Source organism: Sparus aurata, chromosome 14 (genome assembly GCF_900880675.1).
Source record: "Sparus aurata chromosome 14, fSpaAur1.1, whole genome shotgun sequence".
Taxonomy (NCBI): domain Eukaryota; kingdom Metazoa; phylum Chordata; class Actinopteri; order Spariformes; family Sparidae; genus Sparus; species Sparus aurata.
In genome coordinates, this window is record NC_044200.1 from 12,127,570 (window position 1) to 12,198,447 (window position 70,878).

Below are 70,878 nucleotides of genomic sequence, written 5' to 3' on the forward strand. Positions count from 1 at the left end.
CCACACACACGCTATACTGTATACACTCACACACCCTCACACACACACACACACAAGCACACTCATCACATTATACGGCATCGGCGCGGGCTCAAAGTGGATCATTATTTACTAAACAGGTTGCCTAACAAGAAAAGACTGATTCCCCTGCAGGCTTGTATAAAAACCCTGGAAGCATGGCGGCGGAGCAATATCCATCATAATTGATGTGTTGCAAAGCAGATTACACACATTAGCGCACACTGTTCTAGCTATGACAGCTCCAACTGAACATGACAAATTCCATAATGTGGAAGAAAAAAAAAAAAAAGGTATTTTGCTCTCTGTGGGTATTAAAAAAAAAGCACGACAACTAACAAAGAGGCATTTGCATTTGCAGGGGGTAAATGTAAGAGGATGTGTTTGTGTCACTGTGTGTGTGTGTGTGTGTGTGTGTGGAACTACGCCTCCTCCACGCTCTCATCTCTCCTTAATTACATTCTATTTGTTCCACTTGGGGGCAGAGGGGTCCTGTAAACTGTTTGGGAGCTCTGCACAGCTTCCGCCCCCGTTCGGGCGACAAGGCTCCATTCAACGCGGCTAATCCCAACGTGGATGATGCGTTCGAAGGCCGCATTATTTACCGAACACGGCACAACAGATAAGCCCATTGAAAACGGCAGCGGCCTCGCTCATTGTGGGGGTGGGGGGGTGGGGGTGTCTGTTGCTGCCTAATCAGTGGGCTGGATGCTGGAGGAATAAATAAGCTTTGGGAAAGAGGGGCGGCTTGACTCGCTCGCTCGCTCACTCCCTCCTCTCCTCTTACTCACTCGCTCGCTCACTCACTCACTCTCTCAGTCACTCCGCTCTCACTCTTCTAATCAACTCAGCAGCATTACGGCAAATCTGCCACTGGAATTCCTGCTGGCTGCCCCTTTATTCCTGCACGAGGGCTATTGAATTAGGAGAGGTTGTAAATAATGTGGCATTGATTTGCACTTGATTGTGTCTTATTTTCTTTATATTATTATTATCATTATTATTATTATTATTATTATTATTATTATTATTATTATTATTATTAACAAAGAAGTTGAAGTTCTGTTTTTTGTTTTGCTCTCGTTGCAAAATTACATTAACATTTCTTATCATTTTAGTCGGTAGATTTTAATGTGAGCGCTCTTGTTTGCTGATCATTTAATCTGTGAAAAAAGAATAAACAAACAAACACGAAAAAAAAAACACTTAATGGGAGCCACAAACATAGCGTGCGCCTTTCTCTTATTTCACTTCCCCGCATCCATAGCTCCATCCTTACCGAACTGAGCCCGCTCTATGTTAAGACGTTTTTTCTAAATGGAGTCTGGAATGTTTTGTTTTTAAATCTGCGGCTCTCTCGTGTGTTAATAAAAGCAATAATTTAGATTTTTGTGCCTGTGACGCTCGGAAACATATCTGTAGGAATTATTAAATTTTCAGGATCTTCCCCTCTTTGCCTTTGATTAAACTCAACATATTAAGAGATGTAATTTAAATGATTTCCCTCAGCACTAATTGTAAAAATTCATGTTAATTGTAAAAGAGGGGCCTGTGTGTTTATGTGTGACCGAGCTGTTCGGAGCCATGTCGTTAGCCGCACACCCACTCCTGACGACCCACTAATTAACACCCCATGTTAATCACTCGCAGCCCAGCCAATAACCAGTGACATGCCATCTTGCAGATCACTACATCATACCACAGCACAGCGGCACACCCGAGCCAAGCGATATTTTCCCCCTTTCCCTCGCTGTTGTGTTGTAGAGACATCTCAGTGTGTATTTTGACTCATTTGACAGAATGAGAGAGAACAGTTTGAACTGTTTTCCCGAACAGGAAGTTGGTATTTAGCGAGACGTGTCATTCACAGAGGTGGTATTAATACTTGAACGGTGACAAAGAAACATATCGGCGCCGCTCTCTCCTCCTCCGAACCATCTGTGGCATCGTATTGACCCTGTGCGTTTCCCCCTTAGCACGATCGTTTCTAATAGTGCGTTTATTTTCGTCACCATACCCGTGTGAGTGCCACACGTATTAGATCTAATCCATTCGCCTGATCCTGCTTTACATACACTGGTTTAGGTACATGTTGGCGAAGTATCTTCCTAGTGAATCTGCCGTTCTGGCTGAAATAATGATTTTGATATAAGTTAAGCTGATTTGCCTAAGCTACCGAGTAATTAACTGAACTTAATCATTTCATTTCAATTCATTTCCATTACCTGTATTATTTTTTGCCAGTCTCTCCTATCTCCTGTAATGTCTGCTGCTCTGAGCTCTCTCGCTGTCGTCTGGTGGGGAAAAGAGATCTGAACTCTGTTACAACACTGACCTCTAGTGTCGGTTTGGCCCGGCTCCGGCTCGCCGTGTGAGTTTTTAAATGTGACATTTTAGCAGGCTCATTGGTAGTCCTATCTAAGGTAATGAATCCGCTTTGGACAAACTGCCTGGTTTGAAGCTTTAGCCTCCAAACGCCTGGAGCGGGGATTGCCCAGGATAGGGCAGAGGTAGATTAGGAGTCAGTGTAATGAGAGGCAAAGCATCTCTTTAGCTCACCCTTTGTCTTTGCCTCCATCCACCAAAGCCTTGGAGGAGAAGGGGAAGATACTTCTCTGGCCAGTGGCAGCCACACGGGCATTGGCTTTATTTTTCATCATCCTCCTCTCCTCTCCTCTCCTCCTCCCTGCTGGCTTCCTCCTCTTTTCCTGTCCGAGACTATTTCTCCCCTTCCCTTTTCTCCGGATGCTGACACTTGCTCACGCCAAATCGGCCTCACGTCCTCGACGGGGGATTGTCAGATCTTCTTGAATATGGAAAAACACAGGCGGTCACAACGGTGTGTGGCACACGGGTAATAGGCATAATAGGGTCAGGCCTGCATTTAATAAACAATTACCCATCTATAATTGATGAGTCCGGCTCCTAGGGCCCAGCGCCCGGCCTGGGTCGAGAGAGGGAACAGGATGGAGAGAATGACGGAGAGAAAGAGGGTGAATGAATAATGCAGACAAGATGCCCATCAGAGCGCCCAAACGCAGAGGCCCATGCAGCGCCAATTATCTTCCCCTGCTAATGATGATCGTCTTGATGCAGTCCCCCAACACCCTGCCGCCACCCTGCAACCCCTCCCCATGCCTAAATCTGACATTTACCCAGCTGCCCTTGCTCCTCCCTGACTCGCCACAACAGAGGGAAAGGCTCAACTGCTTTTACAGGTGCACCATGGAGGACTTTAGATCTGCTTCTAAACGACTCATAAAGGACAACACAATTGCATTCATTTACTTTGTCTATAGTTGCAGGACCCTTCGACGTTGCCACCTTTTTTTCACGTCACGCAGCGCTCTGGGGACCGCATTACACTCCGAGGACCGTCTGTTTATTCAGTTATGGAAATGCATCATATGATTATTTCTCTTAAATATATTTCTGATTTTGTATTATTACCTTATCAGTCATGTAAAAGTTACCTTTTCTGAGTTTGAATTTCTTTTCCAGTATCTACGTCGTGCTCTCTTAAGCCCTGCCCCTCATTTTGTTTCTTTCATTTGATTTTGCAGGGGTCGCGCTGGCCGTCGCTCTCCTTCTGAAATCCAAATCAATCAGGGACCTCTCCTCAGCCGCTTCCATTCACTCCAAGGTCACCCCGATTACACAAGGTTAAGGTGTGTGTTCGAGTGTGTGCCGTCTCCGCTCCGGATTAGCATACAACTCTGACGGAGCGGTGGGGAATTAAAGGCGGCGCGGAGGTACGATGGCCAGGCAAAACGGTCCCCCGCTCTCCGCTGTATTTGAATAGGCAGCCTAAGATACGTGAAAACAGAGAGGCGGCGAGGAGAAGCTCTTTGGCCCCAAGGATCAGAGGGGCGGGGGACCTGTGGTGCTCGGGCAGACTGCTAGTTAACTAGATAGGGCCTCAGTAGACCACTTCAGTATGGGCTCTGGGAGAAACACACAGCCATTTTGGCTCCCTCAGGGCCCAAGTCTGTGGTAATAATGGGATCAGAGCCATGACCCTCCCAGGACACCGTACCACTATTGGATATTCTATTAGTTTCCTCTGCAGTGAAAAGAAGTCCGTGCTCAGCTACTTTTCTCACTCCGATTCACATTTGTTTTACTTTTATGAAGCTTTAACAGCGACTAATCAAATTATTTAAAGTTTCTAGGAGGAGACTTCATTAAGAATTGAACAGAGTGCACCGCTGCTTATGACTTCTGTAAAACCTTCCAGTATCTAAAGCTATGTATTGTGGATATCTTCTAATCATATCTAATGTACTTTATGCATGCAAGGATATTGTAAGCTATTAACATATGCACCAAAAAAAAAAGCGAGCCCCGTAATTGTTCCTTTTTACCATTTAATCCCGGCACTGGAAGATACAGCAGAGATCACATTAACATTTACATTTCTGAATCCCCCCACACTCCTTGATACAGCTCCAGCTTTCAGCCCCGGCATCTCATCTGCCTTTACATAATATCAGGCTGTATTAATGCTACATATGGAGCTCCACTGTCTGCTGCTGTGTAGATTTACATTTTCCTAATGATGTGCTTTCATTTCTCCTCTGCTATCCCCCTCCTGTCCTTCCCTTCACCTCCAGCCCACAGAACCACGGTGATTTAAAACACACACAACCGACTGTACTGACGTTTTTTTTTTCTTTTTACTGCGGAATAACACAAAGCGAGGGTTGGGACACCTTTGGTCGCCCCGGCCCCATCTGTTGCACATCTGGAAGTGGTGCGCCGCACCAATAATTGGAAGTCAATTTGTTTGAAGTTATGTATTTGGCATCTGGCTCGATTCATAAAAACTCTGGAAATCGCATTAATTTTATAGCATCTCTAGAAGGGCCCGGCCACTCTTTCTTTTTTTTCTTTTTTTTTTTTTCATCTCTCTTGTGTTCCATCGTTAATGCACGTGGGGCCTTTGCCGGCGTAGTGACGTGGGAGTTTGTCGAGCACCAGTTCAGGGTGTGGTCCTTAATAAAAGCAGCATGGAGGCTGAAAAATCACCGGAGAGATGACATTGATTGCTTGAGTTAAATCTAATGCTCCGAAAGTTTTATAATTTCACCTTTAACTTTGACCTGCACCTCAGATCATTTCTTATTTTTCCTGAAAGGGGGGAAAAACTCATCCAGGGGCCTAGTTTGCCACATTTCCAGGAGACGGGCTGACTGATTGAGAAGCAGCATGGTATTGTTTGTCACACGGCTCTGAGTCATGGCTGAAAATAGATATGACACTTGATGTTTGGTGCCTCACTGCCGGCTGTCATATTGTTATTCCCACTCAAATTTCACCTAATTTGTGCACAAGTCTTGTCACAGTCCAGATCCTGATGAGGGCTTTTAGGCGGTTGTTTTTTTTTTTTTTCCTCCCCCCTTAGCTTCCTCGCACGTGTGGCAACGAGGTGCAACGAGATACACACCTGTGCGCGCGGCTTGTGTGTGTTTGTGCTTGCGTGTGCACTTTTGATTAGGCTTGTTTGTGCGTGCGGCCTCTGTGTGTGTGTGTGTGTGTGTGTGTGTGTTTTTCCCAAAGTGAGTCACCTCGGCGGGAGGTGATTAAGAGTTGCCAATGGCAGGCTCGACAGGTGAGTGCATTGTAGCACGCTGGCAGCTGTGGCATCTGCACAGGTGACAGCTTCTCCTGCTCAGTGCCGGTGTCGAGTGTCGGTGGGTGGCAGGAGGTCTGACAACGTTGTTTTGGTGACAGAACGACTCGGCTGTGAGGTTCACGACATCACTTGCCTTCTTTAGATTTGTCAGTTTTTACTGGGAAGTATAGGTAGTGCCATGGACTTAAGCATATACTGCTATGGCACTATTCCATATTAGGGCTGTTTACCAACTTTGTTATACGCTAAAAAGAGTATTTTACTTTATTGGCTTTCTTAAATAATTCACCACAAACGTGCTCTGCATGCTGTGCCACACTCCTGCCTTCTTTTTATTAAGAGCGCGGGGACAAAACACAGCCCACTGCTGCCACCTGCTGTCGGAAACGCGACGCAGCAGCAGGCCTTTTCATCCTGAGGGTGAGGTTATTGTTCAAGGGGAGACCATTTTGCTGTTCATGCACATACACACACACACACACACACACACACACACACACACAGAAAGAAAAGGAATGGAAAAATCATTTTACAAGGTGTACAGGTTCTTGGCAGACATGAGCTAGAAACCAATGTGTTCCTTATGAGGGAGATTAGGTAAGGAGCGGAGGAAGTGAGACTACAAACTTTTCTCAAATTAGTTTGACATGTTCGGATGCACGCGCTGCTAATGTCTCTAACATGACGCTGTTATCGGCGTTTTTTCTCACTGCACCGTGGACACTTTCTGAGTTTCCTGTGAGCCGGGGCTGATGAACTGCGATCTCCCAAATAAAAAGTCGCTTGCTCTTATGTCACAGTTGCCTCATCCGACCACATTTTCCTTTTGAAGCCTGCGCATAACTGGCCTTGAACTTTGTCCATGATCGCCTTTGATATGCAAGAGAAATGAATTGAATTAGGAAGTTTAATCTGACTTTATTTTTTACAGCTGGGATGCTTTGCCTCTTGAGGCGTTATTTTTTTTCCGTCAATACTTTCATTAAGGTAAAAAAAAAGTAGTCATTTGTATTATCCTACCCCTGACTTTGACTTTTATCAATTCCTGCACTGCACTAATTGGATTTGTGTGTTTCTCCACAAGTTTAGAAAGGCGAGAAAGGAGGAGAAAAAAAAAATCATTCAAAATCAAAATGTAAATTGAGCCTTTTGAAATTTTACTCATCTTGACTTTTTTTTTTTTTTAGAAACTCTTCATGTTTTTTTAGCATAGCGAAAATCTATATTTACCTTCCATAACTGCTTTGGCCAATTACCCGTAAACATCACTCACCACTTTGTAGTTGGAGTGACTGGACTCGGCGGTGATTGATTGGCCCAGTCTTGTTTTGCAGCGTAAGAGGGACGTTTCGATTTCATTACAGAGGACCGCGTGCTAATAACACTCTAAAACATTAATACAGGGAGGCTTTGATGAGAAATCCATTCGGGAAGTATTGGCGTATGTGTGTTTTTTTTTCTGTTTGTTGTATTATTAATGCATGACTTTGAGATTATAAAACTACATGTAAATGATTTTTAGATGATACCCAAAACAGTAACTTTTTCAAGATTTGTGCTCAACTTTCCCCAGCAAACTTCACAGTTTACGATGGTGTTCCTACAGCATGAGAGGACGCATCTCTTCCTCCTGCCTACCTCAAAGGGAACTTTCTTGGCTCCCGGCTAAAAAGCTCTCATACCAAACTCTTAATCCCTCGTCATTATTCATCCTCAAGGGCTCATCAGCTCACAGTAGGCTCATCAGAATTATTACTCCTCCTCCACTTGTCTTTATTATCCAATTTCCCTCCTCTCTCCTCCTTTCTGCCACTCATTGCCAATCAGCCACCTTGTAAGCCGGCCCTTCACCTTCCACCACGAAACTTTTCAGGCTCTGTTCCCACTTCCTGCAAGAGCATTTTGCACTCGGTCTGGTCGCGTTGCATCATGTTTCGACCACCACGCCCTTAAAAGTCAGTAATACAGAGCTTGTAGTAAAGTATGTTTATTCCTTAAAACGTGTATTATGATTGGGAATTCGTAATTCTTAAAATGTTGTCGGGTCCAAAATGATTCTTTTGTTTTTTCTCTGTGTGAGAATTATGACGTCTGGTTCCAGCTTCTAATGAGGTTTGTGAGCCAATAGTATAAAACCTTTGGTGTCACTGCCAGTTGCCAGTTTGTGGAAAAACATCAAAAAAATGGCGTGCTCCAAAAACACGCCATTGAGCCTGATCTGATTATTATTATTTTCTTATTTTTAAGGGAGTTTATTTAGGATTTCAGAATAGAACTTTAGTTGAAGCAACATTATGTAGAAATGTTGTGCGATCTGGCGCCCCCCACGGTTTCTGAGTGCAACACCACTGTCATTAATACAACTCCCAGGTCTGTAACAATTCATCGGATGTAATGTAGCCGCTAACTAAAACCCAGAGTCATTAGGTCATACCAATGTGTTGACAACTTGTATCTTGAAGTAAACATGTATGAAACACATCCTACCCTCTCACTGAAGTTACATAATGGAGAAACAATAATAGGGTTTATTTTAAGGTAAAAATAATAATAATAATGTTTTCCTTTTTGTAGTGTTTGAGGGTATATGAACCTGGAGTAAATTACATCTTCTGTGAGACGACAACAAGAAGCCAAAATCAGGTATATGAAAAAAAAGGGGTTTATTATATTTTTCCCACCCCTTCTATAAGAATAAAAAAGGTAACATGTTAGGTAATAATATATAACTTTTTTTATGAATACATGGATTAAAACATATATAAATACACAAACACTTATGTCACAAAAAACACTTAAAAAGACAGACAAGCACCAAAGACATGTTAGGCATTGCGGTGAGTACATAAGTTACATGCTCATATCTTCTTTTTAAGACGAAACTGGGAGATTGAGTAAGGCACATCACACAATCACAATCCTGACTAAAAAAAATCCTTTTGTGAAGCAGTAGTATTTTCATTTTCTTTTAAAAAAAATTAAAAACAAGGACAGCTTTGGTAAGTTTTCAGTGATTATTCTGTATAATGTTACAGTGTACAGCTACCACAGTGTTCACCAAAAAAATAAAAAATAACAGTAGACATGCTCATTTACATTATTTACTTGAAGGCTGATAAATGTCTCCCTTTTTTCTTGTGAGTCGGTTTCTGCGTCTGTCCGGGAGGCAGAGGAACATATCGACTGTCTATAGTGACGGAGGTGGGGGAGCAGGAGGTCCAAGATCTGGTCCTGGTCGAGCTCTAACATCCACCTGTTCAACAAGAACTACACAATTTATATACAAGTGGCACTTCGAGGGGCACTGTCAGGTGTGTTAGCTGTCACTTAAATTATTGCAACCCTGTGTGTGATCATGATTGTATGCCCGGAGCCATCAGTCAGTCTGATAAAGGCTCTGTGTATGCCCTTTACCACTGGGGATTACAACCAAGCGATAACAAGAGTTTGTGTGTGACCCTTATAGGTCGTCACCCTCGGCAGAGCTGAAGCTGCTCCGGCGGCTGCTGTCTTTGGACGCGGCTCCGGGCGAGCCTGCCGAGAGGAGAGGGTCGGTGCCGAAGGGCGAGAGCGGGTCATCCATCAGGATCTCGTCCAGCCGGTGCTCCTCCTTGAGCGTTGCGCTGAAGAAGTCTGTGAAGTGGGACAGCGGGTCGGAGAACGTGGTGCAGCCATCGGCGACGGTGATGTGATCCTGCGGCCCGCTGGCGGAGGGGAGGGACGGCACGCCGGACACCACTATCCTCTGGAGGTAGTCGCTGTTGGGGTCCTCCTGGTAGAGAGGTGGCTGCTGGGGTTGCTGAGCCTGGGGTGACGACTGTTGCTGTTGCTGCTGTTGCTGCTGTTGCTGCTGCTGTTGTTGTTGCTGTTGTTGTTGTTTGAGGAGATGGGAGGATAGTTCAACTGTCCCCAAGGCCGTCGCCATGTTGGGGAGGCCGTGTGCTCGTGCCTGGATCTCAAGCTCCTGAAAAACAAAGGAAAAGAAACCATTAAAGTTCTATTTCTGAAGCATTTCAAGGAAAATTACCTCCACACCCAATTACGTCTTAATCTCGAGAGGATCTGAATAACTCTTTCAAAATGTGTAAATGCAGAAACACAGTTATTTCCTAAAACATGAGCAGAGGTGCCATGACATCACAGGGACAATCACCGCCACACCTCCACCACATCCTGAGGTGAGGTAAGGAGTGAGCCACACTCCCACTCTTATCCCAGTGTGCATGATGAGCGTGTCATGACAAAGCAATGTTTGACCTTTCTCCAATTGTCCCTTTATCATCAGCGGTGGTCAGAGTTTCCTGGATAGTTTTGTCATCTTTGATTACAGATTCTTCCCGTCATCGGAGCAAACTCAGATAAACCACAAAACTGCGTGTGTGTAAAGTTTGCAGGTGTGTACATGCGGCCTCCTGCGGTTGGGTGTGCCGCCTAGTATATCATCTACTACTGAAGAGCTGCGATCATTGTCTTCATTCATCAGGTAATTAGCAGTGAGCTGTGAGATAAGAGGAATAATGGGGAGGGGGGGGGGGTGAAAGGAACTCCAAGGAACTGTTGTGTAAACAACAGTGGGGGGGCGGGGGGGCGGCGGGGAGGAGGTGGTCGTGGGGGGGGGGGGGGGGGGGTAGTTTAGGTTTTGGGGTCGTAAAGCTTTAGTGGTGGTAATGTGCTCACCCTGGAGGTGGAATTTAAGCAGAGGTGTGAAGTGTCTCCAGAGTGAGCCCTCCGTGTTTACCAAACTGATCTTTGGCATAAGGAAACAGGAGTGTTAGATGCCTGGAGGAGGCTGTTTTCTAATAAATCAGTGATGTGAAAATGGAGTTTAAGTGGAAAGACATTAGTGGGACATTAGTGAGCTGATTGGCCGACCATTTGTGTCAGGGAGTAAACTAAAATGTGTTAGGAGGAACACTGGTTTGTGTTAGAGGAACGTGAGAAGCTCTACACTAAAAACTGAATTTTTAAGCATCTCGCACTCAAGTCTTACAGTCAATATAGTTTATTCCCAAAATCATAGACACCCATTCCTTGTGATAGTGATCCTATCTATTATCGATCTGTTAAGGTGCACTGTGTTCTCATGTCCTCATCAGAAAAACAAATATATACTGTAGCTCTACTGTGAATGCAGCTTATTATGACCCATATTGATGTGTATGTTGAATTTTTTTGTAGTGTTGGCATATAGTGCCATATTCATATCTGGTTATACATAAACAAACCAAATAAACAAACTCTCTTCGCTTTCATGATTAAATACACTGAATACATTTTTTTTTTACTTTGTTTGCATTTGGTGGACCCTGCCACCATTATAACTTCATACAGTGTTTTGGGGACCTTAATTTCTTGTGAGAAGATGGAAAAAGTTTATATTTTTTCCTCATTAATGTTAATGTTAATGTAAGTATTGAAATTCTGAGTTTTAATCTCTTCTCCAAAACTACATAGTGCCCCTTTAAAGTAGGCCTACATCTATATATGTTTGTACAGGCCCGTAAAAAGTTCCATATTGCACCTTTAAATTGGGAAGATATCTCGATTTTTAGGCCTTAATCTGCCTTGTTGCCAAGAGTTCCACTTGTCACAACTTATATTGTGAATATACCTTTAGATTTTAAGAATAAGTTATATTATGACAATACTATTTTACCGGTATTATAGTAAGAGGTGATCCCTTAGTATTATTGTAATGTAATGCGATGTCATAATTTATAACAAAACACACTAAGCACATTTACACAGTTGTGCTTTATTACCTGGATCCTCAGCAGCAGCCTCCTGTTCGCCTGCTCCAGCTTCTTCTGACGGCTCTCCAGCTCCCGAGCGTGCTGCTGCTCCTTCTGCAGCCACCTTATGTACTCCACCGAGGCCTTCAGGATGGTGCCTTTGTTCCAGCGCATGTCGCTGCAGGAAGAAGAAAATGTTAGAGATAACCTTTTACACAGAACCCCCTGATGTCGGCAGAATATCCTCCGCAATAAAAAAAAGAGAGAAAGAAACGAGGGGGGAAAAGTTTTAACACAGAGGTTTTTTTCTTTCCTCTCCTTTTATGATATGAATAAGAAATGGTGATTTACATGGGGCAATTATTCATCCTTGGACATTACATGAGGACACTGAATGGGAATTTTAATAGAATAGTTAAGTAGCTATGTGGAAAGTCCATTCTCGTACCTCCTTGTTCGGTAAAATTAATCCTCGAGTAAAAATAGGTGAGGGAAAATGAGCTAAGTAGGAGGAAAGGGGGGGAAAATGGAGCATTGGACTCGAGGAGCTAGAGTGCAAGTCATTCTTTTGCAGATATTATTGCTTTTTTTAAGAAGGGAGAAGGGGGAGCCGCAGTAAAATTGTCCTTTTCCACGCGAGTGAGACGTTGGTCTGATCAGCGCTAATAATCTCTTTTATCCCGCGTTAATGGCGCGGCGACAACGCTAACCCCTCCATTTAAATTTCGAGGCAAAGTTCAATTGCGAAAGATGGCCGCTGGATTTCAATTCAGCGCCACGCTCCATCTCGATGTTCCAATTGTGCTTCAAACTTTGATTCAAATGGTGTGGCCTGCTTCTTTGCATTTGACCCCTCTCCTCATCATTCATGCTTTGAGCTGAACTGCCGGGGACCCAGCGAGAGGATGTACAGCTCTTGGAGCGTAGACTACAATGAAGGTTCAAGTGCACCCTTGAAATATGACTGAAATGTGCTCGAGTGCTCATTTGAATTCAATGAACGACGTTTAGAGTGTCTTTGTGCCTCGAATTTAATATGCTTCAGAGCCAGACAAGGTCTCGGAGTTGTTTCAGTGACATGACGTGACGAGAAGCGGGGCCATTGTTTCAATAAATACATTTGGATTTCTTGTTTTACTTACGGATCATTCGACTTTGGTATGAGCGTCCCCAGCTCTTTAATCCTGTAGTTGATGTTGTATCTTCTTCTCCGTTCGACTTAAAAAAGAAAGAGCACGAGATGATTAGGGGCATTGTCAGCCGCAGCGCTAAAGGCTAAAGCCATAACTCACTTTTTCAGATGATAAACTGTGAGGGAGTTGAAAACGCAGCGGGAGACACTTACTCAAATTATGGTTGTCTTTTTTCTGCCTCTCTTTGGCGATCACTCTCGTGTCGTGTTCTGCAGAGAAAAAAAAAGAGGCACAGCGGGGCGGGGGGGATCGATTAGCAACGCACATTTAATTCGGGAACGCCAAACACCACAAAAGGTCCAGTGAGGAGACACACAGTCACAGTTGTTGTTTTGGAAGGGAGATTGGCGTCGGGGTCAGCCAGACTGTGGCCTGCCCAGACAACAGACACAAGCTTGACCTCCTTAGACACACAGTGAAAGAGCCTGATTTATCCCCCTCGAGCACGCACAAAAAAAAAAAATCACTTTTAAAACTACTCACTACACAATCAAGCAAATTTACCAATCTGTGCGCGGGAGAGGCACAAAAATGCCACAGTGTCCATATTTGTATTCGCATTCTTCCAAATTACATAATTTGGGACCTGAGATTGGATTTCCCAATTTGTCTCTGTTGATTCAATCAAGACCATTTAAACTCTGTATAACAGCCCATTGTCCTCCGCGCCCGAGCTCAAATGAAACAGATGGCAATTTACTTATTTGCCCGTTAAGAGTGAAGGGTTCTTCAGGCATACTTTCTATTTCCTAAATCAATTAGTGCTCTTTGCTGTGATGCATGACATTAATCAGAAAAGTCTTAAAGGCCCCTTTGTTATTTCTTTCTTTTTTGGCTCTGTGACGAAAAAAGTCTACACGTTTCTACCGACTATTAACAGAACGGATGACGAGCGGGACTGGAAGCAAATCAGCTTATACATTCCTCTTTTATGTACATGTACAGTGATGGAATGTGACTGAGTACTGCACTTCGAGATACTTGTACGTTACTTGAGTATTTCCATTATCTTCTACTTCATACTTCCACTGATCTACTTTTTGGGGACAAATATTTTACTTTTTACTCCACTACATTTAAGTGATTACTTTAGTGACTAGTTTTGATCTAATTTTAATAATCAGATGACCCATAGTATACAGTGTCTACATACATGTAAATATATGTATAGTTGATTTGTACTTGTACTTTTACTTGGTATGATTTTTGGGTACTTTAAACAATACTGTCAGTTTATCACAAGCGGTCAGCATTAACACATCTGGAAAGGAAGGTAATTTGAAAAGCGACTCGTAACAAAAGCTACTTTAGTTTCTAATTACTTTGTGGATTACAAATAATTCATTTATTTTATCCAAGTCAGATAAAAAGGAAACCCTGGTTCTGATCGTCAAAAAAATGCTGAATATTGGCTCTGATAATCAACTGGGACAATTCTCAGTATTCAAGTACATTTAAAGGGGCATCATGCAGATTACATAGTACATGATATCTTTACTTTTGGTTTAAATTCACTTTAATCCTTTTACCTAATGGTAAGAGTGATTTAACTTATGTGTGTGATTTTAACTGTAACAGCGATGTGAGCATGTATTACTTCATTACTTGGTTAGTTGTTTGATCAGCGCTATGGTATGGGTTCATACCTGTGTATTCCCTTTTTACAGTGAGCTTTGTGGGGTTAGATGTGGGACTCATTCCACCATTAGGGGCGTTCATACCTTGTTCACCCCCATAGACGTCCAGCATGCTGCCACTGAGGGACACCTAGAGAGGAGAGAGAGGGAGACGGAGGGAGAGAAAGGAAGAGGGATGATCAGTCAAGGAGCAAAACATTTGCATTTCACACGTGTTCCACAGTTGAACAAAGGCCACAACACAAATAGTTTGTTTTTAGCTGCTGTGAGGCTTTGTTTAGCATGGTGAGAGGAGCGATTGGAGCCTTGCAGGGAAGGTTGTCAGCCCTCAGGCCTCTGGCTTTTGGCTTCCCAGCAGGGAGTTGTAGCATCCACATGTCGCCCACAGCAAGACAGGGCAGACTTAGCTCGGATTGTCTGCTCATCTTGCATCACAATGAGTAAAAATAACTTAACAAGAACTCAACCTCGCTCAAACCAGGTCAGGAAAACATTGTATCCATCTAACCCTGACATCCAACTGAGGCTTGAAGCCCTCTGAGACTTGGTTTGACTAGACATGCCTTGATCTGCTAATGCCACCATTTTCAAAACCCCTCCCCTTGAAAGCGCTCCCAACACAGAGATGTCCTCTGTGTTGAAAATAGCAGCCCATTAGATGAAAAGGCTAGCTAGGTCAACTGCTTGAACAGAGGCAAAACTGTTTTCCTATGGGCCTCTTCTCGTCTGGGAAAGCATGCATCAGTTCTGCGATAAGACGTCTTTTCACGGACTCGGAGGAGATGTCAAAGATGTGGCGTGCTGACACACATGTGTGTCTAATTCGCATTTGTGCATTTATGGGAAAATGCTACAGAAGCCTGCATGCATTCCAAGATGCGCACAGCCAATTTTGTGCACGACATGTGTGTCAAATCAAACTCCGAGACGGGCGAGTGTGATAAGGCCGCATGTCAAGTCAAGAGACGGGAGGGGATGGAAAGCAAGAGAAGAAACAAAACAGAAGAAAGTGCAGACTTGTCAGATATTTGCATTCGGTTGGGTTCGCATGTGCGTCTTTTTTCTCATTATCTCAACAAGATGGGAGAAGAGGCGGAGGACGAGGAGGAGGAGGGGACAAAAGTGCTTATCAAAATGAAAGATTGCAACAATTCCCCTACTACTCCTATTGTAATCACTTCAATCCCTCTCCCGTCTGTGTTCCTGGATGTGTTGACACGGCGAAACGGCGTGATGCATCGTACTGTATGACTAATTAGGATGAATTGATCCATTTAAGCATGGTATCATTTCTGAACAAGCCCATGGGGACTGTATGCATTAGCCCAATCCAATGGCTCAGTAACTCTCTCTCAACAAAAAAAAAAAAAAGAAAAATCTGCCAATTCCTCGCTCCTCTGTCGCGCTTCTGTCCTCATTTGAAACCTGCTGGCTCTCCTCTCCACCCTGACGCCTTATCTTCCCTCCCCCCCGTCCTCTCATTCCTTCTCTGTCACAGTATCTGTAGTGTTTTGCTCCGTTATCTGTGTGTATGATTCTTTGTCTCTCTGTATTTAGGGGAGTTAGGCCAGATTCCCAGTATTCCCATCCCACAAACTCTCTCTGTATTTGGTTCAGGTGTTGCTATGTGCTGCGGCCAAATGGATCCCTTGTCCCAGATTTTTGCTCAGAGTTTTTTGAATTCCTCCTCGGCTGTGAATCCTACTGACAGGTCTTGTCCGTGGAACCATTTCTAGTTGGTCGTCTTCCCAAGAATTCAGCTTCTCTTATTGTCTTTAAAGGTACAATTTGTAGGAAAAGTTGATTTTTGAATCCCACGCCCAATTCGTCAAATACTGACGCCTTAGGGTTGGCCACCGACCCAACCTACAATCCTGAAGCGTCAGTATTCAGTGAGTTGGAAATGAGACAACTATTCCTACAAATAGGAAAAATGTCCTAAAAACTTCCTCCTTTTTTGGGCTTAATCTGCATTGTTGATCTTTTTGAGCAATGTGAGAAATGCTGCTAAGCCCCACTGAACTTTGACTCATCTCTAGACTTAAGCTGACCTCAAACTAAGACAGGTCCCCCTTTTCCCAAGCTAGTCAAGCCTGTTCCTAAATGTTGGGCGGAGGAACCCCACTTTCAAGTCAAGAGAGCTGATTTTTGAGCCTCATTCCGAAATCCTGAAATACTGATTCTTTGGGTTGGTCGGTCGGGTGAGCCACCGACCCAAAGCGTCAGTATTAGACGAGTTCGGAAAGAGACTTAACAATCAACTGTCTTACAAGTTGGACCTTTAAAGTACTTAACTTTACGTAAACCTCACTGCAATGATGTGAGCAGGTTAACAAACAGGATATGTTGCAGAAATCAATACAAAAGACCTTCAAACTGTTGATGGGTTGGGGTTCAGGTTAGGGTCAGTTGCATTTTTTTTTTAAACAGTGTTATCATGTAACTGTAGTTAATGTGATTCATACTTACATTGTTTTGCATTATGATGTTAGGCTCCATGCAATCCAAGCCTCCATCATTGAAACCGGATTCAAGACTAATTAGGTCATCAATAACTTCATCCATTGGAAACTAAAAGAAAACATGAATTTTCAGTGTACTCATGGACAGACCGACGATGTTTGTACCAGAATCTCAATACTGTCCAAGTTTGATCTTTGGAAATCTCAACATTCAAACCAAAATAGACACGCAAAAAAAGGGGAGGGGTTGTCTGGAGACTAATCCAATAACAGGCGAGTTCTCCACCGCCGTGTCACTCTTAAGTTAGTTAGCGGCGTTGGCAGGAAAAGCACGCATCTGTTATCAAACTAGTTTCCTCTTTTGAAAGGGGTTCTCTCATCAGAGACTGCATGTCTGAAGTTATTGATGAGCACATCAGAAAGAGGGGGAGATCAATAATGGCATCACTTTGTTTAGATGATTAGATGGAAAGAACTCCCTGAGACTCAACCCAATCCATATTTTTTTTTTCTCATACTTGTGAGTTATATTATATGTTGACTGTGTATCCAAACAAACTTCCAGCCATGATTTATCTCATCTGAAGACAGAATGTAAAGGGGCTGAGACACAGTTCTTACATATTGCATTAAAAGAATGAAAACAGAACAAAGCATTTCTTTCTTCTAGGAAGGTAAAGCAGTGACAGGAAAATGTGTTGCGAAATTTGCAAAAATTATGACCCACAGATTGTCCGTTTGTGACCCCGCCTGTGAATGCAATTGCATTCTTTCCCAGTCAGCTCTGGACACATTTTCATTCTCTCAATTTCAGTTCCATATATCCAGAGACTTCAAAAATGCTTTCTTTTTCCACTCACCTCGCTGTCATGGTTGGCCATAGTGAGCAGGGTAACAGGGCTGTTGGGGTTGCTGCTGTCGCTGACCGAGGCCATGTGTCCGTTCCTCATGATCGGCATGGTGGCCAGCGGCTGGCCGGGGGTGTGTGGATGTGGAACGGCGTGGCCCTGCCCGGCCGAGGAGGCCAACTTGGAGCCCAACGTCAGGTACTGCTTGACCTGCTGGTTCTGGGTCTGGTGGAGGTGGAACTTGGAGTTCTCCAGGTGGCTGTGTACCTGCAGCCAAAGCAATCGTGCACATGAAATCAGTTGAGAGGTTGGTGAGTGCAATTTTTTTTCCTCATACCAGTAAATGAGCGCTGACTAACAACCTATGTACAAGAAGTGTCCACAGCAGCTGCCGACGATCTGATTCAACACACAGAAATAGTTGCTAGTCAGAATTTTCCCATCATTAGTCACAGAGCAAACTTACGGATTGTATTTTGTTGACCTTAACACTCATATTAAAGTGAGTCAGGTTTGATACTTGAAACTACACTCTTTATGAGAATTAGGACTCATTCTTGAGGCCCTTTCCTCAACTAAAGGATTTCAATATTTTATCTTTTTCAGAGAGCAAATGCATTGTTTTTGTTTAATTTTCTATTCCAGTTATCTGCAATCGTAAATACATACACATAAAGTCAGCAGTCAAGGTTGTCAATAATCAAACCGCAATGAAAGCACTTCAAATCTGTTACTTTAGAAAACTGTTCGACAAAACATTTAAAGTATATCAAAATGTTTCTAAATTTCAATGTCCTTACATTTGAAGCTCTGGTTGCGTCCCGCATCGTGTAGTAACTGCAGTCAGTTAAGTGTGGCATTCTCAGAAAAACAGATAATCTTCAGATTGGTTTGTTATGGTGTCGCAGCAGGTCAATTTTAGGCTTCCAGGTCTTCTGCTGCTGCTGCTGCTATCCTGTTGATCTGCTGGCTGCTCACTGAGTGTCTATGCCATCCAGTCCCCTACCAGTGTCTTATAAAGGGCCCTAAGTGAGCTAATTAGGCCCAAAGCTGGGAGTAAGCTTTTATGTTGCGTAGCATGATAATCACTTCAAACACTGGAGCGTCAGATCACCCAGGGTTTGATCACTGCAGGATATCTGCCTTTAGCGTCTATCACTAATTCATTCGGACCGCCCTTTTCTGTCCAGCTGACCAATCAGGGGTCAGCTCACAAAGTTCTCCGCAGCCTGCTCCAGGGGTTGCGGCAGCACAATTGACCCTTGTATCGCCAATGGGGGTTTTAAATAACTCCTCTTATGCCATTTTTAACCAAGCCTTTTCATTCATTCACTGGGTTCAATGTAGAGAACAGTTTCATTTTATCAGTTTTCAGAACAATTAACTGTAATAAAGCTATTTTAAGTCCTTATTACTGTAGGTTGAGTTTTTTTTTAGAGGGAATATCTGATCTAAAATCGTCTAGTTAATATGTCTAGTCTGGAGCTCACAAAGAAGCTCACTGTTGTAAACTTGCTTTATTAGTTAATGGCCTGTAAATAAGTTCTGGATAGTAATACATGTATTGTTAGCAAGGGTATTATAATATTAGTCTCGTCACTTGTTGACGGTCATCTTGTCTGTGTCTTTCAAACAGATTCGTTGTAACTTCCTCTTAAGACTGTTCCATTCACTTGTCAAAATAGCGTGCTCGATGGTCTCGCCTGAACTTGTTTTTTGATTTTTGATTTTTTGACTTTTTCACCATGACCTTAACTGGAAATCAATTTGAAGTAAATGACAGCTGGTGTGGTACTACGAACAGATTTACTAGAATATGCAATGTGACCTCACTGATTGGTAAAAGGAAATGTCATATTAAAGAATTACTTTTTCATTTTCCTCACCATCTCTGCCCCCATATCAACATTACTACAGACCAAAACAAATGTAGCATCACAGATAATGGAAATATTGGGATAATGCTAAATGCTAAACAGTAGAATATAGCTACGGGCAGATTAGTTAAGAGGTCAATTAAATCAAATATGCCAGTCAGTCATCAGTTGTAGACGTAAGCCAACACATGCCCAAGTTCCAGGCCCACCAATGTAGCCTAGCACAACAAAGCACCGTTAATAAACACATGTATACGTTTCTCTACTCGGTTCTGTTGTTTGGATATGTGTGATGCTTTTGAAATGACATCAAGGTAATTTAACAAATGCTATAATTAGAGCTAGTCCTAGCTAACATAGCTATTGTTGGCCTAGCTACCATTGCCAGTCTAACTAATCCAGAAATTCAGCATCGATTTAGCGCCAACTAAAAAGATAACACTTATTTTTTGGCATGTTTGATTTATAAGTGAAACACAGTCAGAGATTAAATCAGGTAAAACTCCATGACACAGGACATTAGCATAAACTATTTATTGCTATCATCATAGCACATGCCATTCTCTACTGGCCTCCATATAATTTGGTATGGGCATGTTTAAAACAGCATTTCTAATACTGCATAATGTTTCTTGCTATATAACTCATATTATATAGCCACCGTTAGCTACATCTAAACAGAGCAAATAAAGCCCAAGCAACAAAATTGTGCTGATTGGTTGAGAAACGGGAAGACATTTATTTCATCCCTCAAAAGTTGCATTTTCACACAAAGAATTGCTGGAATTGATTAAATGAGAAACTTACTAGTAAGCAACGCATTACGTTTTCAGACTTCGCCCAACAATTAAAGTTTTTATGGGTTAAATGTCAACCAGCAGAACACTGCTTAACCATATAGGAACTTTTGGCAACATTGGAATAGGACTTACTAAAACTCAGCATTAAATCCTCCTTGTCAGCTAGACTATCTGCCCCCATTCACCTAACTGAAAACAGACTCATCACAATACTCAACTTGTCAGTTGTGACTGAGAGCTCTTATCTGTCTTCTCCAGGCCAAACAACATGCCACTTGTTAGCCAATCAACATTTATTTCCACTACGGAGAGCAGGAGGGATGCCAGAACTGCGACACACCACATCTGCTTTGTGTGACAACAGTTTGTCCTGCTTTCACTTCAGCTTTCTCACTACTGTAAATGCCGGAGACACGCTTGTTATCCACTTAAGGGAATCTGATTAGATTTGAGAGGTAATGGCGCTTCAGTCACCGAGGCCAACCTTGACAATGGCGGGCCTGTGCATGTGTGAAGGGGACGTGCTGGAAATTATCAATGCCCGCCAGAGTACACATGGGACAGGAATGAGATAGGAATCAATCGAGGCTCAAGTTTGGGGCTGTAACTATTCTGATGTGTGAGACACTTCAGTTTTTTCTCAATGTAGCTACTGGCACCTGTTACAACAACTGTGGTAGTGATAGAGAAGAGGTTAAAGGTTCACTTTCCATTCATGGACATTTGCGTAATTACTCCTGACGTGCAAACTGAGAGCAGAAAAGCCAAAATTCCCAATTTACTCAATGCAACCACAACAGTCATAGTGGTAGTTTTGCATATGGGTACTATTTTTTTGATATGTATATACAAAAAATAATAATGCATCCATTTAATTTCCTTCAGCACAGATTGCTTTATGTTTCAGCTGCATCTTCCTAATTTCATTACTTTTATTAGGAGACAGTGACAGCACTAAAATAAAGATGTCAGAACCAGACAAGAAAACTCAGTCCACACACACACGGCCTTTTTTTTACACACATGAATGCAGCAATTTGCTCAAATCTAACAAAATAATACTCTGCTATGCTCTCCTGTGAAGTCACATGTGTTTTTCCAGCAATTACATAGAATATGTGTCTGATTTATGCAGGCAAGTGCACAGAATTGCAACTATAAAGCATGTCACAATGCTCTAATAACAACTAATCTGCCATCAAATACAAAGAATAACATCCACATCCTGCATTATCTGGGCGCTCATATAGGCCACTGGCAGATAAAGAACTTAAGATTACAGACTGACACATAATTCTAAAGTCCAGTTTCTTAAAGTTCATGAGATGCATTTAATATTGGTGCGATTTACCTCAGAGTTAAAAGGTGTATTTCTTTGGTCCCACAGAAATGCAGCACTCACAAAGCCCTTGTAGTAGAGAAACAAACAGGTGTTTCTCCTAAATGAAAAAGCTCTTGCCTAACTCAGTTTCAGTCTTGCCCAAGTTCTCCTTTCACTTCAGAAAAATCCAACAACTTATGAAACACCGGGTGATGGTGACACTGACTTAGCTGTACGAATTATGAACAAAGTCTCGGAGGAGGTTGGGATTTCATTTCTGCAAAAAAAAAGCTGTGTTTTTACAACATATTGACACAGTCAGGGGAACAGCGGAGTAGCAACGCTTAATTATCTAATTCTCCCATCTTGAATCTGGAGAGATAAGATGAAAGTGGAACAAAAAGCCTTCTCAGACATGATTTCTGTAATTTTTTTGCTGAGCCTGCTAACCAGTAAATAGCTGTAACCACACACCCCAGATTGTGAAATGTGAGGGGAGATAAGGCCGGGATAGCAAACTGATCACAAAGTTTGCATTCCGCGGTGGCTATGCAGTTTTTCTGGTCGTAGGTGCACGCCTTTTCATGCAGCACAATCGATTTCTCTTGCATGCAAACACATACAAACATAGTTTCACACATTTCTATATTTGATCTCATTCCCGTTTCCTTAGCCTGTAGTTAAGTCCCCCCCCCCAATACCTGTAGAAGCTGCATCTCTGTCAGGGTGATCACTTTGACCACGCAGCAACGACTCATGGCTCTCAGAGTGGCAGCGTCTCCCGCCACAGGAGCTGCAGATTCTTAGAAGAACAAGAAACTGACAGGGCGACAGCTGTGTGTCACTGAGACAGGAGAAGAAGAGGAAGAAGAAGAGAGGTGCTGCAGACTCCTTCCCCAGCTTTTGCAGAAATATCGGAAAGGAAGGCATGACACATCAGCCTATTTGGGAGCCGCACAGGCTGTTTCCTCTGTGTGTGTTCGACGTGTGTGTGTTTTTTTGGCCAGGGAAAGGCCTGACAGAGGCAGAAATACAGATGGCAGTTAGGGAGTTGCAGTGTGTGTGTGTGTGTGTGTGTGTGTGTGTGTGTGTATGTGTGTGTAGGGGTGTAATAAGTTGACAGAATGTGAGTTCCTGCTTGTGGATCACCACACTTTTCCTTCCTGCAGAACATCCAGCCCAGCTCAGCACATTCTCCCAGGTTATCTTCACGACACCCACTTCCCTTGGAAGGCTTTTCAACCATCAAACTGCACACCAACTTGGGGAAATGGACAGAAATGTAATCTCTGTATGTGTGCAAATGTGCAAAAAACACAAAGATGTGCGTTCACACAGCGTTGTTATCATGTTCCAGTCACTGTCAGGCCACAACAGGCCTTCCCAGAATGTCTATGAGAGAAATCCTAGACACAGCAAAACTGGACGAGGTCAGTGCAAATCCTCCCCGCGGTCCCAACCTTTGGGTATTAAAAAACAATCGGCTAAATCAGAAGCCAAGAAGTTATTGAGCACAGGAAAGCAAATCCTTCGCAGGTTTATGTCTCTGTTAGAGCAAATGTTCGGACAGCTTCTTTTCCTGTTTTGCTTTGCACGGGGGTTGGGCGGTGTTTACCAAATTAACATATACTTCAACATTGTGATGGACAGTACAATGGCATCACTTTTGAGGGGGTGGGGGAATGTGTTGCTCTTTAACACAACACTGTAATGCTGTTTCGCACAGTCACTCTGACAAGCAGAGAAAACTCCCCTCACCAGCCAAGAGAGTCGGATCAACTCTCTCACATCCCATGCTAGTGTTTGTGTCCCCGCCACATACCTTAACTCACTGATGACTTAGCTGTGTTCAGCCAGCTTGAAGCAAAGTTTGTCGGCGAGCTATGCTGAGGAAGGGAAGCCTCTGCCACCAATTTAACCGGGCGTATTGATTTTGCCAAACTGTGTAGGTTTAATAAGAGATTAATAAACGTGACATAGATAGAAAGTTCATAGACAAGCAATACACTTCTTTTTATATTTCTCACACAAATCACAAATGCCACCAATTTAACCGGGCGTATTGATTTTGCCAAACTGTGTAGGTTTAATAAGAGATTAATAAACGTGACATAGATAGAAAGTTCATAGACAAGCAATACACTTCTTTTTATATTTCTCACACAAATCACAAATGTCAACAGCCCCTTACGGCAGTGACGCCCACGGATACAACCACTGGCCATCCCTCTTCAAGTAGGCCCCCTCTCCTAGTGAGTTGCATTTGCATAATATGGTACTATCTGATAATTAACATGAGGTTCTATTTATTTACACTAAATCAACGATCAATATAAGATGAAAATAAGAAATTGATCATCTGATGGCATCGTTCATCTGCCCAACCCTAGATTGTGCCACGTTAACTTGCAAAAATAGCAACATTAGAAGCTAACAGTGCTAACACAGGATGGTGCTTGTTTTTAGCCGTATCCGGGGAGAACTGCAGTTTTACGCTCGCGGCTGAATCGGTGATTACTGTAAATATTAACTGGAGGTTTTGTATGTTTTGACACGTCAGAACTTAAATAGAGGGTCTTAAATGTAATGTAATAAGGCAAATCGAATCACAATAATTTAGTTAGATCAAGCCAGTCCGTGTTGTGTTTTGAAGAATCATTGTAACACTGTAACGCACAATAAGCTAGTGTCTCCGTTGAGCTGTTAAAATGCAATTTGCCCCACACGTGTCCATGCTGGATGTCTTCTTTAAAAGGAGAATGCCGGTCTTGATGCAGCTCTGTGCAAAAACGTGCTCTCATTATAACCAAACAGATTAATAGCCTGCACGTTCTCAGTCAGTTGTACAGACGAGCATTATTTATGCTGCTGTGTCAAAGTCATTTCGCTGCTTTTTGAAGGTCAACAAGACACACACTCTTCATGTCTGCTGAGTGTCTGCGAGCGCCTGTGTCTATGAGTCTATTTGTATTCTTACTTGACCATTGCCCATGTGTATATTTGTCTGCTTCTTGTTTATTTGATGTCTGATGTCTGCGCGCAGTCTTTCAAATCCAGCCAAAATTCCTGGCTGGCCATTTTTGGCTCGTCTTGGGGCAAGCCACTCACCTTTGTTAGTCCCCCTGCATGGCATGTTTAAAACATCAGGGACTTCCTGTAAGAGTTGGCCTGCTTCTGAGACAACACTTCAAAGTGCAGCTCCCACATCTGAGGACTGTTTTATCCTGCTAGAAAAGGAATGCATAATGGACACGGCACCACTGCACTTTTAATGATTCTCATATGAATTAAATATTGCAGCCATTTTAACTGGATTACACGTGAAACTATGTGTGTGAGTGTGCACTTGTTACCTTGATGAAATATTGAATTTATGAAAATGCCCTGCCTCCACAGTGGTGTGTGGAAAAAATAATTAAAGCTCAAATGACTTCAGTGCCCAGTAGAGTTCTGATTGTAAACAAATATGATCTAACATTTCTTACTGAAGAACATTGGGTACATACAACAAATGGCACTGTATAGTTTAAGGGAAGAAATTTTCAGAAGAAGAGTAAGACAATTTTTTTTTTTTTAAATAAACGAACAGTTTCATTCTGTTTTACTTACTTTATATGTGGCGGACCCTGCCTCCTAGATTCAAACAGTTTTCAAACCTTGTTTTCCTCTGAGAAAAGCTTGCTCATTCAGTTATTTGAAAAATAAATATTTCTGAGTTTGTATTATAACCTCATTGATACTGTAAATATTAAAATTCTGCATTTGAAGTTCTTCCCCAAGCCTACACAGTGCCCCTTTAAAGCCTAACAGAAGACTGAAATGTATGTCCAGCATTGCAATAAACATTTCTCTTCCAGTGGTGATATTCATTACTGCTCTCAAGTGACTGTGGCAGGTAAATCTTTAAAGGTAAAGTTCCTCAGTTGCCTGGTACTTACTACTTAGTACAACTTGGTGGGCAAAGTTAAATTCAAAAAGTAGTAATAGTAGTTTGAGAGATTGTATCAATGCTCAAGCTAAAAATGCTAAAAAAAAAAAAAAAAAAAAGTGAGGTACATGAGTACACATTCCTTGAATAACACACCAAAGTATCCTAACAAAGTCTCTCTATCTGGTTACGGACTCATTTACTTAATCGATTTCAGACTCATAACTCATTTATGGGCTAATTTACAAACATTACATTACATTACAGTTTCAGTCAAGTGAAAGGCTTCATAAAGCCGAGTGAGAGGGAGAGAGAGAGGAGGGAGATGAAGAGGAGGATGCAGTGCAGCCTGTCCTCACCACCCGGTACAGAGGAGATGTAATTAGTCGAAATGGAATAATATAATTTTTGCTGCTAAATCGGTTAGAGCGCTCTGTGAGCAGTGAAGAGGGAGCTTGTTCATGGGAACACCTGAGGGACTATAGACCCAATGTGTACTGTTCGGGCACAGAAACTCAAACGCAAACGCTGATAAACGTAAGCTCCTTACATATGTTTTCGATGTCAGATCAGACTATGGACGTGTGTTCACAGTATGACAACTGAACCAGTGAGTATGTTTAGGTGCACTAGCATCCTCACGAATTATTGATACTCTGACGTCTGGCCCGATAATTCACTGGTATGCTTTTCTGTAACACTGATGAAGGCCTCAATGTTTAATCACAGAAAGTAGTACCATTTGGTAGCACTTTTTAGTCGATTACCAAATCTGTAACTCTTTTCGACATGGCTAACCCCCATCTATGCTAAATGCTCATTAGCTGACACCATGCTAAAAAACTTAACATCACACCTAACATTGGACAGGACCATTGAGCTATCGGAAATGAGGGAAACAGGAAGCATTTAAGTAATTTACCCTCGAGTCATTCGACAAGAGTATACTGCTAATTTAAGACAACATTTGTGAGGATATTACAGCGCTAATCTCTTTGAGTTTGCTCAGACAGAACACAAAGCAACATAATTGAATTGACAGTTAAATACCTTAAGGGTCATACCAGTAGTCTAATGACGCACAAGATTCAACAAGGAGGTAATGGACTAAACAAAGGGCAGTCCGGATATGACTGTACATTTGTTTTGATCTGTTAAGAGGCAGAATTGGGTTAAAACATCAGACACATGTTTTGATTTTTGGTTAAGTTTGGCAAATACTTACTAGGGATCAATCAGCCACCACCGACACACTCCCATAGACTGATCCACAAATGTGTACCTGCGCTAATGTGTGGAGATTAGGGTTGGCATAGTCGACCAAACTGCTGTGAGGCAGATGAAGGGATATTAGAACAATTTTAAAAACACATGTTTCTTGTCTAAGGAAGTGTTTTCAATGCATATTATAATATTATTTAAAAAGGACATGTTTACAATGCTATTGAGGGGTCAACCCTGTGTTTTTCTGTCCGCCCATGATTTCTGCTGATTTCTGATTAGTGTCGCTCGTGGTCTTAGTTTAAGGCTTTTAAATTGATGTGCCTAAGAAAGCATTTAACCAAACACAACCAAACAAAATAAGTATATATTGGAATGGAAAGTAACTTGCATTTAATTTATCAACGTTGCACCTCATAACTTTCATTTCATTTTTTATTGGAATGATTTACTTTAGTATTGCTTTCAGTGTTCCACCCACCATTGGCCACTGGTCAAATTTGCATGAGTAAGGCAAAAATTCAATTTGTGTTCTTTAGCCCTGCAGTCAATCTGGCCACCTTCTTAAAGTATACTTAATCACGCACCACTGTCTGGTTTGTGCCAAGAATACTTCTGTTGGGAAGGCTTTAAAGTTTGGATTTACAGTGATAAAAGGATGCATTCAAGTAAATACAGGAACATGGGATCTAATCTTTACAGGCAGATCAAAGCCCCAGCTGCAAAGCTGCTGAGCAAGACAGAGTGAAGGATTGTGGGTAAACTGCTGTGTAGTGGTTGTGGTCCTGAAAGGGGCACCTCATCCTTGACCCTCACTGTCCAGTGAGCTAGAACAGGATAGACCGGTGGTGAGCTTTGCCTCTCTGAATGATGTCAGAAAGCTGTACTGTAGACAACTTTAATCTCTCACTTTGGCAGACAGTGAAAAGAAGCCCCGGTGGGCTCCAACTATAACTACGAAGATGAAGTCTTATTAAAATTATGCACATGATTGATTGTGAGACAATCCCAGCTCACCAAAGTAAAAGCCTTTCAAGCCTGGGCAACAGCCTTAAGACAAAATGCTCAGCGCACAGAGAAAGAGAGACATCCACCTTACACTTGCTAAAGAAAACTCATGAACTTTGACTCAATGCACCTTCGCTCTCATAAGAGAGCACCCATAAAAAGAATGCATGTCAAATGCAGTCTAAATACACTTACTGTGTTACTCCGGCTGAAGGATGTCAAGGTTATACACGCAGAGCTGCTTTACTGCACTAATGCAATTGGTTTTGGAGTTGTACAAGCAGTATATAATATGATATACTATGGACGGACATTAGTATATCATTAGTACATTTTTTTTACATTAGTAAAAAAAGACATGAAATACCACGACAGAGTGATTTAGAAATAGAATAAAAAAAGAGTTGGGAAAAGGTCTTTTACCTTGTAAGTCACCTTTTAAACTCAACTGCAAACAAAACAAATACCACTTTCATGACTGCATCTTGCATGGTTGCAATGCCAAAGTGTTAATACAGTCTGTCCACAGACAGACAGACAGACAGACAGACAGACGAGGCGACAACAAGAACAGCTGCACTAGAATCGATATGATGGGAACCTGGGAACAGTGAACTTAAAACAAATGTGGACCAGGAGTGGAAAGTGGGCAACAATGGCAAAATACTCAGAATTGCCCCTGTGGTAATTCCTGCTACGAAAGGTGTCTCTTGGACTACATTTTGCCATGACAATACTGTCCTTAACATTAAGATCAATCAATGCATTTGGAGTCAAAAACCTCAGGTCGACTGTACCTGTATGGAAATCATCATTAAAGATGGGACGCTTGTATTTGACGCATGGAGTTTAATGAAAATGCAGCAATATTAGTCTAATTCCAGTGGTTAAGTCCATAGTGATGTAAAGTGCCAAGTGTAGTTAAAAGCCATTTGTAGGAAATCATTACAATCCAGACAATGGTTGTATACAAGAGTAAATGTAAAAGTAATTTCCTAACACAGTTTCTGGATAAAGGAACCACTGATTGTAAAGTAAACATGATCTGATGGAATAGTCCGGACTGAAGCTAAGAACTTACTAGCATGAATGGGCGAGACTCAATAAGAGAGATGAATCAGAGATATATTGATCCCCTCCCCCTCCCCTAACTTGATTGTGGGAAATTAAATAATGCAAGAGATGTTTAATGAGATCTAAGCAGAAAATTAAATCAAGCTTTGACCTTATGAGAACCAATAGCTCATTGTTTCCTCTGTTCACTGAGGAGGCTGGAGGACTCAAGCATTAAGGTGAGTTGAACACACTCGACCATGACCGACTGAAAAAGTAATTCTGGTGGCAAAAAATGATCTGTATTTAACACACCTGTTGAACCGAGATGTGTTCAGGTGAGCTCAGAGTAACCTGAACAAAGAACACGGTAAAAATTAACAGTCTGGACGCTCTCGATCAAAGAGATAAAGCGGCTAATAATGTAAGAAGATATCTAATAATGTAACTGTGTTATGTTAAAAAGAGATTGCGAACAAAACCAGAAAAAGCAAAAATAAACATTACTTTAAAACGCGCTGAAGTTTTTCCAAACTTAATTAATTTAGTTCAGAGTAACCTATTAGAGACTGATAAAGTCAGGAAATAGTATTGTAACTCAATCAAAATATTACCCAACATGATGTAACAAGAGAGCGGGTGATTCTGCATTTGTCAATCCTGATGTCTGATACACTGTGTTCATACATAATAGACTGAAGACAGCAGTTACAATGTTACAGGCAGTTACAGGTCCAATTTCTTTAGGCTCAGTTTGTATTGCATGTATAAAGTTTGCCATTCAGCAGTCAGCTCCTGCTGACATTTTATATAGGGTTGCCCCTGTGTGTGCGAAACACTCTTTTGTTGTGTATTACAAAAAATGTATAAGTCCAAATAAGTCACTCTCAACAATACCTGAAGGGTTTTAAGTTATTGTTGTTGAAAATATCTTGAGAATGAATTCAGCTGTATCTGAGTTCAGCCAGTATTTCCACCGTTTCCCACACAACTAGTAGGGAAGTTAATGTGTTATACAATAGAGAATAGTAGTGCATCAGATGGGAATATTAGACAATCCAGTTATTTGTTTTATCCTTTGAAGTTGTTGAAATGGACCTTTCTGTTCTTGCATCAAGGTGGTCAGCTCTGGGTTGGACAAAGCAATTGTTAATTCTGTACTTTTTACAATACGTTGTGGGCTAATTTGTGTCCACATTTCAACGAAACTACAACATGGCCACTATGTTTAGCTACAACCATTTATATACAAGCTATTTATCCAGTTTTTGTTGATTTTTGCTAACTACCAACTTTATTTATTAGCCTCCTTTTAACTACTTCAAATGCATTTCCATTGTGTTTAGGTATTTATTTAAACCGTTTCAATGTTTTGAGCTTAGAAAATGATTATTCACTTGAGCCAACTTTTTTTACTTTTTATCCAATAGGCTACTTAAAGCTAGCTTTTTATTTAAACAGTGTAACTGTTACTTTAATCATTTTAACCTTTTATTATTTCCTTTAGGCTAACTACTTCAACTGTCAAGGCTACTTTTAGCTAGCTAGGACGGCCGTTATTTATTTGAACCATTTACTGTATCATTAACGTTAAGCTTTTTAACCAATTATCACTTAATTTAAGCTAACTACTGTAATTCAACTACTTTCCGCTACAACTGTTCACTAATTGTTCCAACCATTTATCCGTGTGTTCAGGAGTTACATCTGACTCAATACAAGGAAGTATTTTATAATCGAATCATATTTTCAGTTTTTCAAATTAATGAGGCCACTGCACTGCTATTCAGCAAATCACGGGAATCACAGCAGTCAACTTCAGAAACTTTAAGTGGGTTTTTATATTTTCGCCTGAATAAGACAACTAATAAGAAAAATTGTTTTTCGTGAGATTCACTTCTGGAAACTTGAAATGAATACGTTTTAAAATACCTCAACCCAGCTCGCCTGACCTTTCAAGCTTTACATGGGCATCAAAAAGAGGATCTTACTCCTGCATCCATAAAGTGCATTTGTGGGCTAAATTTGCAAGGCACTGTTCAAAAGCTTTTGGTGGAGATATATTGATCTCCCTCCCACCCCTTAACTTGATTTGGGGAAATTAGATAATGCAATAGCTGTTTAATAAGAACTAAGCAGAAAATTAAATCAACTCTGACCCTGCCAGAAATAATAATGTATGGTTTGTGCTTGGGACAAAGAGCTGTTTGTTGTGCATCGTCGTGCCCCTGCCGTTTGAACGAGTGAGCCTCTGAGACAAAGGGAGGCAGTGCTCCTCTTCCTAACTGTGCATGAGAGGAAGACCTTGAAATGAAAGTGAGGGGAGTGAAGGGTCACATGCAGGTCTGTTCAGTTTATATATGGCCTTGCATTCATGTCAACATCCATGTCAATGTCCATTTCAACATCCACGTCAACACAGTTCTTAATTAATAGCTTGAATCTGTCTCTCCCATGACAAATTTTACCTCCAAGTAGATGCAGTTCTCTAAATACAAAGCACTGCTCAGGGTCTTTTAGTAAATACTGACAGATCTCTGCTTAAAATCTTTCCAAATTTGTTTGCTATTGGGGCTAATAAATCTCCCTTTTTTTCCTTTTATGGTAATATAATCAAGATGAATTTTCCCAAAATTTATTTTCCGGTTAGTTTATTGGATCATGCAACTCCGCCAGCCATCCTCTGTCATCACTCCGAATTGCCAGTCTTGGGTAAATTTGGGTAATTAGCTGTGCCTGATTTCAATTTAGGTTCTGGTTCATTTAATCAGCACCAGTTCCAAGTGTGTTACTGAGTTTTCTCTTATCATTTCTAATTCGCTGTTGTAGACTACCATGTGCCCCCTCCAATGCACATGCCAGCCACTTCTTTTTTGCCAAATAAGATTCACCAAAGCTGAGCAGCTGCACCAGTCGAATCATAAACTGGACCTATGTAAGCTTTACACATGAAACTCAAATGATTTGAACCCAGAATTGAATGTGCATGTTTGGTTTGAATGGCTAAACATGATAATGCAACTACACATCACCTACAATGCAAGTGTTTAAATCATGTAAACCTTACAACATGTGGGATGCCTGTCCAAAACACAGAGGAGAAAAGTACCCGTTTGAGTAGAGTCTAACTTTCAGTTAAGTGTTTTAGTTAAGAAAAGATGATTTTTGAGTGTTCTGAAGATTGTATGACAGAGCAGGTGATTTGAGTGGATCCAGCCACTAGGGGCGCTGACGCGCTCAATCAGGCTTAGTGCTGCTGATTGAGAGAGAGAGAGAGAGAGAGAGAGAGAGAGAGAGAGAGAGAGAGAGAGAGAGAGAGAGAGAGAGAGAGAAGACACTGAAGACGACCCACACACATACCACCTTTGCAAGTGTACACTGTCTACACTGGATTAAAGTGCCATAAAAAGGATCGACTGTTTCCTGCTTCATTCTTCATTTAAGTCTTGGGGGAACATTATAGACTGTGTTCTAACCTACACACACTTCGCGATTACAAATCAGAGAAACCAGTCTATAACCTTTAAACCTCCATCACATTGAGCGTCATTTCCAAATCATCAAAGACGCTTTGGGATGGTGACCCAACCTACAATCCCATTAAGTTCTTTAACCATAAGATTTTTGCCATCACCACTACCTAACAACCAACACCTGACCTCACCATTATAGTTGCCAAAGCGGGAATGTTAAAAACATTGGCATTGGGCATGATGAAAAGTTTCCATCAAAGGTAAAACAGGAAGTCAAAGAACCTTTCAACCACGTAACCCCACAAACTTTCCAATGTTACATTAGTCTCTGGTTTAAAAGTCCTGTGTCGCCACTATCTCTTCCGTCAGTGTCATGGAAAATCTACTTAATACTTTTGACATTGAGTGTTTAAGACTATGAGTAAAATATGTGGACAATTATAGTTTAATACAGTTACAGGAACATGACATGCCAATTATGCCTCTCATATAAAGACTTCATTCAGACATGTTTGAAGACACAAAAATATTTCTCTGTTAATACAAAAATGGCGTCTGATTTATTTAATTTGTTCCCCAAAGTAAAGTTCAGTTACCTTGTAGAACATTTCTAAAAATTGCATGTTCTTCCATCCCCCTAATTGAAAGATCCAGAATCTATGAATGTGCAAATATTTTTTTATTAAGTTAAAAGTTTAACTGCTGGTCAGATGAGGTCTCTTACTGAACTGAAAAGTCCAGCTTGTAAGCATAAAATCAAACTTGTGCAAAGTTACAATCCCGGAACACGATTAGTTTCCAAACTGTCGCTGATGTTACAAACTCATCTTGCATGTACTCGTGTTTGAGTTAGATTGAAGGTGAGCACGGAGAACCTTTCCTCCCTCAGCAGATGAATGTGGGAACTAGCTTTCTCATTCTGTACAGTTTAACTATTTTTAACATTTAGGGAGTCCTTTTACTTAAACATGCTCATCTCGGCTCTCACTTCTTCTCTGGCACTGCTCGCTCTCCTCTGCTCCCACCAGTGTCAGTGTTCAAGCATGCGTTGCATTTATTCGACTTATGCGTTGATAATGCATGCAGGAGCTGAAACGAATGTCGCTTTACTGTTTTTTTTTCATCCGGCCGTCTGTGAAGTTTTTTCACAATTACAGATTTCATCAGTATACCAAAAATGACCACGAAACTTTGTTATAATTCTGTTATTAATACTCATATCATATTTTATTTTTATCTTCTCAGTGTGTTCAAGCAATGAAACGTGCACAGAAGTTTGAACAGCTTGCTGCATTGCTTTGAGTATAAAGGATCGCTCATGGTTATGCATGCAAATATCTTGTAGATACTTTACATTGCAGCTTACCATTAGTTTTTAGATTGTTATCTTACCTTCTCAACACCCATTGGTCTCAGTTCAGGTCTTTGTACTTAAAAGTTATTATATCTTTGTGGGGTAATGCAAAAACAAAAATAAAAAAATCAGTTTATCTCAATATTTTGTCTCTAAACACAATGCACCGAAACCTCAGATCTCAGAGCGTCACTGAATGCACCACCACACAGGAATTTTCTGTCTACCATCCTATTACCTGCCATGCAATATTTGGAAAAAATGGTTGTCAGTAAGGGTAAATAGGATTTTTGTACTTCCTTGGCTAAAAAGTGAAAATCCTTTGATCCTTAATGCATTTGGGCCATTGCAAATTGCGAGTAGAGTTAGCAAAGCCTACATTAGCACCCGTCTTCAGTTTTTTGTGCGCGAGCCAGGACTGTCCAGAGGTCATGAGTGTGTTCTGCGCTTTCTGAAAGACTTGAAGCAACTCCCACCAAAGCTAATGCTCCTAATTTTCCACTGCCACTTTTTTTCTCTCTCCCTCTGTCTTCGCCTTATCTCACTCCCTCTGTCTATCTCTTTATCTATATCAGTCTCTCTCTCCATCTCTCGTTATGTTAATGATCTGATGTGCAGGCAGAGGAGGCATCTGTGCGAGGCTAACGTGAGACGACACCAATCGTTTCATCACAATGGGGAGCCCTGAAGACCAAAAGACTCACTTAAAAGGTGAATTTCAGGGTATTAATTGCTTGACATGGCTCACCCAGGTATGGGAAACCTTTCGTACAGCAATTAAAGGACCAGCAGAGAGAGAGAACCGTGTTGTGGTCAGCCAGGGGGGTGGCTGGAATATTTCAGCTTGTGTAACAAGCGCTGAGGTATTTCTCACAAAATCACGTGTTGGGAGTAGACAAAGTTACGGTTATTGAGTTAGCCACCCCTCCAACCCCAACCCTCGCTCTTTCATGCCGTGTCTGGTTCTGTACGTGAGCGGGAGTGATTTCACATGACCTGAGGTTTTTCGCCAGGACCTGCCTTTTTTTAATCCCAATACCTGGTATCATACAAGGTAGTAGGATTTAAAGGGTTAATAGTAAATACATAACAGACCTTGAGTTCATAAATCCTTAAACCCTTCCAGATGCTATCCCAAAGGGCTAATGAGAATGCTGGCAAGAGGTGTGAAAATGTGAAAGGTAAAGACTCAATGACATGTTCAGACTGTAATAGGTGTTATAAGGAACTTCTGTTTAACTATTCGACTTTATTTATTATTCGGGAATGATTATAGGCCAGAACATCAACATCAAGTAAAGTTTGAAATTTTGTTCCTTTTCATTTTTCATAGTTTTACCAAATGTATGATTTAAAAAATTAAGCTTTTTTATCAGTTGTGTTTGTCTACACTTTACATTTTAAATGTTGACTTTACATTAAAATAGAGATTATCAAGGGCAATTGGTTAATTAAATTTAAGTTGGATATAGCATTAAAAACAATTATGAGACACACTTAAAGCTTCCTTTTTCGGTTGTTTTTAACAAGTTTCTAGTAAGTATTTACAAGTGTATTATCAACCAAAAATCAATGCATTAATTATGCTATCATTTACCCTTGTGTAGTAATATTAATGTTGATAAGCATCATATTGAAAATGATAAGCACTCTACTACTTCTAAACCAGTTTCTTGTAAGTGTCTTATAACCAATAATAATGCTTTTATTAACCCTAATATAGCTTTATTAAATGTTATTAACATTGATAAGCACTCTATGAACTGTTAACAAGTTTCTAATAAGTAGTTTTAAGTGTCATATAACAATAATACATTTGTGAATTATTCTATTGTGCTATTAACTCTTATAATGTATTATTAATGGTAGCAAGCCTCTTATAAGGTCAAAGGACTTTAACATAAGTTGTAAGAACTAAACACTTTTAACATTCTAAAATTATTAGTCAACTTTACTTTGAAGTAATCTTGAGGGAGTGTTTCAGATTTTACAGTGTATGATAATGTTTAATGTGTTGCTGTAAATTCCGCAAATCACATCTGTTCAGTAAAACAATGCAATTGGGTTTTGAATAGTGTACACTGTAAAACCTAATAAAGTGATCTTACACTCGAAGAAACAGATTATGTCAAGGTAGAGTAATAATATTAAGCTGTTATAAAGCGCTTAATTTTCCACTTTGCTTTGTAACTTTAGGAATCAGTTGACTGACTTTTTTAAAGTAAAGTCAACTTCAAAATTGACAGTGCAAGTCAAGTCTGCAAGGTGGACGATTTACAGCCCTTAACCAACAAATCTGGAGATGCATGTTTTTTGTAACTGAACAAAAAGATCAAAATTTTATTAGATAGACATAATAAAACTTAATAACCCCCAAAAATAGTTAGCCCCTTACCCCATCCCCTCCCAAAATAAGTTTATATAATTATGTAATATTTTAATTTTAACTGTATTCATTTATTTCCATGTTTAAGATATTATAAAACATATTATATCATTTTCAAGCATTTGTAGTCATAAGAAAGGTTGGCAAGTACTGTAACTACTGCAATAATTCCTTGCTCATTACGTCATCAGTTTTTAAATCAAGTAAGCGCTGTGCTTCAATTCAAATCAAACAGGGATTTCAGGGTAGAACTGTTTTGATACCCTTTTGAATTTGATTGACTCAAATGCCCTTTAAATATACAGTAACTCAGCCCAACATTTGACATGGGTGCCTTCCTCATTTTTGAGTCGTCATAGTCTGTTTTACAGCTATCTGACACAATGGCGCCCTTTATCTAAAGGATGCAAACTCATGACAGGAACCTATTGTTTGGAAATTTGATTTGAAGTCATGGAAATATACTTGGAAGTCTGCAACATTGGATAATGAGTTGATTATTGTATGCCGTGCGTTGTACAACCATCATCTTGTTGTGGAAGCATCATAGCAGGAGTAGGTGTGTCGGTTCCACTTACCTGTCCGTACCAGTTATATTCCAGCATCGTGGCAACACTTGTAGCATTCACAAAAACACCCACGATAAAAATTGTGTTTCTATGCTCTTGCACGATTTAAAAAAAAAATCTGTATGATTGCGGCCTGTTGCTCTCCCCTCAACCCAACTATACAACTCTTAGTTTTCCCTTGTGGAATTGATGTCGTCAGGACTTTGGAGGGCCAGGCGAAAGCTAAGCCATCACACACACACACATTTCAGTACACATGCGCTGGCAAGCCGACACACACTCGCTCACGCATACCCCTGACTCTCCTGTTGAATTTTGGCACTCCCAGGGCTTACGACCTGTTGATAATGAACCTGAACCCATTATTTTGAGTCAATGAATTGAAAGAAATAGGGCAAAGAATGAAAGCCACAGGGCCAATTAACGGCATTCTTTGATGTATTACCCTCGCTCGCCACTCAACCAGACCGCTCTGCGCCTTTTGTCTTTATCCCCTCTGTTATTCATTAATTATTCTGAGCGGGGTCAGAGTTCGTGTGGCTAATTGTGCAGACCGTCTCTCTTTGAGGATGGCAAAAGATTCGCCCAACACTGACACTCCCCCTGACTGTGCCCAGCCACCTTGAATTATGCCAATTATTCCAATTCTTTGATTTTTTTTTTTTTTCGCTAAGCTCTGTCTCTATTTTTTTCTTTCTCTCCTGACTTTTACTTCAGTCTCCATCACTGGAATCCCTCTCCCTCTCTCTCTTCTCTCTCTCTCTCTCTCTCTCTCTCTCTCTCTCTCTCTCTCTCTCTCTCTCTCTCTCTCTCTCACACACACACACACACACACACAAACAAATACGTAGTATTTTGGCGAGGATCTCTCAGGACAGTTAAGGTCTTCTAAGGTTAAGCTCCAGCTCAGATCAGAACTTTGTAGACCTCAAGCCACTTCTTCGCATTATGAATTAGCATTTTCAATCAACAAGTCTGCACTTCGATGTGTTTCTTTGGCCACACGCACATCTATGAGGCTACTAAAAACACTAAAACAGCTTTAACTGGATGTATTTAGAGCAGGGTATTGCCTTTTAAAAGTTTTTTTAAGCATTGGTATATGAACAGTGATTTTCTTCTGTAGTTTTCCAAAAGGAAAATTTGACATTTTGAGATTTGAGATTTATTTGAGATGATTGATACCACTTTTATGTATACTAAATACGCATCTTAACCAGCCCCCGGTTAGCTCAGTGGTGCCACGCTAAACTCCCCAAAACCACAGATGGTTGTTTTTAATGATTTGGTTTTTTTGTACAGTTTAAACAAGCAATATTTAAAAAGTTCATTGGTGACTCTTGGTAAGCATACATTTTTCTTTTTTTTTTTTAAACTTTCGGACAAAGGAAGGCTGGCTGTTTCCCTTGTTTTCTGCCTTTGAGCTGAGCTAAGCTGAGCTAAAGGCAGCTTTCCACAGCTTCATGTTTAGTGTGCAGAGTTGGGAGTGGTATCAGTCGTCTCAGCTAACTCTGGTGAACCCAATAAATAAGAGTCAAGCTATGTCTTTAATAAAAGCAAGCCAGCTGTTTCCACTGTTTTCTGTCTCTTAGCCATACTAAGCTTAACTAAGCTAAGCTAAAGGCTTCCGTCTGTAGCTTCATTAATTGTGTGTAGAGTGATATCTTCTCATCTAACTCTCGTCAGGATAGCACATGAGTGTCAAGTTTTGCCTTGAACAAAAAAAGTTTGATATTTGAAAATCATGATCATGATTACAGTCTCTCCTTTTTGATTATCGAGGCAAAGGTAGTAATAGTTAACATTACTTGTTTGTTGTTGTGTTGTTTTTGTTATTCTTGTCTCCTCTATTTGAAACATTGGTCTTCAAACTGAAAGGAGTCTTGTTTTTCAGAGTTCCCATAACTGCAGAAACGAGTTTGTGCCTCTTGATTTTTCACAGTCTGAGCCAGTTTTAACGGGCCATTGGAAACGCATTACTTAGTTTAGGATGAAGATTGTGAGTTGCTGGCTCTTTGACTTTTTTTTTTTTTTTACTAAATGTCTTGCTCTTATCTTAAGCAAGGAAATAGATGCAGGATAAACAATATACAGCCTTTGTTCTTTAGACATATGATGTGATATGCATATTCATGTTTCAACTTTGCAGTCCACTTTTCTGTAGTTCTGAGAACTGGTTGTGCAGACTGCCTCTGAGGATAAAAAAACAGGCCGACATTTACCCGAGACTCCATGAAAATACAAAAAACAAAGACAGTGCCATTCTCAAAGTGATATCAGAAGAATGGGAGAAATGTAATGAGATTAGGAAACGTCCATGAGGGCAACTCATCTTTAACATGATTAGGAGAATAGACAACATATAATGGTTTAATTAGCTGTCGGGCTGTTTAGAGCTCCCTTCATCTGAGCCATGATTGTGGAAAGTAGGAAAATAAAATCAGGTGCTGAAATTAACAGTGCTGTGATAAATCTGAAGCCTATAATAATAAAACAATCATTAATCTGTTAACTCAGTGTCATTGCTTTAAGAACCTAAATTACATCTGCTTTATCACTTCCAGCTAGATGTCAATTGCCTCTTGAGTCCCTTTGTTGGGTATTTGTCCCTGGAGGCCATTTAAGATCACTGAAAACCTATGCTAACCTTTTGTCTTTAAATCCGTTTGGATGTGTTTTCTTCAAAGGGAGTCCAATGCTGTACCTCTGGTCATTTGCAGCCTTGAAAGGTTAGGTCCCCAGGCCACGTCTGCGTCACTGACGCCACTGGCTAAACACTGTGTCCCGATCTGACCTCCTTAATTTGGTGTGTGTGTGTGTGTGTGTGTGTGTGTGTGTTTGAAGCATTGCCTATCACGACTGCTCATCTTGTCTTTCAGCACGATACAAAGAGGGGAGGGATTTTAACAAAGGACCCTGATAAGATTATGTAGTAGCCACAGGCCAAAAACAGAGGATTCAATGAGGTGACAAACTTTTTGTGAGGCCTAACCTGGTGTTACTTGCCAACTTCTGGCTTGAGGAAGTTGTGCTGCAGATCATTATCCTGATCATATCTGTCTTAACAGGAAGTTTGTTATACATGTGCATATCCTAGTATAAATAACAAGGAAGTGATTTTCGCAGAAAGTGCTAGTTTGGCTCTTTTTTCCCCATAGAAAGCCAAATAAAGTTTGATCTATGTGTGCTTGGCTTCTGCAGAAACATACCAACTCTCTCTCTACCAATTACAACCACTTGCAAACATTGTTAAAGCCTATTCCTAAATCACATTCCTCGTTTGACATATACACATGACCTTGTACTTTGTTTAGTCGGGCGAAATGCAAAATGTCAAAATGTATACACACACACACATACACACACACACATATATGTATATATATATATATATATATATATATATATATATATATATATATATATATACATATATATATATATATATATATATATATATATATATACATACATTTAATGCTCACAGAAACTCATAACCGAAACTTGATGAGGCTGGTTCTGTATATAAGCTGATTTTCAGAACTGACAAAGTCTCCTTTGGCATAACTGCAGCTGTCAATATGACCAGACCTACCTTTATTAATACTTTTCTGTGTTGGGCTGGTTATGTACAGTGTATTGACTGAGGTGGTGTAGTTCGCTGTGTAGTTTTACACAAAACTAATTAATATCATGACAGTCTTTCTTGACTTGCAAAACTATCTTTTAAATTGAAAAACATCAGATTTTTAATTAATGGCAAAATTAAATACTCACTTAACTCTTTGACTGAAATAAGGTCCCATGGGCACACCTGAAGAGCAAAACCTTGCCTTTTAACATGCCGATACATATATGTGAAATAGGTCAATGTTGGTAAACTGATATACCTTTGCATAACATTGCTCTTCTACTGTTTGCTGTGACGTTATAGTGAAGTTACATGACTGTTTTCATGCATACAGCACATGCAACCATGCACATAAATATGATATTATACACTTGCTACTTGTTGCTACAAAATCCTCTCTTTCAGTTAGATACACCAGGACATCACACAGGTTGTTACAATTCATAAATGTATAGACACACACACACACACACACAAACACACTAGGGGTTCCCGAATACCAATTATGTTGTTCTTGTTCCCCCCTCTGAGCTTATCTAGCCTCCGGGGAGACCTCCAGCCTACTACCTCCCTCTTCCCAGCGGGAAGCCTCTGCTGGTCCCAACACACAGTCCCTGCTAACTCGCTGCCTGATGCACGCTGTCCACTTCCCCAGCCACACACTAACTCTACTACTCTCTACACATTGTACCCTTTTTTTTGCCCCCTTTTGAATCCTATTAGTGCGTGAACTTAGTTTAACTGAAAAAGACTGTCGACTTCACTCAATTAGGCCTAATAGGATTAGGTTGCCGGTATGGGCCTGGAGGTTTAAATAGGACTGGAATTTTGGCAGACACCTGCTCCATCTATTGCATTAATCTTATCAAGGCTATGGACTATGCAGGGGCCCCAGTGACGTCCAGGGTTGAATGGTTGGAAGTTGGATGAATGGCTGTATTCGGTGCATGGGTTTAGCCCTGATGGCATCACTACCAGAGGAAGTGGCACCCAGTGGTGAAAGATGGCATCAGTGAATCTAAGGATTGAAAGTACAGTGGGGTTGCTTCAACAGCCACATGTATGTTGTTGACCAAGGCACTACAGTAAACTGACTTTAGTACCAACAGTGATGATGATCTATAACTGCAAATGAATAGATAGATTTAGGATGGTTTAATCTAATTTTATTGTTCTCAGGCCAGAGAGTAACTTGTGGTCATGACGGATTCCAACAGCCAGTTAAGTTTTGAAAACAGTACCTGGGAGGCAAATACCTAGATTCAATAACACTCTGATGTAAACAAGTCTCTTTTCAAACGTTTGATCCCTCCTCTTGTTAATTAGCAAGGAGCAATGGAAAACAAATAGGTAGCTGTTTCTTTGCTTGTAAAAAAAACAAAAATAAAACATTGGGGCATTTTTTTACATTCATCTGACACTCAGTAGTGAAGAGGCATGGCAGAAAACAAGGGAGGAGAGAAGGGTATGACATGCAACAAAGGTCCCAGTGATCAAACCGTGGACTTTGCAGTTATGTGGTATGTGGTGTTACTATCCATCCAGGTTGGACAGTCCATGAGACTTCTAATTTTAGTCCAATGTTGCTGTCAAGTTCATTTATTAGTCTAATAGATAAAATTTATTTAGTCAAGGGGTGTGGTCTAATGTGATTATGTGGCAATCAGTAGTCATGTTGACAATTGTATCTTTCTTTTAGCCATCGTGGCTGCCAAAGGCATTTTCCAACATTATTTGTGGCGTCAAAACCAGCTATTTTTATACGGGAAGTCTTCATATATCTAATATTGGGTATATACTAATCCACACTATCAACCAGAACTTACAGAGGTGATATTAATCCTTAAGTAAGAGGACTTACAGGACAGTATATCTTCAAGGGACAAAAGGAAGCAGACTAGTAGAGACTAGAGCACACACATTGATTTTCAACATTCAATAGTGCGAACAGACCAACGTGTCAACACTACTATGTCTTTATCAGAGTCAAAAAGATTGACATTCAGCTGCTTACTGCAGGAAATTGTGGGGTTTTTTTCAGAAAGTTTACTATTCAACAAGATCGTTGAATAAAAGGTGAAGCCTGGTGTTGTTCATAATGCCAGATTCCCATTGCAACTCTGTTATCTTGTTAGAAAATCATTTGAGGTGTGTAACATGACAAAACATGCAAATTAATCTTGCGTAACCAGCTGGATACAACAATCTTGGAATAATGTGTGAAAGCTCTAAAGTTAGAAAAACTGGCAGCTTCTGTGTTCTTCCTGTTTAGCTGAAATGGTGTGTATGCAACGGATGTTTCCATTTTCTGCCAGTTATAGTTACAGACAGTGTGTGGCATTCAGAATCTTGCCAACCAAGTGCAATAAACCTCCATAAAAACTAATAAATGCCTTCAGGGCCATGGTCACAAACGCTGCCACAGGACTTAAACCCATTCTGGTAGGAAAGGTGTAAATGTAAAGGAGATGGGGACAGATAAGAGTGGCCCACGTTGTAAAGATAATTACTAACAGTCATTGTCTCTTAACACACTGAGACAATGGCCTTTTGCTATGTCACTGATCGCTTTACTGCTTCATCTTATCCACACGAAACCTAATCACTTGAACACTTATTCTACAGAACTAATTCGTAAGATTTCAAGCATCACTATAAGAGCAGTTAATGTTCTATTTTTGTAAAGCACACTTTACAAAAATAGAACATTAACTGTCATAGTTAAACAACACATGCAGAGCAATATAGCTTTAGGAAAAAAAAAAAAAAAAAGCCAAGTAAGAAAAAGCCAAGTAACAAAAAGGCAAGTTATGAACTAAAAAAGAAAAAATCCTCAAACATGTACAAACACTGGATGCACTAATGGCAAAATCAATCAGGGGTTCATTAGTCCTCACTGACTGTATCTATACCAATTGAAAAGGGAAAGATGGAGATAAAGAAGCAGACTTTGGCCATATTTAGACATTTAGACATCAGCAGCCCCCTCATTCATTTTCATGGTTTTGCCAAAGTGGAGGGCTCCAGGAAAACAAAGTCATCTAGTAAAAAACTAAACCTGACACAACTTCTGTGAGCATCACTGTCATGCTCAATTTATCAATAATATATTGACCCTACACACAAACAGCCAGTAGCGGATTGTAATCTGTAGTTTCCCTGGTTAACACACCAACCTCTTCGGCTCAAAGGTACACCGCACCTTTGAGCCGAAGAGTAGGGTAGAAGGGCTGCCGCCTCTCCGTTCTGCCCAGCCCAGAGACATTTGGCCGCGAAGAGCTCCTCCAGAGGAAGAGTGACTCCCAAAGCAGCAGAAAACCAAGCAGCAGACCAAAGAACTGACCCATCGCTCTGAATATGATTAGAGATGTTTATGGCATTCGTGCAAAAGTAGAATTCAAGCAAAAGCAAGAACAAGATTGTTCCTAAATGCAACATCTTTACTTGTTCACCATAGAGATAGCATTAGTCAGTGCCACGAAAATGTTTCTGCGCAAATAACTAGATGGTAACAAAGGCCCTAAAGTGTGGTCGGTCCTCTTCATTCCTAATCACCATTCTTCCCAGGGGTGTCATACCAAGTCTCATACCAACACCTCACAATGTCTTCCCCGGAGGTCTCTCCATTTCTCTGGATGCTGTGAATAGCTATCTTGGTGGCCTTGAACCCCCCCCCCCCTAAACACTACCTAACCTAGAGGGATAATGTTTCATCCAGAAGTGGTCTGTGATTTTGTTCTGTGTGTCAATTATTGAAACAGTCCAGTGGCTTGATCTCTGCTGTTTTAAGAACAATCGGTGTAGGAGGAGGTCAAGGGTGAGCTGGGAGGGTGATGATGTGTGTGTGTGTGTATGTGTGTTGTTGGAATGGAGTTACGTCCAGCTTGAGACACTACAGAATCGAACATTTGGAGGGCATTTCTGACTAATCCTATTAGTGTCTTAGATAACCTTGCCATAACAGAAGAGGACAGGGAAAAGACCTCTGAGAAAATCTCTCCAAATGATGGCAATTTCATCATCTAATCATATAAAAATTGAAATTGAAATTTATGTCATAGGCTACTTGAAAAGCTGGTTGTAATAGTGTCGGAAATTTATTTGTTGTTTGTTGTTCATTTCCACCGATCTAAAATCAGATTTCTAAGTCTGTATCAGGCCAGGCTCCATACTTAAATTTGATAATGACAAAAAACATTTAAGTTAATATAGCCGTGAGAGTGGTGAGCCCATCACTTTTCCACGACGACAACTTTATTTGATTTCCTTTTTGAGGCCACGGAATATATTTCCAGCGAACGTCTCTAATTGCTGATTTTTCTGTTTTCTTGGGAAAAGTGGAGTGCAAGCTTTTTACCCGAGCAACTGCGAGCTAATTCATGCTCACAAAACATGTTGACAGCTCTGTGATAGCTCTGTGCTGCAAGGGATTTGTTAGGGATCAGAGTATTATATGTTATACAAAGACAACAATGTTTCCTTTACACATTAATGACAGTTTAATGCCAATAACTTAAAAAAAGCCTTCTTCATTAGCTTCTTACTGTAGCTACAGAAAATAACCCAAATATAGCTGTGTGTTTATAGGGGTGAACTGAGGAAAAACAGTAAGACTGTTGTCCCCCTGGTCACACAGAAAACACAATTTAAGTCTGAAGCCTCATTTGATTAGCTAATTTCATTTACAGTGTGCTGTGTAAATCTGACTGTGTAGTGTCTGCCTGCACTAAAAAGAAACGCCTCCAAACTGTTAACTGCAATGGAATAAATACCTTTTTTGACAGATCTAATAAGCAAATATACATCAATCTAATTTCTCACTCTCTGCCCACTTCCAGAAAATCTCATGATGGCTAATATATGAATGAGGTGTTAACATTCGCATCATAAGCTGTTAACAGATTGTAACTAAGGATAACTTTTACTTTAGCATCAGTATTGTTCCTTTTTGTGTTGGTTTACTCACTAACATTTAACATACCGGTATGTAAGAGGTCATTTCGGAAGCATCATGTTGGAAGCGATGGAGGAAGAAGTGAGCTGAACAGAGCTGATAACATTGCCAGAGATCCTTAATTGATTTGTTTGGGAAGAGGGTTTACTCTGGACAGATTTGACAAACCGAACTTTGGAACAAACTGAATTTCTCGCTTCTGTTGTTTATTGTTGAGAGCCCTCATTGCTGAATTCTGGATTTGTTGTATGGAGTGTTATTTGAACTTTTCATAACCCAAACCTGCAAAAAGCCACATAGATGAAGTCAATCTGAAAATGTAAATGACAGTTGTCCGGACATAAAACCAATTATCTGTTGATCTTTACAAATCTAGATGCGATAATCTAACAATTGTAGTAAACAAGCAGCAAGTAACAATTGCACAGCTGTCAGTACTGAGAAAAATACAGTCATGACCTTAACACTGAACGTCAAATTGGGAGAACTGTAACACCCCTTGGATGTGAGCAACACATGAAGATCCTCTGTGGACCTTGATTGCATGCAGTTGCTGATGATAGCATGTGTGTTTTCCATTGACATATTTAATGTTTCCAGCACATTGTCCCCTCTGGATCACTACACAGGACTTCAGTCTGTCTCCATCCCTCAGTTCATTCATCCATGCACCCAGTCCAGCGAGCAAACTGCAGTCCAGCCAGCTCAGGCGCTCAGCCAGTCCAGATGGGTGGTCCAGACCAATCACCGCTGCTCTCCCATGCTTTGGCTTGCTAGTGTCCCTGCTGCGTTGACACCCTCCTATTTTTTCTGTTCCCAAACCCCGTCTCACGCATTCCTTTGATAACTTCTCCCCTCTTCCGTTGTACCAATTTTGGCCAAGTCTCGGCTCTCTTTTCCCCTTTCCTTCACCTTCCCACCTAAATGTTTGCAATTTTCCTCATTCTTTCTTCACGACAACCCCAACGTATTTGGTTTCTCTCCTTCTTTTTCCATCTCTGCATTAGCAGCAAGTGTAGCTCCACCTTCTCACGTCTCTCCCTGCATGACATCGGTAAAGCAGGGTGGTATAAACCAAAATATGACCCTCAGGGTTGAGGTCCAAGTCTCTGTTTTCCGCCAACATCTGCTCCACTGAAATGTTTTTTTAAGCAAATCATTGAATATCTGACTGGACTCTGAGGGCCAGGAAAGGGTTTTGCAATGCGGCTCAGTCATTTGCTTTGTTGTAGGGTTGAATTGAGTGTTTTGGACACACAAAATGAGTTGCCACCACTGCATATGTCTTTGATTGCCACAGTGTGTACAAGCTGGCCAGCTGAATTTGTGGAAATTTTTCGCATGGGTTCATTCACCACCCGGCAACACACTGAAGTGTCTGTTTCCACCATGACTCACAGGCTCTGCCATGGATATTAGACAAACAAGCCTTTAGTTGTAGTGTTACTCATAATGTTGTAGCCTATGTGAGAGCAGCTTCAGAACATAGTAGATTTGGATGTGGAACATACTGTTGGTCTAACACGACACTGTTTGGGCAATTTAATATAGTGGACGGAAAATATCTTATACCAAGCAATTTTGAACCTACAGGGTGTAGAACTACAATTTTGCTGTGAGCCTTGTGAAAAAGAATGACTGAATAAAACCAGCAGGCAGGTCTTTAATGAGATGTATGGTCATGAGGAGAGTAGAGAATAAACAAAAAATCGTAGTTTACAGTCTTATTGACAGCATTCAACCACTAAATGTGGCATTCCATATCCCGCCACCTTCATCGTCATCATCGAATAGTCTGTTTTAGTTTGCTGGCTAATGATGCGAGCGCTAAGGTTGCTGATGCTCACTAGCAAAACCTAAGTTTGCTAACGCTAGATAGCAAACAGAGCCCTGAATTTCCAACAAGTTGTTATACATCTAAATACTGAAAATATCCATAATTAACCTATCCTAATATTGTTGCAACATGTTTTCAATCCCCTCCTGGATTATTGCAAAAAAAGATAAGATGTCTATTTGATCATATAGCCTTCTCTTTATTTGAGGAAGGAATCCTCCCCCTCATCTTCACCTGCACCTAACCTGTCTTCCTCAGGTAATGACGTGGGGCAGCTCATACACTGAGGCAGTAGTCGACTCGCAAGCCAACACAAACACCCGTACCCACTTGAGCACCAGAGCAACTTTAGCACATGAAAGGCCCCCTGCAGATGTGAGAAACATACTGCAACAATGCTTTGAAGTATATTAGTCATCCATCTGATGTAGGGATGTTTTCTGTTCCTTCTCCTCTAATAGTCTGATTCATATCTCCCTTCCAGAAAATTCCCTCCACCAAAACCTGAGAGACGGTCGATCTGGGAGTCATTTGGCTCCTTTCACAATAGCCCCAGTGCATCCCAAGCATCCAAAATTCAGCCTCACGTTTGCATCAAAGCAAAGCAGGAAAATAGATCAGATTTTTCTGAAAATCCCAAATGATGTCTGCAATCTTCTGCAATCTAAAAAAAAAAAAAAAAACGCACATATATGCAAGAGCACATGAATACACAGGGTATGCATACATCCAGTGGCATACAGTAATTGCAGGAGCCAGTTATGGCTCAGTGATCTCTTCGCACATTGTGTGGGGCTCTTAGTTGTCTGGACAATGGTGCTACAATCCCCAGAGAGAGAATTCCAAAGAAATGACCCCTAAAACACAGAGTTCATTCAGATGGTTCCCGACGTGTGTGAACAACAGCAATATGGTCACAATCAGGCCAGTATGTATCAGCGGCAGATGGTCACGCACATACGGTAAGCCACAAGAAAAGCGAGGTAATATTGATAAAATATCCAGCAAGTAAGCAGAAATATTCACTGTCACAGGCCTGTTATGTTAACCTCTTGTTCAAAGGCCTCTACAACAATATGTCATTGATGTTGTTTACATGCAGATAGCAGAAGGAGGTTCCCCAGAGGAGGCCCGCTGTGTTTACAACCTTGTTTGGCTTTTACATTTATGAAAGCTGACGCATTTGTGGGAGCTCAGTAATTACAGTACATGTGACAAAATTGTTTTAACCTGAATGCTTAGTGATTATATACCTGGAGTGATGTATGGGCTATTATAAGGGGTTGTGTGAATGAGAAAATTCGGGGGGGGGTGGGGGGGTTGTTGCATTGTGATCACAGCTCTTTGTCTGGATACTTAATGTTAATAGAGTGAACAAAAGGGGAGTCATGCAACAATGGCACAACAAATAGATAGTAGAGAGAGCTGTTGAAGTTAGCAAAGCGGTGACACGTACTGACATTAAAAAAAAAAATTCAGAGTCATCCCTTTTATCCAGATGTTCACCAAAAGTTATCTGGGCTGAGACCAAACCTCCATCCAAGTTTTGTGGAAATCTGTCAAGCAGTATTTGTGCAATCCTGTTGACAGACAAACCAACCACCAAACAAAAATAACAGACAGGCATGAAAACCATTAAGCCGCCAAGATGTTCCGCACGATAAACAGTGTATGCTAAACATCTGTATGTCGACAAATTGTGAGAATGTTAGCATGCTGAGAGTATAACCAAGCTGCTAGCACGGCTGGGGAATCTTACTCTTGTTGATTCACTGATAAAGCTGTGATTCTGAGTCGCAGTGTTACCGTAACAATCTATTGTGTCCACATACCTTCCATGTGTTTGGGTGTTTGCGCCAGTAAGGGGTTTGTGCTCTGGTGTAGGCTCCACCGTAGGGACTCTGAGAGCGTGAATGCTGAACGGCGCTGCTGGGCCAAGGGTTGCAGAACTGAGGCCAGCTATGTGGATGCGGTCCAGAGTCATATGAACCCTGTCCGTCATCTCCTTGACGGGTCATCCACTGGTTGTCTGGGCCGGAGCACGACGGGAACATTTCAGACAATCCGGAACTGGATCTAAGTAGATAAAAGAGGAAATAATAATGAATCGGTATATTGAATCGTCGTATTATCCTTATTAAATCATCATTTATTCTTGGATTTCTTGTTCAGGATGGGGAAAAGAGAAGCCAGGAGGGAGAGGCACAGGTGAATGTGGTTGTGTCTGTGTGTACTAGTGAATTTCCACGCTTGGATGCATTTATGTTCATTAGTGAACACTGTGTTCCACCAGTTACTTCAGACAGCTTGAGACTAGAGCTGATTACAACGGTTTGACTGGTTGCTAATCTTGAAAGCGGGACAGTTTCTTATTAAAAACATTAAAGAACACTTTGCCGATTTTTCAACCCATTAGCACATTTTAGTCACAGCACGGCCTGCCATGTCCACGCTATCTATGTACGTGTGCTCTCTGTCTTCATCTATAGCAGAGTCTTTTACTTTGGCCTTGAAGTGACATCAACTGGCACCCGAAGGACATGAACCCTTTGTAACTTTCTCCTATAAGGAGCCTCAGTGTCTGCCATCAGATTAGAGAACTTTCTGAGTGCAGTATTTCACATTAAGCTATTTCTGTGTTTGGCAATGATCCATTTTCCAGAGGATTCCCTCAAGTCTCTTCGCAGTATCATGCTGGGGTTTGTGAAAATTAATAAATGGCTCCTCATTGGATTTGGCTTGAGTTTGTATGTCTTTGAAATGTCAGTATTTCCATCACGGAGCGAATGGAAGGAAAAATCTGATTATTGCAGTGACCGAATTAACAACAAGCAGCACGTGCCGAATCAAAGCCTTCCTCACGGAGGCGGTGGCTTTAACCTGAATCAGTTGATGCATGTAAATAATCAAATGAAATTTTATTTGGAAAAATATTGCTGCAAATATCCATTTCATAAGAACTGTAATATCTTTCGTTTATACGGAAGGCCTGAGCGGTAAGTGAATTTAGGTTTGTTTCTCCTAGAAAAATAAATAAATCATTGGTTTCACCCAAGAAAAATGTACTCTGGATATTGAGGAGCTTTAAAAGATTGTCCTGCCCAAACCTGTTTTTCTCACCAGATCTCAGGTCATGAACACAGGAGAGAAAACACTTTAGATCAGACTTAAAAAACAGTGTCTTCACTGGCTCCTCTTGTGTACATTCCGCTATGAAAAAAGTTACTTTATCTGGTGCTAATCAAAAAAACATAAATGTTATTTTCCTCTTCTTTTGCCACTGAATGTGCAAAAGAGGCTCATGTCTAGAATTAGGAGAAATAAAAAAAAAATAGAGAGTAGACAGTACAGATAACATTATAATTTCCATTGCATGCATCGCATGCAGTGATTTGCTTCATGCTTTTTAATTAACTTGAAATTCAGACTTTGTGCTCTTTCTTTTTTTTTTTTTTTTTTTTAACTTTCAGAAGACGTTCCTCGCCTTGAGCATCACCGGCGCGGTGATACAAATTAAAACACACCACTTAATTTCCTTGTTGAGGGCTGAAATAAAGGTGATGGGCCACAGCGAGCTGGGGAGTAGTCGTCAATAGCCGAAGGTCCCAGGGGGAGCCGAGGGGGCGCAAGTATGAAAAGTAAGTAAGTACTTCATATCTAAATTAAAACATTTGAGCGCAAATTAGCTGTCACTGCCACTGGAGTACTAATGGAGAATACATGCAAAAAAGGAGTCTCATACATTTGCTACAATGCAGAACTGATTGAACACAAAGAGAAGGTATGCGTGTGATTCGACTGTAGTTTCTGCCTCTCCCTTCCATCTGCTTCTCTCTCCTCCTTATGCAGGAGGTTAATTGGCGAGGCACATGTCTGCCTGGCTGTCCAAGCATGGTGCAAACAGTGTTTAATTGCCTCTATTCTGTCGCCGGCATTGCTGCAATATTTTGCTTGGCACTGAGTTACAATGTGTTGATGACGTGGAGCGGGCATGAGAAAACAGGTTTTTATTTGTAAAACGTAGAGAAAGGGTTTTGTCCACCTAGCTGCATTCCTGCGAGAACGCTCATCTGGAACAAGTGGTTCATCTGTGTGGGTTTGGCCCGGGGCTTTGTCCGTGGTTTGTGAGCTTCTCTGTTAGCCCACGGGCAAGGCATCTTTCTTAAATAGCAATTAGCTGGCTTAACACACGAAGAGTGTTTTATGGGTATGGGAATGCCACTCAACTGGGCTTTTGTCACATAGTCACGCATGCTTCATTGTTAACCCACATAGTGTGTATTTAGGTGAAATGGTGCAGGTTTAGAGGGAGATGCGTACCTGCAGGGATTATATTTGAATGTTATGCATATATTTTTTCTTATTTTTTCTTCTATTTTTAACATTTTGAGAGTGTTTTGTCTGATTGTATTGACTGAATGTGATTATTGCTCGATACATTTTTTAGCTGCCATTTGTTTTTCCCACATTCAAATAAAGTTCTCACATTTTTCGGCGATGCAGAGCATCCTTATATAAAACACTTGATCGGAAAAAGACCACCGGCTGAGGAGAGGAGAAAAACTTAATTAACACACATTGTATTGTTTGATAGATACCCTGGGTTTAGGACCTATGTGAGCTCTGGTTTGAATGGTGAACACAGCGTATTTGTAAAAACTTAAGGTTAACCACTCACTCCTCATCACTTATCATCAGTGTAAATAAAAAATAAATAAATAAATAGATTAAAATTTGGTTTACTTGAAAACCCACAAATCAACAATCTGGTATGAACAGTGAACAGCAGAACTTCAATTTGAACCTGTTCATTACCTCACGTAATGTGTGTTGAAATATTAATCCACTGTTGCCGGCATTTGAAAAGGCGGCTGCCTTCCAGTTGTCTTTGACTGGCTAGAAGTGCAAGCTGAATCTGAACTTATTAGTGGTTTATAAATTCAGTCAATGTAGTCGAAGAATCTGCATTATTTTGTAAGTTATTGGATGGATACACCTAGCATTAAATCCTTCTGTATCCATGATCTCATTGTTGCAAGTACAGAATGAATTATACAATGTTAAAACTATGCTATAATCTTAAGAGTACATATTATGCATCGTCAGGTAGTGGAGACCAAATGTAAATCACAGCCTTCATGATTGTCATAGTATCAGTCAGTGGTTGTCCATTACAACACTTTATATTTCTTTTTGTGTTTGTTCTGCATCCATTGTTTTGTCCGTCTTTATTTCACAATATCCACCAAACCGTGGGCTTTCTGTGATCTGCACCTTTCATGAACGCCATCAGGGCCATTAATGAGAGAATTAATTGTCATACTGACGCTCCTACGGACTAGCCGGGTGTTCTATTTGATATTATTTCACTTCGTCGGGGACTCAAAATGAAGGATGTGTTTCAGCAAGCCACCTTGAGGACATGACTCTTGTAGATCAAGACCTACACCTGGCCCTGAGAGTCTCAGGTGAATTAGCCTACCGTAGTTAACGTGGCTCATTATCGATTGTCTGCTGTATGGCCACTTGCTGTGTGACTGTGATGTCCCGAACTCATGATACCACCACCTCATGATTCCCTGGTTGTTCGACATGTGTTCTTTATATTGTCATTTATGTGGATTTGTTTGTCTTCCTTCCAATCCCAACTGAGAGCTGACAGTAGAACTGAAGGCCTCCTGCGGCTCTGCAGGCAGGGTCAACAGATACACTACACCTCGGAGCAACAGTCAACAGTGCTGTGGTGTTCACGCTTCTTTACGTCCGGCTGCAGGCCTGATTCACAGTCTCGGGGATCCAGCCTGTTCATTTGTCATCAGTGACACATCAGTGACAGTATTTAAATAAATTAGACAATAATCAGAAGACAGGGAACTTTGTGGTTTAACGAAATAGAATTACAGATGTGTTATTGTTGCTATTGTTATCAAAGTTATTGTCCAGTGGCTGTAGCTATCCGGTGACTTATGCTAATGGGAATATATAACAGCTAACACTGGAGACAAGCAGTACATGCACTAACGGAAGACAACAGCCATGATCTTTCTGAGCCGTGTACTGTGAGTGTGGAAGTTCAGTGTCGAAATGTTCCCTCAGTCCCACGTGAGCAGGTGTTTTTGACAGCTGGACCAGAAAAACACACAAACATGATTCTGTGCAGTAGTCAGGGTACATCTGTCATCCTCAGTAAAACCCTCCTCAGAACACATGGTTACATTTTTATTTTACATCCGTCGAACCTTCAGTTTAATCCACTTATCATCCTGTATCGAAGCCAAAAAGTTGTGCAGCTTTATTTGCTTTACTTAATATCTTTTACGTGTCTCTCTCTCTACTCTCTGAACAGACTAAAAGAACCAACAAACTAACCTTAAAGGACGACAAAATTTAATGCTGCTTTACTTTGTTTATATTTGGCGGACCCTGCCACCTTTTCTAGCTTCATACAGTGCTCTGGGGGCCTGATTTTCCTCTGAGAACAGCTTGTTTATTCACTTATGAAACAAATATATATATTTCTGAGATTGTATTATAGCCTCATTAATATTTGTAAATATATACAGTTTAAATTTCCTCTGCAAAAACTACATGGTGCCCCTTTTACATCTGTCATTCGGTCAGTCTGTCTGTCTGTCCGTTCATGTTGCACACTTACACAAATCCTCACCCACCCAAGTGGAGACAGGAAGTTTGGAATATCATTGGCGAGGATTTTCTGACTGTCTGTGTCACAGATGAGAAAACACACACACACACACACACACACTCCGACGTCTGCCTCATTAAAACCTTTCCCATAGATGTGCTACTTTGTACAGCTCTCCACTCATCATCACCTCCAATCCGCTCAACCCTTGCCTCCCTTTGAGCTCCACTATTTATTTTCATCAAGGCCTCTCTCTCGGCCTTCTTTCTCTTTATCTCTCTCGCTCGCCCTCTCATCCACAGTGGGCTTTGTTGCTGGGCTGTCATGTACTGAAGCACCTATTTATTTGCTTTTTTATACCGCTAATTCTCTCTTATTGTCCCTCCTGGCGTCCCGTCGCGTCGGGTACAAGGCCACCGCGAGAGTTTTGTTCCCTGTGTTCGAGAAATGAGTCAGCGAGCCGAGATAATGATGAAGAGCTCAGACACGCAGGAGATCCAGCCTCTATATCACTGATCACACCGGCAAAGTCTTCTTAACATACACCCCTCACACAATGTCATTATTACAGAGTGTGTTCAGTGTGTGTGAGGGGCTGAGGTCGCCATTTAGGATTGCATTTTAAACCAGTGTGGTTTCACTGTTCCTCCACTGTTGTTCTGATTCCGATCACTTAAACAGGGGTTAGATACGAGCCAGCTAATTTTATATTTCATTATGTCACTTCAGTTTGACTCTGTGTTACTTGCATGAAATCATAATGAGCTACACTGGATGCTGAAGTCTAAATTAAGAGAGGGTGCAAGGATCTTCTATCACATATGCATGATAATACACAATACATAAACTAAAATACTCTTTTTCTTTTTTTAATTCAGCTGTATCTAGGATGCATCACCTACATCGGGCGACCCCCTATTGATGCACAATGTGGCTAGGGGCTAGCTGGTTAGCATGCTTACTTCATTAGATATACTTGCAACACAATACATAGATGTCGAAACTGTTATTTATAATGACATTTAGAATGGTTAGAACTAATTTTTACATATTGCACCTTAACGAACAACTATGAGTATATGGAAAAAGCCAGTCTTCTCACTGATGGTCTCATTTTCTTATGCAGGTCATATAGAGGGATCAGTACTAAATTGGCACCATTTCATTACCAGTTAAAAGTTCCTTTAAGTGTGTATAAGAAGGGGCAATGGGTCATAAAGAAGAACTATTGTGTTCAGAGTACATATAATATAGTCCTACAAACTGGATGATTGGCAAATTGGTTAAACCCTAACACCTGTAGATTAGATCAGGTTAGATTTTAGATTAGAATTTATTTATCCCACAATGGGGAAATTAACTTCACTATTCACTACAAAAGTTCAAGATGCAACAAGTACTGGACAAAGAGTCAGTCAAAAACAAAGTGAGTGGAAAGTGATTGTTCAGGTAGCGCTCGAGTTAAACGGCACTGCATGTGGATAATGTTTTATTTAAACCTATAAAACAGACCAATCCAGTGGATGGGGGAAAATGTGAGGAATCAACCTTTACTTGGGTTCAACTTCAACTTTTACATTTACATTGTTTGAAATCAGGTTTATCCGAAACACCATTAAGGAAACAAGAAAACTGTCCCAAAACTCACAGTTTCAATCAAACTTCATTAATAATATCCAATTACGTCCACTCAAGTCAGTGTAGTCAAGTCATTTTTAGGAACTTTACTTTTTATGAGTAAGTCTGTATTTTACTCAGATTTAAGCAAACATTACACCATGTAATCGGTTCACTTACTTGAAGTTATAATTCATTAGTGAGTACAATTTGAATTAATATTCACCTGCAATTTTGTAGCCAGTAAACCAGTGAAACCGCTGACATACAGACAAAAAAGCGCTAAACTACAGTAGGTAGCATTTGAGAAGAATACTTTTACGTAAGTATTATTTTTAATATCAGTAGTTTTATTTATAATTGAATATAAAGTTCCATATTCAACACTATAACTTATTCTTTTATATATGACATTTACAATATTTTCTATAAAAGATCTCATCTGTATTAACAGTGATACTTGGTTTTAATCCAGTCATTCTCCTTGTTTTAAGTTCATATCTTTACTGAAATATACATATAATTCGACATTTGAGTGTCCTGGAACTGTGACATATATGATCACATACTTAAGTTACATAGATTTTCTAGCTGCTTAAATAGCCAGCATGACTTAAGTTAATGTACTGTAGTCCTTCTGGTCTATTGCGCTGAGAGAAACCAACCATAGGCAGAGCACAGGGGGAGCTTTGATATGCTTACATACGACATCACAATACCATTACGCTTAAACTGTGGAAGAAACACGGACAGCATGTGCCTGTGCGTTGTCAAATAGGATTCTATTCATTTCTATTCTATATACGGGTCTACCTCACAAGTCAATCATATCCATTTTGCGACTTCAAAGAGTGGTTTCGGGAAGAGGCTGCAGACCGTGGATGAGCATTCACTTTCACTTTTCATTGGTCAGGGGTGCGCGCCACCGCTGAGCGGAGGTTACCACAGGCTCACTTTGAAGTGAGGCCTCAGAGCAGACAATGTTTACATTCTTCTGGCACATTACTGCCTCCAGCCCACCGCCACACATGTCTGTGCATCAGACTGCTACAAATGCCAACTGAAATACTGATATGACCAAATGTTTTCATGGCTGACTACTATTATTAGTTGTAGAAGTATCATTATTCATTGACGGGATGTAACTAAGTACATTTACTCAAGTTTGAGGTACTTTACTTGAGTTTTTCGATCTACTGTTACTTTATACTTCCACTCCACTACATTTTAGAGGCAGATATGGTACTTAAGTTTTAGCTCTGGTCACTAGTTACTTCACAGATTGAATGCTGCATCAGAACAAAACAATGTTAGCAGCAGTAGGATAAAAACACAACAACGTAACACTGATTTCGTTCAGTGGAAAAATCCGGAATATTGGATCCGATAACCGTCCAGGCTGATTATCGCTTGGCCCACAGTACACAGTGCATACATACATGTAAATATACAGTATTATAGTTTACTTTAAAGTGCACTTTCAGTACTTAAGTACAAAATATTTTTATATCACATACTTTAAGACTTCTACTCAAGTACTGTTGATAGGGGTGACTGTCACTTTTACCACACTAATATTTTCACACGTTATCTTTACTTTTACTCAAGTATGCCTCTGGGTACTTTAACAACACTGTTGTTGTTTCATACAGTGCAGTGTGTAAGAATTGGCCACGTGTAGAATTCAAACAAAGTTAGCAGCTCTGTTAGCTGACTCTGCCCAGACTGGAAGCTCAGCGCACCAGGGGGAGAGTGTTGGTATAGTTTACTATTGAACCATCACATGTTGAGGTACAAAGCGACGCAGGGCTAGCTGGTTAGCATGCTACCTTAAAGCGTGGTGACTCGTTGATGGTACAGTGTCTTGTAACAGGGTGAATGGTGTCTCTGCCTTAGACACTCCGGTCCCCCATCACCTGTTTCTGCACCGTGTAACTTCAGGGAGAGGGAAGGAACACAGTGTTACATACATGTTTACTTCACCATACAAGACTTCAACACAGAACAGTGTTATGATGAAACGTAGAGCTTTGTTTGTGGTCAGCACCTACATTAGATCCGATGAATTGTTACAGACCCGGGATTTTTATATTTATGACAGTGGTGTTGAAACTGGGGGGGGGGGGGGGGGGGCAAATCACACAAAAATGCCAAATTCTACACAGTGTTTCTATATATAACTTTCTTTTCAGCAGAATCTATAGAAGTCTTTCACATGTTGTCAACACCTTCATTTCTTTACATTCTGCTGATAACTTGACTTTTTTTTTTTTTATATATAATTCTGACATATTGCACCTTTAAGGGGAAGCTACTGCCAGTTTTGTAAAAAAGTACTCAAATGTGAGGAAAAAAGATATTAAAAATAACTTTGGTCAAAGTTAAATTAACCCATAAAAGAATTAATTAACAATAATTTTTCTGAGAATCAGTATCACTTTTTTCCCCTTCCAATTGCCAATACAATTATTTATTTATTATTAATTGAAAAAAGCACTCCTTTGGCTCTGATGAAATCTGCAAAGAAACTTGTAACTAAAGCCATCAGATAAATTGATTAAAATAATGATATTTGCCTCCTAAATGTAGTTGAGTGGAAGTAAAAATTACTTGAAAATGGAAATACTCAAATAAAGCACAAGTGCCTCAAAATGACATCCTGATTCATGCGGTTACATTCCATGACATGATGAACTTCTTTGGAAATTTAAATCAAATTCAGGCTGTCATTTCAAGATTAACCACAAGATGGTGCTGTTTACACCCACTTCTTCAAAAGGCAATGCTCATACTTTGTATTTCCTTCTGGAAAATGCAACCAGTGCCCCCACAAATTATAATTAGACAGCAAAAAAGTCCTGAATTATTCGAGATGCGTGTCATACATTGCCGGTTTCTATATGACATTGCTGGTATGCCGTGACTCAGACGTCAGTCACTGCGAGTTCTCCAATCGCAGAAACCTTAATGTCAAAGTACTGCTGCACACTTCCACTACGCTGCACACTGCTCTCTCTACACCCCGTCCTCTGCACACACACCATCAGTGTGACAGTGCGCACGTCACAGCTACACACCGATGATACACATTCTTTCAGCCGGGCTCATCTTTCATTAAAAATGAAAAGACATGCGAAGCCTTTAAAATCCGCTCTTGAAGTTTTAATTAGCCTTGAATCCCAAAATTAACCATTTATCTGAAACTTTTTTTTTTCTTTTGCTCTCTATGATTATTTGTGACACACATTCTTTGAGGAAAATATTCTACCCAGTCATTTTGGTTATGACTCATTGTCCCATGAGGTCCTTTTACACACGTCGTATAGCTCATTCTTCCACACGGTTTTCCCCCTCCCCAGACCCAAACCCCCGCACGCACCGCTCTGAAAACAGCATTCCCGTGATGTAAGATTAGAGAAGTTCACAGGGTTTTTTCTTCTTATATTGTAAATAATATCAGGTGACTAAAAGATGAGGAAGTAGCACATGAGGAACTTTAAAGATTTTCCCGCTGTGTCATTGTGATCTCTCAAACAGGCCCCCCATGACAGGATGTTGTCAAAGTGACACCAGGAAACAAGGGATGCTGCCAGACTCAATGCAGCATTAAGTACTTGAAGTAATATTAGTGCAGAGAGGAGTAAACTATAAACAGAAAAAGACATTCACCGTCATCGGCGGAACCTCATAGGAAGGTTTGTCCCTCCTGATCCGGGTCGATATGAAACTTTATTTTGAAAAGATTTTAAGATGATGCATGCAGGTTTTATTGAAACCACTCTGGAAACTTGTGATTTATATGTATAAAGGTGTCTGTGTTTGATAGTTTTATAGTCCTCATCCACACAAATCACATTCATTCTTAAATTTGGTAGTACCATATGTCTACAAATGAGAAATATATGTATTTATAAGCCAGGAATGAGCTTTAATGACTTTCCAACCTGCCGTTAACGAACTTCCTGTTAGACAGGATGTTGCTTGCAGCGAGGTGAATATAATAACATAATATAATACTATACCAAAACTCTTATTCAGAACGCTTTAAAGGTGAGCGTGCAAATTCTCTTGAAACCCTTCTGGACTGGCACTGGTAAATTTGCACCATACAACCTTTTCTACGGCCTCTGAACAAAAAGAGACGGAGCTCTTGACACAAGGAATGGCAGCAAGTCATGAGTTTACATTTGCTTTTGAAATCATTAGACCTAATGGGCTTGTGTTTTACATAAAATCTACAAATTGCCAATCTAGAAGTCCTATATATTCCCACTGAACTAATAAATTCTTGCTAAAAAGTTACATATTGCACCTTTAATGATTTATATCTGTAAAAATGTTCGCAATTAATAGCAATTGGGAGTCCTTATCTACACAAATTATATACCTTCTTAAATTTGGTATTTTAGCTACATAACAATGACAAAAATGTTTTTTTTTTAAGAGCCAGAAATTTGTTCTTTATATACAATAATATTCCAACCTGCCGCTAATGAACTTCCTGTCAAACAGGATGTTGCTTGCAGAGAGGTAAAGGTGAATCATTTTAAACATCTGCCAGAACAGCTTTTATAAAGTACACATTCATTCACTTTACAGCACACATCAGATTGCAGGACACCATTATTTGCATTTCAGTGTATCTGGTAGAGAATCCAGAATTCATAATTACCTTTAGTTTGGTTGCTATGGAAGACCGGTCCCTGTGGTATACTGTATGTCTGCTTACTTCAATGTCCAACTTCAGTTTATCCAAATTCAGCCAAAACGTGTTTGTTGCTCTGCCTCCTGTTGTTGTTTAATCATTACTGGAAGCATGGACAAGTGAAAGGGCCCCAGATTTAAACCGATTTGTGTTTCCTCTTTTCTAGCGCCACAGAGCGGGGTGCAAAGGGAAGCTTTTACGTCAACTGCCCTAAATTTGAGACAGAAATAATCACACATTCTGGCAAGTCATCGTGTTACATAATCCCGGACGCCCATAAATGAAGTAAAAAGAGTTAAAAACCTTGAAAAAGGCACACAAATAACAATGCTTACAAAGCGGTCTTGTGTATCTAACTTTGTTATGGTTAAGGTTTTTTCTGGAAATTCTCAACCAAACCCATGGTACTTACCTGGTAAATTACTCCAGACACTTCAGCTGATCATGCAGCATCCACACTCTGATATTGTTGTCAAGGTCGATCCTAAAAATAAAGGCTTGACTTTCAAGTGCAGATGAAACGCCGTTAATTTCATATTCTTGAGACAGTTTGTCCATAACTGATCAGCGCCGCTCGACTTGTAAGAACAAAAACACACAAGTGTTTTTGGTCAGCGTTACGGGAACGGCGGCATTTCAATCCAGAAGGAAAAGGGCTCCGATACTGCATTCACGGTCACGCTGTAATCTGCATAATGACAGTGATGAACAACCCATCAGGGGACGGTTTGAGAGAAAAAGCCTCCAAATTCTCCTTCAGATGCATGTTGATTGTGTTTATTCATGGCAGTTAGGTTGATGAGGGTGCAATATGGAGGAGGCTGGATGGACACTTGTTATGTGTTACCGTTAGAATAGCAGACATCTCTCGACGAGGAACAAACAGCGAAGGCAGACTGAAATCAAGGCGTCTGTGAAAGCTCTCAGGAATGCAAATTCAAAAGCACTTCATTACTTGCTTTTTCCCTGCAATCTTGTGTCTGAGAGACTGAACTAAGTGGTTAATCAAGCCAAAAACCAAACCATGTCTGAGGGGCCAGCGAGGAGACGCCTGTGCTCACAGACAAGGCCAAGGCTGTGTGTAAGTGTGTTCGCAATACATATGTTAGGGTTTAGGATCCATGAAGATCTAGATTTTCTAGCGACCCATGCTAGATGCTTGTTAGTGGTCTTTCACATAACCTCAAAACTATTATTTTTTTAGTTCAGTTTAGTTTTAATGTTTTAAAGTTTATTTCTTTCATATTTCAGCTTTAAGCAGCATTTCTGTGAATATGTTAGTGTTAGCCAGGTGGCTAACTTTCGATTGCAGTCCTCACAGAATGCCAACACTTGCTAATTAGCACCATACTGTATATAATGTACAGCTACGGCTAAAGAGAATGCGTCACAAACCAGATTATTGGTCAAACTTAGACTGTTAATGGCACTCAATTAAAAGTGAGGGGATCACCAAAGTTAACATAATTCATCCTCAGGGGAGCTTGAATGTCTGAACCACATTTCAAAATGTTCAGGGCGGTTCAACAAATAGTTGTAACTAGTTCACTCAAATGTGCAGCTCATGATGAGGCAATCACCAAAGCCATCAGGATTCATCCTCTGGAGAACATGATTGTCTGCACAAGAGATGGACTGACTAACATTGCCATCCCTGGCGCCACCGCGGCTAGAATGGCTACAAATGCACAATGACTTTACATAATATTAAAGCCATCTGACAGATGTTGAGTGCTAACCCTTTTTGAGTCATCCCAACATTATCAGAACTTTTAAATGTACGGTCAACAGAGGACACTCTATTTAACTGGTGCATGTTCGCAGTCCATTGAGAATTAGTAGTTTATTACTGCTTGTTATATTTGCATTCAGGAGCACTGTGACGGCTGAAATGAGACAAAAGAGGTCATAATGTGTTTCCTGCTTCCAATCTAATTTGCACTTTGTCCCCATCGGAATTAGAAATACACATAACAGCGTACCCTCTCTGTGGTTATGTGAGGACACTCATTCTGTCTGTCACGTGCAGTTCAAGCCAAGAGAAAAAGTCAAAACCGGATACTTTTAGCTATGAGAAGAATTTAGAGAAAACACGTAGGTCTTGATTTTACGCAGTGGTCCTTTCTATTAGAGTGGTGTAGCTTTAAATAGTCCTGCAAAATGTGTTCAGTGCAAATAGGACAGATAGGGAAAGACAATATGAGGCTGTTAGACAGTAATGTGTGTTAAAAGTGTTAAAAACGTTAAGGGGATCCAAGAAATTACCAAAACATGCTGAACAGTGAACTTAGTGAAGAGGCTCTTTCACACACACATTCCGTAACATTAGCTGAATAAATTGCCTGGACTATTCTGGTAGAGGCAAGGCCTTAACACGATTTCAGTGCTATGCGCCCATTCACACACCAACCACATTGACATCCAGTCCTGTCTGAAATTAGACGCTTTTTCATTAGAGTGGTCCTGGTGTGGTGCATGTTTGTAGGGGTGTTGGTGATTTTGATCACACATACATTACCAGGATTGAACTTTAGCAGCTTTATTACATTGTATGAAACTGATTTAATGCCATAGAAACATTAGACCCTTTTTCACGCATTAACTCTGTACAACAAAATGCCATGAAATCGACAGTTATAGTCATTCTTTGTTGTGCATGAACATGAGCATGAGCAAGGTTGTATATGGTAACAGGACATCAGAATATGCATGTGTTCCACTTTTTTCCTTTTTGATAATATGTTTTGGGATATTTTTGTAATTTTCATTCCATTCTAAACCACAGCTGGAAGTTAATCAAAGCGGCAACTCCTCTTGATTCTTACATTTTTTTGGTCTATTGACAAATGTCCAGCGCATCTCCACAGACCCCAAGAGGGCATCCTAAGATTGCTTGTGCTGTTCGATCATTGGACCAAATCCAATTTACTATCATGGAAGACAGAGAATAACAGCAGATATTCACATTTAACTAGCTGAAACCGTTTTTTTTTTGTATACCTTGAAAAAGGTGTGATTGATAACATTGAGCCACTTAATGCCCCTAGCAAGCTAACGTTAACATTGCCCTTTAACAGTGACATCGCTAACGCTCATTAGCAAAAAAAATATTTTTATTCTGCGCCTCTCTGCAAGCTTGGTAGATATAATAAAAATAATTTGTCTACATGAAAATGTTATCAGTATGACCTGTAAGAGAGCAATTGATCGATTTTGAAAATTGGTGCCGATAGATTGATCAAATTATATCACTGCTAGAGTGATGGTAAAAACTATTTCCTGGTCTGAAATATGTTCATCATATTAACATCTGCTGACCCTTGGAAATTAACTTCTGACCTCCTTGGGGATCGCAACCCCTATATTGAGGACCAATGGACTAATCGATTAATTGACTAACTGTTTTAGCTCCTTATGAATTTTGAAGTTCTGCCCATATCCAGATAATAATGGGATTACTGTTCATTTTGCATCATTTTCCATGATGCAGGGCTCAGATCAGCCGCGATGATCTCCGGTGTATCTGAAAAAACATGTAATGCACTTGACAAGTGACTGTGATTTACTTATGACGTGGGGATTTCTCTCCCCTGATCTTGTTGTTGTTCGACGGACGGAATGTGAGGAATGCGAGTGTGTGAGTGAACTCGGCGGGAGCTGACACTCAACATTAGATTTACGGGTGGAGATTATGACCCGGGGCGCTCTGGCAGAAACGGGAGAAAAAGACAAGCAAAGCCAAGGCCAGTGGGAGAGGCAAGAGGAGGGAGACGCAGGGAAGAGGCAGGGCGAATGGCGCAAAGGCCATGAAATGAAATGAGGTGTTTGATCTCCCTGGGACAGGTCATGTCTTACCGGTGGAGTGTCTGATGTGATGCAGAGCCCATGAAAGAATGGACACCACCGGCTGCACCGGCCATTTATTATGGCCACACATAATGGAAAAGGAGACGGTGGCTCATTGCGATCCATGTATTTATTTGTCACACCGCCATCCTTTCTTTGTCCGTCCCACAAGCGTATGAACATTTCTCACTTTCCTCTTCAAATTCTTGGAGCAGCGCACCTTAAAATCTCACCTGAGTCTACACTCTTTGTCCGAAAGTTTTCCTTGAGAGGCACTTGGTTTTACTCGGGGCCTCTGTTGTATCTTCAAATGGCCGTTTCTCTTTTTTCCTTTATTCTAATCGATGCAGTCGCTACAGTGGAAACGTTCCCCGCCCGCCGTCGCCAAATAAGAGCCTCTGAAATGAAAACTTTACCCCCTCTTTTAGATGACAATTGTATGTGGCTGTGTCTTCATCTGGTTTACCTGTGGGTCTTTGATCATGACAGCATGCGACGCTGTTTGATTCCTGGGGTACTTTGACAGTTTTGCAGGCTGGCAAAAGGCCCTCCGGTGTCTGAAGTTAGATCAGAGGAGACGGGGGCCTGAAAAGCAGGCGTCCAGCTGGGAGAAGATCAGAAGAGACGCAAACTTTAGCGAGAGCCATTGTGAGGTACACAGTGGCTGCTGGCTCCCATAACTTTTCCCTTTATATGTTTTTTATATCGCTCTCTTCTCCCCCCTCTTATCTTCTGCTCAGAGCGCTGAATGGCTCAGTTAAAGGTCTGTGAGGTTTTATCTGATTCTGACAAAAAGAGACACCTTGTATTTGTTCCCCCTTTCAGATATCTCTTGGGGTTTGAGGCCGGCCTGTGCATGTGTGCGCATTCACAACGGAGCACATCTGCTTCAAAGTGTAAGCACAAGGCCATTAGGGAACTTGTAGTCAAAATAATGAAGACTAATTAAAAAAGATGATCTCCCACGTTACACGCCACACGCTGGACAATGAAGGTACCCGAGGCTGCTCTTAGAGCATTGCTTCTGAGTGTAAAGTTAAATCAAAGATTGGACGTATACGTGAGTGAAATGACCAGTCTTGATCAATCATTTCAGTCACTGTAATTACCAAACGTATTAGCTAATGTATGAACTTATGCGATTCTTTTACTGTGGAGCCTCAGCTGGGCGATTTGCGGAGGTGTTTAGTAAGTGTGGTAATGGTGCCCTCTAGTGGCTCAACGACAGAACCAACATTTTTAAAGAAAAAAGGAAAAAAGGCAGGTGCTATTTTGCCAATTGGTTCTGACATCTGATTATTACTGTTGTGTTTTCATATGAGATATTTAAATATTAGCTAAATGAAGACAGGCCAACACATCAATATTAGAAAAAAAATATAGTAATCTCAAACCTATCGACGAGCTGTTATGTGCATTTATTCTCCTGAGGAAAGTGTACTCAGTTTTTTGTTGTCAGGGTCTTAAAAAGGTCTTAAAAAAAGCACAGCACCACTCCAACTGATAAGGAGTGAATGTGTTTAGTATTTTTATCTGGCTGAATTCATGACAAATCCTCGGCCAACTTAAAGAAACAGTTCACCTCTAAATGAAAATTCAGTTGTTATCTACTCAACCACATGTCAATAAGTTGGATGAAGTTTCTTCCGCAAAACATTTTTAAGGAGCTTCAAAGCAAAATACAGTGCAGCATTCTCCTAAATGACTAAAGGAGATGGGGATGGTTTTATATAAACGGTGTTGTTTTTTTTTATGTAAAATAACAGCCACAAAACATAACATGGCTTTTTCAGTTCAATTTGGGATCAAAGAGCTTCCGGAGACTTGAATTGCACGGGAGGAATGTATGGAGTCATTTAAAGTTTTATTTTGGCTGTTACTTTTAAAACAAGTCCCCATCTACTTCAGTTGCTCAAGAGAATTCAGCAACGCTGTTTTTGCTGAGAAGCTCCAGAAATGTTATGTGGACTACGAAACTTCACTGGACTTTCCATCAGCATGAGGGGTGAGTAGATAAGTACAGAAATCACATTTGTGGGTGAACTTATCCTTTAATACCGTGGTGGGTAAGGTCATTTTAACATTTCCATTTTATTGTATGTCATACACCACTTTTTTTAGGTAAGTTTTGTACTTTCAGACTATTGTACTACATTTTTCTGATAGATAAGTAACTATATGGATTCATATTTTACATGATAAACTAATAAATGATGATTTGTTATTATTAATTGAACCAGCTGTAAATGATGTGATGAATGAAGTGCACCTTGGGCAGACTTAAAGATGCCTAAATCTAAGGACGAATGAATAATATTGTCAGTACAATGTTGAATACATTTATTCCAGTTAAAGATCTGATATTTACTCTAACTATTTACGATTGTTGCTGTCCAAAGTGTACGTGAATGTGTTAAGAAAAGACAGACTGACAGCACCGTGTGGCCACAGATGACCTAAATGAATTATAAGGCATCACTAATCGATCGACGAGGCCAGCGCTCTGCTAACAGTGTCTGTCTCCACTCGCCTGGTAAAACAGCACGCAGAGACTCCACTCGTCCTCTGGAGAAATGGCAACAACAGTGAAACTGAACACCGGCGCACAAATGCCCATTGTGGGGCTGGGGACATGGAAGGTGCGTTACTATTTGATTTATCATTTGCATTTTTCTCTGCTGTCCTACCGAGTCAACTTACCCGTTTGTCGACGCCTCGAGTATGCTAGCTGAACTGGTCTGACAGCACAGACCGTCACATAGCCTAAACGAGTGTTTGAAAGTAACTTTGAAATGCACACCTTCTTTCATTTTGATATGAATTGGCTTGTTATTGCGTTTTATTTTACAAGTAACCCCATATTGCTCTTATTTCCACTCAGTACAACATACCAGCTGTATGTATGTAGTACTAATGCACTCTTTCTAGAAGCGCCGCGTGCAAATGTGCCGTGTCAAATTTACCTGCGCTGCGTTTCCTTTGATTTATTACCAGAATATAACTGAAACAGACAAAAGTCACAATTACGATGAAGTTCAGTTGTTAGTAGATACCAACAAGAATGTAACTCTTCGTTGAAGTGCTTCAAGTTGCTCCTAATCCTGAACAACCAGTTTCTGGCCGTGTGTTTAGAGAAGGACAAGCCTTATTTGTGTTATTACTTCAGTTACCACCAACATGGCAGCTGTTTCCTGCTTTATATTATATGAGATTTCCGTTCATAAAATACTTGATAATATGGGCACCTGGCAATAAAATAGATGAGGTGGCTCGTAATTACAGTTTACAGCCAATTGCTCCTAAACAGTTGGGATCAAATGCACAAGAGTCATCATCTCAAGGAGGTGATTAAAGTGTAACTTGATTATCCTTCTGTCAGCTAAATAGTATAAAGGCAGAGGACACTTTACCCATAGGTAGTGATGTAACAATTAGTCAGCGACAATTAGTGAGAGTGTGACACTTTTCCAGCTTCTTCAGTGTAAAGATCTGCTGCTTTTCTTTCTCAAATGTGATTATAAATGAAGATTCTTACTTTTGGACAGCTGGTTGGACAAAAGACTACATCTGAAGATGTCTATTTGGGAAATTGTGATCAGCATTTTTCCCTATTTATAGACTTAAATGGTGAATAGTGACAAAAAAAGGCAGATTGCACAAATGACAATTAACTCTAGCTGCAGCCATACCCCAATGACAACACTAAAGTATAACTTGACAAATTGTTTGGCCCATTACTGACCAAAAATTCTCATGGTGACTACACCGGGGGACAAAATCCAGAGCTTACATTACCTTTTGGACTAAGGATGCTGGTATTTTTGCGGAATTGTATGTACAACACTAATATAATAATATATATTATACTGGCACCATGTTAAATGTTTATACTACAATTGGAGCCAGACCTGTACATCAGTTGGTCAATATTATTGGCTGATACTGACTTATCACAGATATTTCAGTATTGATATAGATAATATCAATGAATTTTGATGGATTCAGTGTATTTTTTTTCACTCGCCTATTTTGGTATCAACATCAGCCCCAAAAACACTCTATCGCTCGTGCTCTAACCACAATATCTACCGTCCCTGTCTGCCAGTCTCCCCCTGGAAAGGTCACAGAGGCGGTGAAGGCAGCAATCTCAGCGGGCTACAGGCACATCGATGGAGCATACGTCTACCAGAATGAGACCGAGGTGGGAGAGGGCGTTAATGCCATGATCAAGGACGGCGTGGTCAAGAGGGAGGATCTTTTCATTGTTAGCAAGGTGACTTGTGGGTGCAAAATCTATGCCCTGATTATTATTTTTTCCACCACAAATAGGCACTCAAACCGATGTTTATTTCACCCTAGCTCATTGACTTCCCTGTCTTTTGATTTAATAGCTGTGGTGCACTTTTCATGCCAAGTCAGTGGTGAGGCAGGCCTGTGAAAAGACCCTCAGTGATCTGAAACTGGACTACCTAGACCTCTATCTAGTCCACTGGCCCATGGGTCTCAAGGTAGGCACACTATTATCTTAGCAACAATGTATTAAAATATGTGTTTTATCTTCCTGCTTATTATACAAGTGGAATATTTGCACAGATGAGCAAATATCCACATAATCTATAACCAAATGTTAAATCGAGGAGTGGGCCTTCATACTGTCACTGTCACAGTAATGTGATGTAAACCTGGAGACTGTTATTCCCTCTGTCATGTTACAGCCTGGCAGTGAGCTTATTCCTCTGAACAGCGCAGGAGAGACGATCAATGACGATACGAACTTCCTGGATACATGGGAGGTGAGATAAACAGACAACCAACTCACTTTTACAAAACACAAGGTTCAACAACTTGCTGGAAAATATGATTCTGAAGTGTTGTGACCTTTTTTGTGATTTAAAAACAAAAACCACTGCATTTTTAAGCTAATTTTAAGTCATTTAATGTAATAATTGTCTATGAACAACAGCTCTGTTTGGTCAATTTTCTCAGGGAATGGAAGAGCTGGTGGATGCAGGTTTGGTCAAAGCAATCGGTATCTCCAACTTCAACAAGGAGCAGATTGAAGCCATCCTCAACAAGCCAGGCCTCAAGTACAAGCCGGCCAACAACCAGGTGCACTAAGTAACATGTTTACCTTTGTGAAGTTACCTTTGTTGCGCAAAGCGCTACCACTTTCCACCTGATAACACTAAGGGCGAGTTGCTGTTTAAACATGCATGCACAGCCCTAAAGACAGCCAAGAAAACGGATGCTTTTCCAGTACTTAAAGGACAAGAGGCCGCAATGGCTGTCTCCTCCTATCAGCTCTGAGAAATGAATGTCCTGCTAATTCGTAATGGGCCGCAGCCGTTCTCCCTCGGGCCAATGCAATTAGCTGAGGTGACCTTATATTTTTGCCTTTTTTCAGAGCCATTGTTCAGCATCAATGTCTTGTTTTGTCCGTTGTATATTCGATTACAGCCCCATTTTCCTCCTGCCCTTTGTCGTCACAGGCACCAAACCAGAACAAATTACGCACACATATTGAGTATGAGCAATTTTATTTATTTTAAACAATGTCAGATAAGTACAGCAGACTCTATTGGCTTATGTTTAATGCAATCACACTAATATAGTCTTGTGCCTCTCTTATAAACACATGCTTGAATAGTTTTGGGGCTGTATTTTCCAAAGCACACCTCTGCACAAAGCAGTCCGACAGAACAAGCCTTTTATTCAGCTGTGTCACATTTGACGTCACAAACCAGCCTTGAAGACTGAAAGGCAGTATGGAAGCAAGTCACAATGTCTGCAGTGTAGTTAATTTTAAATATGTGATTACATTCTCTCTATCAAACACAATTCTGTTTGAGTGCTGCCTGAATTGAGACATTTCAGAAACTATTTATGCGCTACTGTCAGGAACTCCAACATGCGCCATAGCATTGCGGCGTAAAATTAGCCAAAATTAGCGTGTCCACCCTGATTTTACGTGGTTTCATTACACTTTTTTTCAATAAATATAGAATGTGTCCTTAAGAAAAGACAATAAATTGATGTTTGAAGCCAAAAAGCCATTGGCTGGACAGTTACAAATTACAAAGCAACATAATCTTTTACCCTTGGTATTTGTTTAGTTGGCCTTAAGGCAGGAACACACTGGCCCAAACGTTGGACGTCTGAAAAGTTTGGGGAGACTCAGAGGAGTTCGGGAACAAATATGTTTGGTGTGTTCAGCTGTGTTTGAAGCTTTTGGAACTGCGCAGGCAGTGTCTAGTCAGATTCAAATGCAAAGTGTGGTTGGTGTGTTGGCGGTCAGAGGATTGGACGCCATCGGATACACTGATTGGTTGTGTGCTAGCTGTTCAATGACCATTCTGATTGGCGGTGTGCTAGCGAATAAGCCCAGTGTGTGGGTGGGGTGGAGGTTTTCAGATTCAGATTCAAACCACATTATTTATCTCAAATGGGCAATTCAGTTGCAGCTTTTCCAGACGTCAAAAATAAAAAAAATAAAATCATTACAACGAGCATTCAGTCATTCAGACAACAATTTATGAGACACATGGGTACGTCATTTGATCAAATCAAAGAAAATAAATAAATAAATGAGTAAATAGACAAATAGGTTACATTCTTCTGAAAATAGTGGGGTCTGTGTTTAGGAGATTAATGGCAGATGGAATAAAAGACTTTGCGTATCGATTTGATTTGCTCATTCAAGACCTGTGTGTTTGTCCCTCTGCTATAGGTGGAGTGCCACCCGTACCTGACCCAGGAGAAGCTGATCAACTACTGCCACTCTCAGGGCATCTCTGTGACGGCTTACAGCCCCCTGGGCTCCCCAGACAGACCCTGGTCAGTTAGCGTGACAATCACATTTGTGTCAAAATAACACAAGAAAGGAAATGTATGTTTTTTTTCACAAACTGCAAGAAAGTGGGTCATGATAATTGCCAAATCAGTATTTGTTGCGGTCTATCTGTCACATTCTGTCTGTGGTTAGTTTCAACTTGTGACTGTTGTTCCTCTTTGTCTTGGTGGTTTTTTGCATGCATATTTTGTCACGATTTAGACATTAAGTAATTGGCTTATTTGTTTTCTTTTGTTTTTTAATGATAAATCTTGATAAATTCATACATTGTGATTCT

The 70,878-nt window shown here is 40.6% G+C and overlaps 2 protein-coding genes across 8 annotated transcripts in view; one reads left to right on the forward strand and one right to left on the reverse strand.

Annotated features, from left to right (window-relative positions):
- Positions 1–8,292: 8,292 nt before the first annotated feature.
- Positions 8,293–59,985, reverse strand: tfec (transcription factor EC). Of its 7 annotated transcripts, none has more exons than XM_030439291.1 (9): positions 59,873–59,985; positions 48,770–49,013; positions 17,538–17,792; positions 16,685–16,786; positions 14,300–14,345; positions 12,731–12,787; positions 12,528–12,603; positions 11,416–11,563; positions 8,293–9,617 (listed from the first exon to the last, which is right to left on the reverse strand). In XM_030439291.1, exons 2-9 carry the CDS (start codon positions 48,989–48,991, stop codon positions 9,114–9,116), a joined length of 1,410 nt encoding a protein of 469 aa, XP_030295151.1. In that variant the 5' UTR covers positions 48,992–49,013; positions 59,873–59,985; the 3' UTR covers positions 8,293–9,113. The 7 variants fall into 7 exon arrangements, with proteins under 7 accessions (XP_030295151.1, XP_030295150.1, XP_030295155.1 ...); XM_030439290.1 differs by having other exon boundaries at positions 14,225–14,345; XM_030439295.1 differs by lacking the exon at positions 16,685–16,786.
- Positions 59,986–66,206: 6,221 nt separating this feature from the next.
- The window catches only part of LOC115595908 (aldo-keto reductase family 1 member B1-like), a 6,526-nt gene continuing 1,854 nt past the window's right edge, over positions 66,207–70,878 (forward strand). Inside the window, exons 1-6 of the mRNA XM_030440759.1 lie at positions 66,207–66,390; positions 67,857–68,024; positions 68,143–68,259; positions 68,467–68,544; positions 68,738–68,860; positions 70,479–70,585. Coding sequence (XP_030296619.1) covers positions 66,325–66,390; positions 67,857–68,024; positions 68,143–68,259; positions 68,467–68,544; positions 68,738–68,860; positions 70,479–70,585 — 659 coding nt within the window. The 5' untranslated portion in view covers positions 66,207–66,324. The remainder of the gene's footprint in view (positions 66,391–67,856; positions 68,025–68,142; positions 68,260–68,466; positions 68,545–68,737; positions 68,861–70,478; positions 70,586–70,878) is intronic.

Coding starts and splice junctions, on each gene's coding strand:
- tfec (XM_030439290.1), bottom strand. CDS start 48,991: ATGTTCCCGTCGTGCTCCGGCCCAGACAACCAGTGGATGACCCGTCAA. Junction 16,787..17,537: donor TGGCCAACCATGACAGCGAG/GTGAGTGGAAAA, acceptor GTTTTCTTTTAG/TTTCCAATGGATGAAGTTAT. Junction 12,788..14,224: donor TGTAAAAAGGGAATACACAG/GTATGAACCCAT, acceptor TTTTCTCTGCAG/AACACGACACGAGAGTGATC.